We start from the raw sequence: 72,089 nt of genomic DNA, 5'->3' as shown, positions 1-72,089 counted from the left end.
TTTTACTGAAGACGGTGCATGCAGAAAATCCTATACGGGATTAATACGGGATTTTGTAAATATTACGAATTTTCAATATTTTTATTGATTATTTGTAATATAACTTAATATATGATGATGCATTATCTTTTAGGATTAGATTTATTATTTTATTAGGAATTAAGGTTGGTTAAAATGTTACCTTTTATTATTTTATTAGGAATTAGAGTTAAGACATGTTTAGTTTATTATTATTTTATTCATTAGTTATTTAGGACCTTTAGAACTCAGCCCCTATATAAAGGAGGCTTCATTCTACTTTGTAAATCAGATTTTCTTTGATCATAATACAACAAGAGTTTGTTTTTGCAAGTGCTGATTGCCTTGTGCCTTCGAAGCTTCTTCTCTTGGAGTTCTTTCAAGTTCTTGTGAGGGAGATTAATCTTCACACTCCAATTTGCCTTTTTATCGCGACTAGGAGGGTTGGTTAGAGCCATATTATCATGTTTGCCTTTTCATTGCGACTAGGAGGGCTCGATAGGACATTATCCATCGATTTTCCACATCCATCCACGCCATCAATCAATCTTTACCATTCACTTTCATAAGAGAGATCTTTGATTTCTTGGTTATTTTCTCTATTCTTAATTCCTTTATCTTTTGTTTATCTTATTTTAATCTTGTTTCTTTTCTTGAAACCCTAAAGAACCCTAGCTATTGCCGCCACCTTCCTCATTCATTCCTTATTGTTCTTCATCGAGTCTAGAGCTTTTCTAGGTTTGATTCTTCAACAAGAGCAACGTTCATTAATCCGCCACCGCTTCCCTATCATGATGTTTAGGTAGTATCTTATAAAAATAAGAAGGAACCAATGCTATAAAGGAGCAAAGACCCGTTTCTTATAAGTCTTATAAGGGATGGTATGAAAGGACTTTGATCCACTAGTTATAGAAACTAGGAACTAGAAGTATCAATGAAAGGGGTTTGACGCCACAAACTATGAAAGCTTGCTTAATCGATATAGTTCTAAAAAGAACTTGAAGAGAGAATAATCTCACAAAGAGTTTTTATATTATCAAAGGGTTGAGTTACAAATGAAATGCCAAAGCCTATTTATAGGCTTACATAGGTTTGGCCGAATAATTAGGTGTCTATTCGGCTAGATACATGTCTTAAAACGAAAATAGATGATGCTTGGATGAGGGGAGATGTCTTTGGCCGAATGGTTCGCCAACTTGAAGCAAGATGATGATTTGGCCGAATGGAGAGAACCCTCTTCATTTTGGCACCTATTTCATCCACATGCATAGCACATATGTGGGCTGGTCATGAGACACTCACATGGGTGGCATATGATGCTTATGGTGTGGGCTTCTCCTTGGCGTGAAGTTGACCAACAACTAGGTGTGACTTGGCTTCCATCTTGTATCTTGGTGACATGTATCAATGGGGCAGCAACTAATTATGAATGGGCACATTTGTGTGAAGCATCCTTTCATCATTTTGAGCTACTTCTCATGTGTTTGAGCTGAAGATGAGCTGGCCATAGATGAAATACATGAAGATGAGTCTTAGGACAGCTCCTTGTGAAAGGTCACTTCTCGGATTGGCAACTCTTCGTGAAATGTTACGAATTCACAAAATTCAACCTAGACCATATTTGTAGTGCTCTGTGTGGTGAAGATGATGGTGCAACTCTCCAGCTGAAAAGAGGTCTCTAGGTAGCTCAAAAGTCCAGCTCAAGTGAGCTATGAGCTCAGAGGTCAGCTGACAACTTTGTCTCAAAATGTCATTGAGTTGTCCTAGTCAAATTTCCTTAGCTCAATGACTCCAATGCTAGCTTTAAATCAGCTCCAATGATGTGGCTGAACATGTACCTACAAAAGAAAACATATAATAAGCTAAATAATATAAGATATAATCATGTAAATATGTGGTTCATAGTAATAACTTCATACATTCATAATATCATCATCATAACTATAAATATAATGTATGTAAGTTATTATCATAACTATGGTATAAAGAAAGATTAAGTTAAAGAAAATCTCCCTTTGATTTTTGAGAAAGTTTGGAGATGCAAGTCCATTTTTTATGCTGAATTGGATCACATCATCATTCCTTCCATCTTGATTACAAAATTTCAAGATTAATATCTAGTGGGTTGAAAACACAATCACTACCCCTCAAACAAGTTTGTAAAGACCGGGATTGTGCTCATTAGCATTATTTCATCTTTGGCGTGTTTGAGATATAACATCTGATATAATCACACCTACACCTGATCCGGAAGTCATGCCACTTGGTCCCATTACTAGATCAAGAGCCAAACAATTCAGGGAAGTTCTCTTAACTAAGTGTTTAGAAGCTTTTGATTCAATTGATATCTTAACACCCTCCTATGTTAAGTTATATAATGTTTTAATAGATAAAGAATAACTTAGTATGAATACATCTTCCACATTGTTATTTTAAAATGTTAAGCATGTTAGGATAGCTATATAATTATATTATGCATGATTATAACATATACATCAAGGCAGCATACTTATAATGCATTTCATTAGTTCATTTGCATTCATATTAGCTCTTAGACTTTATACCTTACCTTACACATATTAGGAGATTATATAATTAGCTCATGACATTTAAACTTAGCTCACATTACCATAATCAAACATGGCAGCAAGGTAATTAGCTCATATTAGCTCAATACCATGGAATTACCTTGTTTCCTTGCACAAGTAGGTACATTGGAGCATAATAAACATTGAGATAGCTTGGTGAATAATTTGGACTTCATATGCAGCTCACAATCAGCTTACAAAGTACAAGTCAGCTCATGGAACACTAAGGGAAGCTCGATTCAGCTGGAGGAGCTTAAGGCTAGCTAAACTTAGCTAGTTGGACTATTTGGAGCTGAGTTTCCAAAAGTGATGTCAAAGGTAGCTGAATATAGCTGAACATAATATTGAGGAGCTCACAAGGACTTAGCTAGGAAGTTTGTTCACAAACAGCCCATGTTTGCTAGCTAGCTTCACAACTCAAGCTAGCTTGAAGAAGACACATGCACGCCCAAGAGAGAAAGCACATGACCAGCCATCATTCCATGCACAAGGCTGCACCACAAGGTTTCCTAGAACACCCATGTTCCTTGCATATGACCAGCCCCCATGTGCCTTGCATGAGGATCATTTAGGTGCCAAGATGAAGAGTTCTCTCCCTATTCGGCCAAGCCATGTGTTTTGCATGTGAACAGCCCCATGTGTCTTGCATGTGGTTTATTTAGGCGCCAAGATGAAGAGCTATCTCCCTATTCGGCCAAGAATCATTTCCCATTCAATTTGGCGCCAACTTGAGGGGACACAAGGACTATTCGGCCAAGGATTATTTCCCTCCATAAAGGACCAAAACATTATGTCATTTAGCATTTAATTACGTCATTTTATAGAGGCACAAGGGCTGACCGAACCACCATGTATCCATTCAGCCATGCCCCTCAATTTCCTATAAATAGGAAATCACAATTCATTTGTAAGCAGACTATTTTTATTAATAAAAGTGAGATTATTCTCTTCCTTAAGTCCTGGTGACTTTTTATCGATTTATCAAGTATTTTATACTTGTGGCGTCAACCTTCTTCTTTCATCTTGATACTTCTGGTTCCTAGTTCCTATAACTAGTGGGTCAAAGTACTTATCACCACCCCTTGAAGAAACAATATAAAGATTGGGTCTTTGCTCTCTATAGAATTGGTTCTTCTTTGAGCGTTCTTCAAGATACTATCCTCACAACCATCTTTTTGTTTCATTGCCATAACCATAACCATTTCAATCATCTTCCGCTTTCATCTCTCATTTATTAAATAGCCTACCTATTAACCATACACTTACCACCCTTATCCATTCTGTTTTGAGCCATTCACTTGTGCAGGTTGTTTTGCTTCCTTCTTAGATCCACAATCAAACGAGAAGGTAGAATTACCTTACATCAAGCGGTAATCAGAGCTTTGGTGGAAGAAAGCAACGTGCAACAACAACGAAGAAAAATACAAAAAAAAAGAAGTGCAGTGAAGTGAAGTGCAAAAGTGAAAGAAAGCAAGAAAAAAAAGTTCAGCAAAGAAAACAAAAGCACTCTAAAGAAGAAATTGAAAGCACTCGAAAAGAAGAAAAGAAAGAAAGAAAAGTTGGAAGCACTCATCAACAATTCTCATCACCAAGCCATTCAAGTAAGCCTTTTAAATTGATTGTGGTGATAGAAGGTTGTAAAGTGACTTGTGTAAGTAACCCCTTTTGTTCTTTTCTTTCTATTTCTAAGCCACCCTTTCAATTATATTTTGCTTTCCATTCCTACTAACCCATTTGCAGCCGACGCCAAACAAGTAAAATTTACTCGATATAGTCTTGAGTAAAAGTTTTCTAGAACTTGAGACAAGAGAATCGAGAGGAAAAAGGCTGGAGCGTGTGTGAGATCAGAAGAGGACAAGTAAAAGCCATTAAAGTCCTAGAGTGCAAACATGAGCGGATTGAGTGACATCAAATTTTCTTGGAGTGACTCGTGAGGCTTTGTGAGAGTATACTCTGGTAAGGTCCTATACACATTTCAAATTTTTCCTTATTTGCTAACATGTCTCTTCCATCCAACATTCTTGTAGTCAAAAGGACTTTGAACATTCAAAGTCAAGATGATGAACAGAGAGAGAACATCTTCCATACCAAATGTCACGTGGGAGATAAAGTTTGTGTGGTGATCATTGATGGAGGAAGTTGTACAAACGTAGCAAGTACTCACATGGTGGAAAAGTTGGGTCTCAAGACTTCCAAGCATCCTCATCCTTACAAACTTCAGTGGCTTAATGATTTGGGGGAAGCCAAGGTAACCAAACAAGTTATTGTTCCTTTTTCATTTGGAAGATACAATGATAAAGTCCTTTGTGATGTGGTGCCCATGAGTGCAAGCCACCTTATACTAGGACATCCTTGGTTGTATGATAAGAAAGCTACCCATGACGGATTTTCTAATAAATACTCTTTCCAGCATCAAGGAAAGAAATTTATATTGGCACCCTTGAAACCAAGCGAAGTTCATGAATGCCAAGTGACCCTCAAGTCACGCATAGAAGACTGGGAGAAAGAAAAGAAGGCCAAAGAAATTCATACTCCAAAGATGAATATTTATGCCAGCAGAGGAGATATCCGGAAATATTTATCAACTAAGAAGGCTTTACTTATACTTATGTATAAGGAAAATTTTCTTCTTACTAACCCTCTTGAAGGCTTGCCTTCTTATATTTCTAATCTTTTGCAGGAATTTGAGGATATGTTTCCCGAAGAAATTCCCGATGGATTGCCACCAGTTAGAGGAATTGAACATCAAATTGATTTCATTCCTGGAGCCACCATTCCCAATAGACCAGCATATAGGAGCAATCCTGAGGAAACAAAGGAATTACAAAGACAAGTCAAAGAACTCCTCGACAAAGACTACATTTCGGGAAAGTTTAAGTCCTTGTGCTTTACCCGTTTTGTTGGTACCAAAGAAAGATGGAACTTGGAGAATGTGTGTGGATTGTAGGGCAGTGAATCAAATCACTATCAAATATAGGCACCCTATACCTCGATTGGATGATATGCTCGATGAACTTAGTGGAGCCAACATCTTCTCCAAAATTGATTTGAAAAGTGGCTATCATCAAATAAGAATGAAGGAAGGTGACGAGTGGAAAACTGCATTCAAGACCAAACAAGGTTTGTATGAATGGTTAGTCATGCCTTTTGGTTTGACTAATGCTCCTAGTACCTTTATGCGACTCATGAATCATGTTCTTCGGCCCTATATCGATAAGTTTTGTGTTGTTTACTTTGATGATATCTTGATATACAGTAAGTCACTAGCAGATCATGTTGAACATTTACGTTACATTCTTAGCACTTTGAGAGAAGAGCACTTATATGCTAATCTCAAGAAGTGTGATTTTTGTACTAATCAAGTTACTTTCTTAGGCTTCATTGTAAGTTCACAGGGGTTATCAGTGGATCCAGAAAGGATTAAGGCAATACAAGAGTGGCCAAAGCCTATCAATGTAAGCCAAGTCCGGAGTTTCCATGGATTAGCCAATTTTTATAGAAGGTTCGTACAAAATTTTAGTTCTATTGGCACCCCCTTAACAGGGATTATTAAGAAGAATTCAAACTTCTCTTGGGGCAAAGAACAAGAAGAAACATTCAACGAACTCAAGGGTTGTTTGACAAAGGCTCCACTACTAGTCTTGCCAAACATTGAGAAAACATTTGAAGTTGAATGTGATGCCTCCGGAATTGGAATTGGTGCTATTTTAAGTCAAGAGGGAAAGCCCATTGCCTACTTTAGTGAAAAACTAAATGGTGCAACTTTGAACTATCCAACATATGACAAAGAAATGTATGCACTCATTCAAGCATTGGAGACTTGGCAACACTACTTATTACCAAAAGAATTCGTGATACACACTGACCATGAAGCATTAAAGCATATCAAATGACAACACAAACTCAACAAGAGACATGCCAAATGGGTTGAATTTCTCGAGTCTTTTCCCTATGTCATCCACTATAAGAGAGGAAAGGATAATGTTGTGGCAGATGCTCTTTCACGCAGGTACGTCTTACTTAACACTTTGGATTCCAAACTTCTTGGTTTTTCATTATTAAGGAACATTATGCTACTGATTTGGACTTTGGAGAATGGTATAAGTTATGTGAAACAGGTGCTCATGATAAATATTATCAGCATGATGGATATCTTTTCAAACAAGGATGACTATGTATTCCACAAGGTTCCATAAGAGAAGTACTAACCAAAGAAGCGCATGAAGGAGGACTCATGGGACACTTTGGAGTTGAAAAGACTCTTAGCATTTTGAAGGAACACCTCTTTTGGCCAAAGATGAAAAGGTATGTTGAAAAGGTATGTGAAAGGTGTTTAGTATGTAAAAGGGCAAAATCAAGAGTCATGCCTCATGGATTATATATGCCTCTGCCAATACCGACCATGCCATGGATAGATATCTCAATGGACTTTGTTTTGGGCTTACCAAAAAAAAAGAGTGGAAAGGATTCAATATTTGTGGTGGTTGATCGATTGTCCAAGATGGCTCACTTTATTCCATGCCACAAGACCGATGATACTATTCATGTTGCTAACCTATTTTTTCGAGAAGTGGTAAGATTACATGGACTTCCTCGAACCATTGTGTCAGATAGAGACGTTAAGTTCTTAAGTCACTTTTGGAGGACTTTGTGGAGTAAAATCGGCACAAAACTACTATTCTCTACTACATGTCATCCTCAAACGGATGGTCAAACTGAAGTAGTAAATAGAGTTTTATCAACACTACTACGATCCATCATCAAGAAAAACATCAAGACGTGGGAAGAATGCCTACCACACGTGGAGTTTGCATACAATCGAACCATTCATTCGGCAACCAATTTTTCTCGATTTGAGGTAGTGTATGGTTTCAATCCTTTAACTCCTTTGGACTTACTTCATTTACCTTATGATCAATTAGTGAACAAAAATGGAAAGGACACAGCAGAATTTGTTAAAAGACTCCATCAACAAGTTAAGGAAAATATTGAGAGAAGAACGAGATAATATGAACAGCAAGCAAACAAAGGAAGGAAAAAGGTAACTATTGACGTGGGAGAGTGGGTTTGGGTACACTTTAGGAAGGAAAGATTCCCAAACCAAAGGAAGTCTAAACTACTACCCCGAGGAGATGGCCCATTTCAGATTGTAGAAAAGATCAACGACAATGCCTATAAACTTGAATTACCCAGTGAGTTTGATGGCATTAGCGCTTCATTCAACATCACCGACTTATCTCCCTTTGAGGATGGACACGATTTCGGGACAAATCGCTTTAAAGAAGGGGGGATGATATAATCACACCTACACTTGATCCGGAAGTCATGCCACATGGTCCCATTACTAGATCAAGAGCCAAACAATTCAGGGAAGTTCTCTTAACTAAGTGTTTAGAAGCTTTTGATTCAATTAATAACTTAACACCCTCCTATGTTAAGTTATATAATGTTTTAATAGATAAATAATAACTTGTATGAATATCTTGCACATTGTTATTTTAATATGTTAAGCATGTTAGGATAGCTATATAATTATTATGCATGATTATAACATATACATCAAGGCAGCATACTTATAATGCATTTCATTAGTTCATTTGCATTCATGCTAGCTCTTAGGCTTTATACCTTACCTTACACATATTAGGTGATGATATAATTAGCTCATGACATTTAAACTTAGCTCACATTACCATAATCAAACATGGCAGCAAGGTAATTAGCTCATATTAGCTCAATACCATGAATTACCTTGTTTCCTTGCACATGTAGGTACATTGGAGCATAATAAACATTGAGATAGCTTGGTGAATAATTTGGACTTCATATGCAGCACACAATCAGCTTACAAAGTAAAAGGCAACTCATGGAACACTAAGGGAAGCTCGGTTCAGTTGGAGGAGCTTAAGGCTAGCTAAACTTAGCTAGTTGGACTATTTGGAGCTGAGTTGCCAAAAGTGATGTCAAAGGTAGCTGAATGTAGCTGAACATAATATTGAGGAGCTCACAAGGACTTAGCTAGGAAGTTTGTTCACAAACAGCCCATGTTTGCTAGCTAGCTTCACAACTCAAGCTAGCTTGAAGAAGACACATGCACGCCCAAGAGAGAAAGCACCTGACCAGCCATCATTCCATGCACAAGGCTGCACCACAAGGTTTCCTAGAACACCCATGTGCCTTGCATGAGGATCATTTAGGCGCCAAGATGAAGAGTTCTCTCCCTATTCGGCCAAACCATGTGTTTTGCATGTGAACAGCACCATGTGCCTTGCCTGTGGTTTATTTAGGCGCCAAGATGAAGATCTATCTCCCTATTCGGCCAAGCATCATTTCCCATTCAATTGGCACCAACTTGAGGGGACACAAGGACTATTCGGCCAAGGATTATTTCCCTCCATAAAGGACCAAAACATTATGTCATTTAGCATTTAATTATGTCATTTTATAGAGGCACAAGGGCTGGCCGAACCACCATGTATCCATTCGGCCATGCCCCTTCATTTCTTATAAATAGGAAATCACAATTCATTTGTAAGCAGACCATTTTTATTAATCAAAGTGAGATTTTTCTCTTCCTTAAGTCCTGGTGACTTTTTATCGACTTATCAAGTATTTTATACTTGTGGCGTCAACCCTCTTCTTTCATCTTGATACTTCTGGTTCCTAGTTCCTATAACTAGTGGGTCAAAGTACTTATCACCACCCCTTGAAGAAACAATATAAAGATTGGGTCTTTGCTTTCTATAGCATTGGTTCTTCTTTGAGCGTTCTTCAAGATACTATCCTCACAACCATCCTTTTGTTTCATCGCCATAACCATAACCATTTCAATCATCTTCCGCTTCCATCTCTCATTTATTAAATAGCCTACCTATTAACCCATACACTTACCACCCTTATCCATTTTGTTTTGAGCCATTCACTTGTGCAGGTTGTTTTGCTTCCTTCCTAGATCCACAATCAAACGAGAAGGTAGAATTACCTTACATCAACATCACCACCATTGCCATTTCATCATCAACATCATCCATCTCTTCCATCAATTCCGCAGCCATCTCTATCATTTCTTTATTTTATTTCATTCTTATCTTTATTATTTCATTTATTTTCCTTTTGCTTCCTTCCTAGATCCACAATCAAACGAGAAGGTAGAATTACCTTACATCAACATCACCACCATTGCCATTTCATCATCAACATCATCCATCTCTTCCATCAATTCCGCAGCCATCTCTATCATTTCTTTATTTTATTTCATTTCTTATCTTTATTATTTCATTTATTTTCCTTTACTAATCATATACCTTTTCATATCTATGTTGCAGCCAAGCTTATAATTCAAGGGCATCAGTACTTGTCAATCCTAGATCAGGACACAATAAGGCTATCTACTCTTCTCACCAAAGTGTGTAGATCAGCCTTACATCAAGCGGTAATCAGAGCATAGTTGGATTGAGAACAAATGTGTCATTGGCGTGCAAAGCAAAAAGAAGTTCAAAACAGAAAAGACTCCTTCAACAAAATTGGAGTGCAAAAGGGAAAGAAAATCAGAAAAGAAAAGAAAAAGAAAATTTAAAAAGAGAAAGCAAGCCAAGGAAAGTGCTCTACCATTGCAAAGTACATCAAAGAGTCCATCAACACTAAGAGAAGATAACCTTATTGTTTCTTGAGAAAGGTTGCAATAAGTGTTGTTTCTTGAATTGTAAGTCACCTCTTCCTTTTCTATCCTTTCATTTTCCTTGTCTTCAACCATTTATTTCTTTTCAATACCTTTGAATCCTTTCTTCTACTTTTCTATTTCTTATGTTCTTTTTACCCTAACCTTATTTGCAGCCGGCACACACAAAGAAAAGAATTAACTTGTCTAATCTTGAGTAAGTTCCTGAAAGGACTTAGCAAGAGAAATTTGAGTGGAAAAAGGCTATTGAGAGAGTGAGATCAGAAGGGGAATTATTAAAATCCAAGTCATATTCCCGAGAGTAAACACAAGTGTTGAGTTGAGTGATCTTATCTTTTCTTTGGAGTGAAGATTGTGAGGCTTTGTGAGTGTGCTGGTAAGGTTTTAATTTTCTTTATTTTATACTAACAATGTCTTGTGATCTTCCATCTTTCCAAACATTGGAGGACGAACAGCAAAAGACAAACACCTTTCACACTCATTGCCATGTAAATGGTAAATTGTGTCTTGTAGCTATTGACGGAGGAAGTTGTAAAAACATTGCAAGCACATACATGGTGAAAAAATTGTGTCTTGTTCCATTCTCACTTGGAAGTTACAAAGAAGAGATTCTATGTGACATGGTACATATGAATACGAGTCATTTACTTTTGGGGAGGCCATGGCAATTTGACAAGCGGGCTGTCCATGATGGTTTCACAAACCGATACTTTTTCTTTCAGAATGAAAGGAAAATCATCTTGACTCCACTATCTCCTAGCTGAGTAAATGAAGATCAAAACACCTTGAACAAGAACATTATAGCAATGAAAGAACAACTTAAAGACAATGCAACTGAAGAATGTTTGGAGAAAAATTCAAATGAACAAAAGCATTTTGAAGTTGAACAAAATGATGAATGGAGAGTGGATGCAGAAACCGTTGGAGTTGAAAAGAATGAATTTGAGAAAAAGATGAGAGTGAAGAACAATTTTTATCTAACCTTACTTCTTCTCCTCCTATTCTCTCTTTTGTTTTGCAGGATAATTCAAGAGACGTATCTTTTCAAAGAGATGATTCAAAAATCATGGCTTTTGGAAAACCAAAAGATGTGACTTTTGAAGAACCAATAGTCATGACTTTTGGTGATTCACAAAATATGTCTCTTGATATTTCAAAGGTTATGCCATTTGAAGTTCCAAAAGAAGCATCACTTAAAGTGCCAAGAGTTGTGTTCGTTGACATTCCAAGTACATTGCCAATCCAGAAAAGAATTCAGCAACCAACTCCCATTAAACATCCACCCTGGTTTGATATTTCCTTTCATCTTGTCAATAGTTTTTCATTTACTTGTTTTGATTTATTTTTCAGCAATTCGATTCATATCTATGGTATTATCTTATCAGTTGGTGATGGCAAGGTCATTCGAGAATGCTTATGGATGAAACGAAAGATCAAGGACGATTATTCTAACCATGTAATTGCATATTTTTTCTTTGATTTTTCAAAATTTCCAAGCGACACAACTTGTCAAATTGGGAGGGTAGGGAACGTGACCTTCAAAGAGCCAAGAGATGCAAGGCAAAGGGAGACATTTTATCATCCAAAGGACGTGTCTTATGAGGATTCTAAGGACACTTCCATTCCAAGAGTTATAACCTTTCATGATTCAATGAATACACCTATTGGAGGACCAAGGAACATGACTTTTGGGGACATGATCGTTTAAAGCAACATATCTTGTGATTCAAAAGACATCACTTTTGGCCATCCAAAAGATGTGAATAGGTAGTATACCTTTAACTTTCTAATGATTAATATTTCCCTTACTTATAAAAGTCTTCTTTCTTTTTAGGACAATGAGGTCCAAAGTTCTTATTCAAGATTCATGACCTTTCACGAGGATCCTTTCATAGATATTTTCAAAAGGAAATGTCTTGAACAATTTGCTATTGAATGGATACATTTTGAAGTCAAATCAGCAACATTTGAATGGAAAGACACTAAGGAGAAGTCACCTTACGATTTGAGGACAAATCGCCTAAAAGAAGGGGAGGATGATGTTATCATATCTAGCACCAACTTTCTCCATGACACACTCACGTCATTGAAGATTCATCAAGCTCAATCTAAGGGAGTTCTACCTTACTTTATAATATATTTACTCATTTATGCATTATATATTACTATGAGCATACATTTGCATCTTAAACTATACTTGAATTATCATATGTTATCATTCACTTACGTACTATATGATTTTCATGCATAACATATGTTTCCACATCTTTACTTAGTTTTATTTTATGTTTACATATGTTTTAGATTCATTTATTATGTTTGCATATCATTTAGATATCATGGCAGCATGTATTCATTCATTTATTATCTCATGTCATGTTATTCTATCTCATGATATGATGTGATCCAATTCAGCATCATGATTATCAAGGCTATTCCACCCTTACAAGGGAAGAAACTTTCTAACTTTACATACATATATGTTTATTTCATAGTTATTTTCATACATATAATCTATGGTTATTATAATAACTTAATCATTAATATGAGATAAAGTTATTATATACTATAGTCCACATTATATACTACATTATATTTTATATACTTAATTTATTTCTTTATGTTATGCATGTATACACATTCGGCCAAGACTTGGGAGCTGCATTAGAGCTAAATGGAGCATGAAACAGCAAGGAAACTCACATAGGGATGCTTAAGAGATCATAAGGATTCATTGATGAAAAATTGTTTTGAGGCTGTGAGCTCATAGCTGGATTGAGCTGAATATTTGAGCTACAAGATGAACTCATTTCAGCTGGGGAGTTGCACCATAATCATCACCACTTAGGACACTTCAAATATGTCCTACGTCAAAATTTGTGAAATCGTACCTTTTCACGAATAGTTGCCACCTCAAGAGGTACCTTTTCACAAGGAGCTGCCCAAACGTTCATCATGTTACAAATCATCTAAGGCTAGCTGACCACCAGCTCATTCACACCCGAAGTAGCTCAAACATGAAGGGTTACCTTTCTCAAACATTGTGATCTTTCATGAATGATGCTGCCCATGAAGATGCCTTTTCAACAAGGAACACATCGGTGAAGAGATCACGCCTATTGGATGCTTAAATCATCAAGAAACATGAGCTAGAGGCTCCATGCCTATTCGGCCACATCACATGCCATACACATGAGAGCCTTTGGCGCCAAGCATGAAGAGACACACCACCATCGGCCAAGGGGAAAAATGGCACCAAGATGAACCAATACATATCGGCCAAGGGAGATGTCTTCCCATCCTTAGCCGAATCATTAAGGCCTTTCATGAAGGAGAGCACACACGCCCAAGGGACTTATTCATTCATTTCAAGCATTATGTATTTTCCTAGAGACATGTATCTAGCCAAACATCATAAACCATTCGGCAAAGCCCTCTCATTTCCTATAAATAGAGTGGCTTGCCATCATTTGTACTCATCTCATCTCTTATATAAAACATACTCTTGTGATGATTTTCTCTTCAAAGTTCTTTGTGAACTTTATCGATTAAGCAAGTATAATTCATATACTTGTGGCGTCATTCCTTCCATTTTGATTCCTAAATTCCTAGATTGTTATCTAGTGGGTTGAAGACACTATCACCACCCCTCAAGCAAGTTTGTGAAGACCGGGATTGTGCTCCTTAGCACTATTTCATCTTTGGCGTGTTTGAGATACAATATCACCACCATTGCCATTTCATCATCAACATCATCCATCGCTTCCATCAATTCCGCAGCCATCTCTATCTTTTTATTATTCTTATTTCTTTCTATTTCATATCTAATTCTTCTTAAGACCATTAATATCATTCTTTATTATTTTGCAGCCCAAGCTTATTAATTCAAGGACATCTACTTGTCAATCCTAGATCGGGACACATAAGGCTATCTACTCTTTTCACCAAAGCGTGTAGTTTCGCCTTACATCAAGCGTAATCAGAGCATAGTTGGATTGACAACAAAAGTGTCATTTGGCGTGCAAAGCAAAAAGAGTTCAAAAGAAAAAAAAGACTCCTTCAACAAAATTGGAGTGCAAAAAGAAGAAAAAGACAAAAAGAAGAAAAAGAAAAGAAAAGAAAAAGAATTCAAAAAGAAAGCAAAGCCAAGAAAAGTGCTCTACCATAGCAAAGTACATCAAAGAGGCCATCTACATTTAGAGAAGATAACCTTATTGTTTCTTGAGAAGGTTGCAGTAAGTGTTGTTTCTTGAATTGTAAGTCACCTCTTCCTTTCATTTTTTTCCTTGTCTTCAACCAATCTTTCTTTCAAATACCTTGAACCTTTTTATTACTTTTCCATTTCTATTCTTTTCTACCCTAACCTATATGCAGCCGACGCACACAGGAAGAATTAACTTGTTATAATCTTGAGTAAGTTTTTCGAAGGACTTAGCAAGAGAAATTTGAGTGGAAAAAGGCTATTGAGAGAGTGAGATCAGAAGGGGAATTTTTAAAAGCCAAATATATTCCCGAGAGTAAATACGAGTGTTGAGTGGAGTGATCTTATCTTTTCTTTGGAGTGAACTTGTGAGACTTTGTGAGTGTGCTGGTAGGTTTATTTTTGTTTTATTTACTAACCATGTCTCAAAGTCCTAAAGGAAATGCAGGTCAACCCAACTTGCAAATGCAAGCACTGATTGGAGAAATGATGAGGATGTTTCAAACAGAATTTGATGCTCTCCATGAGAAACTAACCAAAGACAAGATCAACCACAAACCAAAAACAATGATACTCCTCGGAGGCAACAACCTCTTCCAGAAGATGTCCCAAATCCTTATGAAGAAGAACCAGCATTGATACAAGGACCCAGGCGTGCCAATGTTGATGATAATATGAGCAACATCAAAATCAAAATTCCTCATTCCAAGGAAAGACTGATCCAGAAGCCTATCTTGAATGGGAAAGCAAGGTGGAACATTGTTTAGTTGCCATAACTATTCCGAACTCAAGAAAGTAAGATTGGCAGCTATGGAATTTTGATTATGCTTTGATATGGTGGGATCAACTTACTATTACTCGGAGGAGGAATGGAGAGAGACCAATTTCAACATGGCTCGAATGAAAGGTATCATGCGTAAACGTTTCATTCCTCATTATCAATCATAAAGCAAGGCCAAAGGAGTGTAGAGGATTACTATAAGGAAATGGAAGTAGCAATGATCCGAGTCAATATTGAGGAGGATCGCGAAGCAACCATGGCTAGATTCTTGCTGGACTCAATCCTGAGATTGCCAACACACTAGAATTGTATCATTACATCGAACTTGATGAGATGGTGCAAATGGCTATGAATAGAAAGGCAACTTCGGAGAAGACCTATCTCTCGTACTTCAGTGCCTACATCTTCAAGATGGAGTCCAAACAATAGTTTGAGGAAGTCTACCCCTATTCCTACCAAGAGAAGGCTGAATCATCAAATGCTTCCCAAATAACAAAGAGAATCGAGGAAAAAGATCCCTGAGCGAACAAGAGACATACGTTGCTTTAAGTGTCTTGGGAGGGGACATATATCCACACAATGTCCCAACCGAAACACCATGTTATTACTTGGAAATGGTGAGATTGAATCTGACCATGAAGAAGAAGAAGCTGCACCGACACCAACAGAAGTTGAGGAAGAACCGAAATTGGTGATCCGGTAGAAGGTGAAGCCCTAGTGGTCAAGAGAAGTCTAAGTGCTCAAATAGTAGAAGACGATGCACAAAGGGAAAACCTCTTTCATAGCCGCTGCCATGTGAATGAAAAGGTGTGTTTCATGATCATAGACAGTGGAAGTTGTACTAATGTTGACAGTACCATAATGGTGGAGAAATTGGGATTGCAAACGTTGAAACATCCAAATCCCTACAAATTACAATGGTTAAATGAACGGAGAAACTTAATGTCAACAAACAGGTGATGGTTCCTTTTTCCATTGGTAAGTACAAGGACGGTTATGTGCGATGTTGTTCCTATGCATGCTAGTCATTTACTCCTTGGAAGACCATGGCAATATGATAGGAGGACCATTCATGATTGTTTTACTAATCAGTATTCATTCAACCATGGAGGGAAGAAGATCATCCTAACACCTTTGACCCTAAACAAGTCCAAGTTGATCAATTCAAGATGAAACAAGTGTTGAGGCCATGAGGAAAGGAAAATCGAAGTTAAACCAGGAAGAAAACATTCCAAAACAGTGCTTATACCTCTAAGTACTTGTCACAAAGATGCCTATTAACAAGATGCAAAGTTAATGCTGATTTTTCTAACCTTAACCAACAAAAGTTTCCTTTGATTTGCAGGATGAACCAAGCAACACAATCCATCAATTTGGTAAACTAAACGATGTGATCTTTCAAGAACCAAAAGGTGCGACTATTGAAGAGCAAAGAATGGTAACTCTTCATCCAAAGGACGTGACCCATCAAGAATCAAAAGACATGCCTATTGAAAACCTAAGGGAAATGATTTTTCATCCAAAGGGCGTGACTTATGAGGACATCACCATTCCAAGAGTCACCACCTTTCATGAATTAATGCAACTATCTATGGAAAGGGACATGAATTTTGGAATACAAAAGGACATCAACATTCAAAGCCAAATGTCTTCAATAGACATGAACTTTGAACCTACATCTTTTAGGAAGTATTTCTTAACTTTAATTTTGTTTGATCACATTCATACTAATGAAAGTTTTATTTCTTTTCAGATCAAGAACTTACAAGGCATTCTTTCAAAAGATATTAATCTTTTTATAAAGGTACTTACCAAATGGAAGGACTCAAGGAAAGGAAGATCTTTCGATTTGAGGACAAATCGATTAAAAGAAGGGGAGGATGATGTGATCCAATTCAGAATCATGATTATCAAGGCTATTCCACCCTTACAAGGGAAGAAACTTTCTAACTTTACATACATATATGTTTATTTCATAGTTATTTTCATACATAATATCTATGGTTATTATAACTTAATCATTAATATATGAGATATAAGTTTTATATACTATAGTCCACATTATTATATACTACATTGTATTTATATACTTAATTTATTTCTTTATGTTATGCATGTATGCACATTCGGCCAAGACTTGGGAGCTGCATTAGAGCTAAATGGAGCATGAAACAGCAAGGAAACTCACATAGGGATGCTTAAGAGATCATAAGGATTCATTGATGAAAAATTGTTTTGAGGCCGTGAGCTCTCATAGCTGGATTGAGCTAAAGATTTGAGCTACAAGATGAACTCATTTCAGCTGGGGAGTTGCACCATCATCATCACCACTTAGGACACTTCAAATATGTCCTACGTCAAAATTTGTGAAATCGTACCTTTTCATGAATAGTTGCCACCTCAAGAGGTACCTTTTCACAAGGAGCTGCCCAAACGTTCATCATGTTACAAATCATCTAAGGCCAGCTCACCATCTCATTCACCCCCGAAGTAGCTCAAACATGAAGGGTTACCTTTCTCAAACATTGTGATCTTTCATGAATGATGCTGCCCATGAAGATGCCTTTTCAACAAGGAACACATCGGTGAAGAGATCACGCCTATTGGATGCTTAAATCATCACATGTATCTAGCCGAAACATCATATAACCATTCGGCAAAGCCCTCTCATTTCCTATAAATAGAGTGGCTTGCCATCATTTGTACTCATCTCATCTCTTATATAAAAACATACTCTTGTGAGTTATTTCTGTTCAAAGTTCTTTGTGAACTTTATCGATTAAGCAAGTATAATTCATATACTTGTGGCGTCATTCCTTCCATTTTGATTCCTAAATTCCTAGATTGTTATCTAGTGGGTTGAAGACACTATCACCACCCCTCAAGCAAGTTTGTGAAGACCGGGATTGTGCTCCTTAGCACTATTTCATCTTTGGCGTGTTTGAGATACAATATCACCACCATTGCCATTTCATCATCAACATCATCCATCGCTTCCATCAATTCCGCAGCCATCTCTATCTTTTTATTTATTTCATTTATATCTTTCATTTTTTCTATTTCATTTCCTTTATTATATTCATTTCTTAAGACCATTATTAATATCATTTCTTTCTTATATTATTTTGCAGCCCAAGCTTATTAATTCAAGGACATCAGTACTTGTCAATCCTAGATCGGGACACAATAAGGCTATCTACTATTTTCACCAAAGCGTGTAGTTTCGCCTTACATCATGATATGTTTACATTAGCTCACTAGCTTTAAATCCATGTTTCTTTAGCTCATTTGAATGTATGCATCTCTTTTCTAGCTCATACATGTTTTCTTAAGCTCATGAACGTCCTATGCCTTCTATCTAGCTTATATACATGTTATCTTAGCTTTTAGATGATCATTCATAACTCATATACATGTTATCTTAGCTTATATACATGTTATCTTAGCTTTTAGATGATCATTCATAGCTCATATACATGTTATCTTAGCTTATATACATTTTACCTTACATGAGCTCACACGTTGCTTACTTGATTTGTTTGTTGATTCCTATTGGTGAAACACAAAGCAAGGCATATTATGGTAGCTTGGTTAGCTAAAAGGACAAGCATAGCAGCTCACACTAGCTCATGAATGTTATGGTAGCTCATTTCATCATTTAAGGAGTTTCAACTTAGCTAGAGGAGCTAGCATGTAGCTGAACTTAACTGGAGGAGAGCTTTGGACCAAATTACTAAAAAGTGGACTAAAGGTAGCTGGAAGTAGCTGGGAGAGTAGCTGAGGAGCTGAGAAGACCAAAGCTTAGCTTGAGTTCAACAAACTATAACTCACCTAGTTAGCTACCAAGACACTCACTCACCTAGCTTACCTTGAAGCTAGTTCATCTCTAGGCTGCCCGTGAACTTCAAGACATCATCCTATGGTTGCAACCTCACCAAAACATTGCAAGAAGACCCATGTGCATTCATGTAGGCTGCCATGTGCATCATTCAAGCATGTGCACTCCATGTGACATCAAATAGGCGCCAAAACACCAAGGGATGCTTCCTATTCGGCCAAAGACTCCTTCCTCTCCATTTTGGATCCCAAATGACTTCTAAAAGCATTCAAATCATCCTTAGGGCCGAACCAACACATAACCATTCGGCCAAGAGCATGTATCTTCATTTAAATTATGTATTTTCATCAAAAATCATGTATTTTCAAAGGAGTTTCAACCTTGGCCGAACCATCATATACCTATTCGGCCTAAACCCTTTGAAAACTATAAATAGGCTTTGGGATTTCATTTGTAACTCATCTCATCTCATATATTAAAATTACTCTTGTGAGTTAATTTCTATTCAAAGTTCTTTGTGAACTTTATCGATTAAACAAGTATAATTCCTATACTTATGGCGTCATTCCTTCCATCTTGATTCCAAAATTCCTAGATTAATATCTAGTGGGTTGAAGACACTATCACCACCCCACAAATAGGTTTGTAAAGACCGGGATTGTGCTCATTAACATTATTTCATCTTTTGTGTGTTTGAGATACAACATCACCACTATTGCCATTTCATCATCAACATCATCCATCTCTTCCATCAATTTCGCAGCTATCTCTATCATTTCTTTATTTTATTTCATTTCTTATCTTTATTATTTCATTTATTTTCCTTTACTAATCATATTCCTTTTCATATCTATGTTGCAGCCAAGCTTATAATTCAAGGGCATCAGTACTTGTCAATCCTAGATCGGGACACAATAAGGCTATCTACTCTTCTCACCAGAGTGTGTAGATCAGCCTTACATCATGATGGAGATGAATATGAAAATAAGTATCTCAAAGAAGAATCAATTTTAAAGAACAAAGACCCAAACTTTATATTGCTTCTTTAAGGGGTGGTAAACAAGGACTTTGACCCACTATCTATAAAGAGATATGAACCAGAAGTATCAGGGTGGAATAGATAGGGGTGATGCCACAACCATAAGCTTGATAAGTTGATAAAGTTCACTTAAGAACTAAAGAGATAAACTCTCACAAATATTTGAAAAACAAAGTTCATTGCCTTTACAAAATGAAAGCTAAACTATTTATAGGCCTAAGTATTCCTAGGACACACATACAAGCTTTAATTAGTGAACATTCATGGATGAATGTTCATTCTTTAAGTAGATACAAAGCATGGCTTAGGTGAATGAATTTTGATGAATGGATGTTCATCTTTTAATGGAATACATCCTTTGGCCGAATTCATCCCACCTTGTGTGAACTTGTTGATTTGTCTTCTATCGATGAATGTTCATGAATTTATCTTGGCTGAAATTCTTCCTCCTTGTGTGAACATGACTATTTGGCTTCTTGCATGAATGGATGAATTTAAAAGCCTTTGAATCAATCCTTGAACCTCCTCACAAATGTTTTGATTCATTTTAATATTCTTTTCTCGTCCATGCAAGTCTTCATTAATTCCTCCCATGCATAAGTCCTTTGAAGGAGATGAATGGTTGCAAATCCCGTATTAATTTCCAGCCTGCACTATCTTCAGTAATCTGGGCATATCTCAAGCTCCCGATATCGGATTGATGTGATTAAAAATGAGTTGGAAAGATACAAGATAGGGGATTAAATTATAAGAGACTTCATCACCCAAATATGCTTGGAACATGTTCAAAAATGTAGATCAATTTGACTGACGTGAACTGTCCAACCAACTCTTCAATTGCCTTTAGTCTCCAAGAATTGATGGATTCAGCTTCCAAATAATGTTGATGGACGAATTGATTCAGTCTTCAAAAATGCTGTGAAAGTATTATAGAAGAATCCTTCAAGAATTGATGAATTCAGCCTCCAAATAATGTTGATGGATGAATGCCTTGATGATGATTGAATGGTGAATAGATGGTAAGGGATTGGTGGTTATATAGGAGTGAAATGGTGATGAAGATGGTTAGGATATAGGCGTGCAATAGTAATGGAAGATGGTGATGTTATAGGCGTGAAAATGGTGATGGAAGATGGTGATGTTTAGGTATTATTTTATAAAACTAAGAAGGAACCAATGCTATAAAGGAGCAAAGACCCATTTCTTATAAGTCTTATAAGGGATGGTATGAAAGGATTTTGACCCACTAGTTATAGAAAATAGGAACCAAAAGTATCAAGGAAAGGGGTTTGATGCCACAAACTATGAAAGCTTGTTTAATCGATATAGTTCTAAAAAGAACTTGTAGAGAGAAATATCTCACAAAGAGTTTTTAATTATCAAAGGGTTGAGTTACAAATGAAATGCCAAAGCCTATTTATAGATTTGTATAGGCTTGGCCGAATAGATGCATGCCTTTTCGGCAAAGTACATTATTTAAATTTAAAATGCATGATGCTTGGATGAAAGAAAATGTCCTTGGCCGAATGGTCTTCTTATGGTTCATCTTGGCGCCAACTTTCAAGCAATGCCTTGGTTTGGCCGAATAGGGAGAAGCCCCTTCACTTTGGCACCCATTTCACCCACACGTTTGGCACATGTGTAGGTTGGTCATGAGGCACTCACATGGATGGTTTAGAATGCTTATGGTGTTGACTCCTTCATGGCGTGAAGATGAGCAGTAAGTTAGGTGTGACTTGGCATCAAACATGTGTCTAAATGACATGTCATCAATTGGGCAGCAACTAATTATGAAAGGACACATTTGTGTGAAGCAACCTTTCATCATTTGAGCTGAAGATGAGCTGGCCATAGATGAAATACATGACGATGAGTCTTAGGACAGTTCCTTATGAAAGGTCACTTCTCGGATTGGCAACTCTTCGCGAAAAGGTACAAATTCACAAAATTTGACATAGACCATATTTGTAGTGCTCTGTGTGGTGAAGATGATGGTGTAACTCTCCAGCTGAAAAGAGGTTTCTAGCTAGCTCAAAAGTCCAGCTCAAGTGAGCTATGAGCTCGGAGATCAGCTGATAACTTTGTCTCAAAATGTCCTTGAGCTGTCCCGGAGTTGTCCTAGTCAAGTTTCCTTAGCTCAATGATTCCAATGCTAGCTTTAAATCAGCTCCAATGATGTGGTCGAACATGTACCTACAAAAAAAGGATATAATAAGCTAAATAATATAAGATATAATCATGTAAATATGTGGTTCATAATAATAACTTCATACATTCATAATATCATCATCATAACTATAAATATAATGTATGTAAGTTATTATCATAACTATGGTATAAAGAAAGATTAAGTTAAAGAAAATCTCCCTTTGATTTTTGAGAAAGGTTGGAGATGCAAGTCCATTTTTGATGCTGAAATGGATCACATCATCCCCCCTTCTTTAAAGAGATTTGTTCTCAAATCGAAGGGTGGTTTCTTTTCAATGTTCCTCCATTCCATAGTTTTTGTTTCTTCAGAAATTGGGATCCCTTCAATAGGTTCTTGAGTGAGATATGTCCATGTAATTTTTCTTTGAACGTTTAGGTCCCTTGATTTCCCAAAAGTGATGTCTCTTAATACTCCAATAGGCATGATCATTGAATCCTCATGGTTCACGTCCATTGGTTCTTCCAAAGACACATTTTTTGAATGAAAAATTGTGTCCTTTTGCTGCTCAATGGATATGTCTTTTGGATTTCCAAATGTCACATCTTTGAAACCTTCCTTTTGGCAAATGGCGTCTCTTGATACATCTTGCAAGTCAAAGAAAAAATCTGCATGTTCAAAGTTAGAATAATCATCTTTACCCTTGCATTCTGTCAATAGACATTTTTGAATCAAGCACTTTGAAGAATAAGCACTAGTTCTCGGATCAGTTTCCTCCATGGTTGTTGCCTTTCCATTCCTTATAGCCTCAACACTTTGCTTCATTTTGGCTTGATCATTCTGGACTTGTTTAGGCGTTAAAGGAGTAAGGATAATCTTCTTCCCTTTATGGCTGAACGAGAATTGATTTGTAAAATAATCATGAATAGTTCTTTTGTCGAATTGCCATGGCCTTCCAAGAAGTAGATGGCTAGCGTGCATAGGGACAACTTCACACATAACCTCATATTTATATTTGCCAATGGAAAAAGGAACTAACACCTGTTTACTAACAGCTGAATGTAGCTGAACATAATATTGAGGAGCTCACAAGGACTTAGCTAGGAAGCTTGTTCTCAAACAACCCATGTTTGCTAGCTAGCTCCACAACTCAAGCTAGCTTGAAGGAGACTGATGTAAGGCTAACCAGGCTTCTTCAATAATGGAGAAGATGGCAACCTTGTTATTTCCCGATCTAGGAGAGACACCAAATGCTACACCTTGAATTGAAAAGTAATCTGCACAAAGAAGAATGATTGGTTAAGTAAATGAGTAATTAAGAAAGGAAATGGAAAGAATTGAAATGGATAGAATAGTTATCAAAGAAGGGCTGCGGAAGTGTTGTAGAATGATCCTTCAAGTGATGATGGGTTTGGCCTCCAATGGTGGTGATGGACGAATGCCTTGTTGAGGATGAAGGATAATTCAAAGATGAAGAAATGGAAATTTATAAGTTGGTGATAATATAGGCGTGATATGGTGATGGAATATGGTGATGATATAGGCGTGATAATGGTGATGAACTATGGTGATGATATAGGCGTGATAATGGTGATAGACATATTGTATCTTATAAAACTAAGAAGGAACCAATGCTATAAAGGAGCAAAGATCCGTTTCTTATAAGTTTTATAAGGGATGGTATGAAAGGACTTTTACCCACTAGTTATTTAAACTAGGAACTAGAAGTATCAAGGTGAAGGAATGACGCCACAAGCTTTAGAAAGGCTTGCTTAATCGATATAGTTCTAAAAAGAACTTGAAGAGAGAATAATCTCAAAAAGAGTTTATATTATCAAAGGGTGTTGTTTACAAATGAATGCCAAAGCCTATTTATAGATTTGTAAAGGCTTGGCCGAATAAATACATGCCTTTTCGGCAAGCTTACATGTCTTAAAACAAAAATAAATGATGCTTAGATGAGGGGAGATGTCTTTGGCCGAATGGTTCCCATATCTCTTCATCTTGGCGCCAACTTGAAGCATGATGATGTTTAGACCGAATAGAGAGAAGCCTCTTCATTTTGGTGCCTATTTCATTCACATGCAAAGCACTTGGGTGGCTGGTCATGTGGCACTCACATGGATGGTGTAGAATGCTTAAGGCGTGGACTCCTCCATGGCGTGAAGATGAACAGCAACTTAGGCGTGACTTGGCATCAAACATGTGTCTAGGTGACATGGCATCAATGGGGCAGCAACTAATTATGAAAGGTCACATTTGTGTGAAACAACCTTTCATCATTTGAGCTACTTCCCATGAGTTTGAGCTGAAGTTGAGCTGGCCATAGATGAAGGACATGTGTACAAGTCATAGGACAGCTTCTTGTGAAAAGGCACTTCTCGGAATGGCAACTCTTCGTGGAAAGGTACGAATCCACAAAAATTAACCTAGACCATGTTTGTAGTGCTCTGTGTGGTGAAGATGATGGTGCAACTCTCCAGCTGAAATGAAGTCTCTAGCTAGCTCAAAAGTCCAGCTCAAGTGAGCTATGAGCTCAGGGGTTAGCTAACAACTTTTCACCATATGTTCTTCATGATCTCCCGAGTCATCCTATGTAAGATTTCCTAGCTTATTGACTCCAATTCTAGCTTTAAGTCAGCTCCCATGATGTGGCCGAACATGTACCTACAAAATAAAACATTTATAAGCTAAGTAATATAAGATATAAATATGTGGTTCATAGATTATATTATATGTCAACATAAAACATATTATATAATCTATTGTTTGGGGATGCATTTCTAAATGATTCAAAGGTTTTAATGCATTTGGTAGTAAGAGCTTCCCTGAAAAGTTTGGCTCTTGATCGAGTTATTGGTCCTTGTGGCATTACTTCCATATCCTTTGAAGGTGGTGTTGGTGTACTCACATCATCCCCCCTTCTTTTATGCGATTTATCCCCAAATTTTCATCATCCTTGATTGGAGATAGATCTGCTATATTGAAGGTGGCACTTACATTGTATTCTCCGGGAAGATCTAACTTGTATGCATTGTCATTAATCTTCTCAATGATTTGAAAGGGACCATCTCCTCTTGGTAAAAGCTTAGATTTCCTTTTAGTAGGAAACCTTTCCTTTCGCAAATGCACCCATACCCAATCTCCAACTTCCAAATGGAGTGGTTTACGTCCCTTATTGGCTTGTTATTCATACTGCTTTGTTCTTCTCTCAATATTGTGCCGAACTTGTTCATGTAACTTCTTGATGAACTCAACCTTGTTCTTGCCATCCTTGTGAACCATTTGTTCTTGAGGTAGAGGAAGAAGGTCCAAAGGAGTTAAGGGATTGAATCCATAAACTACCTCGAATGGTGAAATTTTTGTGGCCGAATGAACTGATCGGTTGTAAGCAAATTCAACATGTGGTAGGCAGTCTTCCCAAGTCTTTATGTTTTTATTGATGATGGCTCTCAACAATGTTGATAATACTCTGTTGACTACCTCCGTTTGCCCATCAGTTTGGGGGTGACAAGTTGTTGAAAACAACAATTTAGTTCCAAGTTTGTTCCATAATGTTCTCCAAAAATGGCTAAGGAACTTGACATCTCGGTCAGAAACAATGGTCCTTGGTATGCCGTGCAATCTCACAACTTCTTTGAAGAATAGATTAGCCACATGGGTTGCATCATCGGTTTTGTGACATGGTATGAAATGGGCCATTTTGGAAAACCGATCAACCACCACAAATATAGAATCTTGCCCATTTCTTGTTTTTGGAAGACCCATCAAAAAATCCATGGAAATATCAACCCATGGTGCTATAGGAATGGGAAGAGGTGTGTAAAGTCCATGAGGCATGACCTTTGACTTAGCCTTTTTGCAAACGATGCATCTATCACAAACCCGTTCAACATCCCTTTTCATCTTAGGCCAATAGAGATGTTCTTTCAAGATTTCCAATGTCTTATCGATTCCAAAATGTCCCATGAGCCCACCTTCATGTGCTTCTCGTACCAATACTTCTCGAAAGGAACCTTGTGGAATACATAGCCTTTCCTCCTTGAATAGGTACCCATCATTTCTATAGAATTTCTCCACTGCACCCTTTTCACAAGACTTGTATTTCTCTCCAAAATCATGATCATTAGCATAGTAATCTTTAAGGAAAGAAAAACCAAGTAACTTAGAGTTTAAGGTGTTAAGAAGAACATACCTTCGTGAAAGGGCATCTGCAACAACATTCTCTTTACCTTTCTTGTAGTGAATGACGTATGGGAAGGACTCAAGAAATTCTATCCACTTGGCATGTCGTTTGTTGAGTTTGTGTTACCTTTTAATATGCTTCAATGCCTCATGATCAGTATGAATGACAAATTCCTTGGGCCATAGATAGTGTTGCCACGTCTCTAATGCCCTTATAAGAGAATACATCTCTTTGTCATAAATAGGATAGTTTAGTGAAGCACCACTTAACTTTTCACTAAAGTATGCAACTGGTCGTCCCTCTTGAGTCAAAACGGCACCTATACCAATTCCAGAAGCATCACATTCTATTTCAAAAGTTTTATCGAAATTAGGAAGTACCAGAAGCGGTGCTTTAGTCAAGCATTCCTTGATGGCCGTGAATGCTTCTTCTTGTTCTTTGCCCCATTCAAAGGTAGAATTCTTTTTAATTACCCCAGTTAAGGGAGAGGTAATAGAACTAAAATTGGGCATAAATCTTCGGTAAAAACTTGCAAGTCCATGAAAACTTCTAACTTGGCTTATTGATGTAGGTCTTGGCCAGTCCTGAATTGCTTTAATCTTTTATGGATCTACTTCAAGTCCCTGTGAACTTACAATAAATCCTAAGAATGTAAGCTTGTTAGTGCAAAAAGAACATTTTTGAAGGTTAGCATAAAGTTTCTCTTTTTGGAGAGTTTCAAGTACTGACCTCAAATGTTGCACATGATCATCCAAAGTATGGCTATAAATCAAAATATCATCGAAATATACCAAACAAAACTTACCAATAAAAGCTCGAAGTACATGGTTCATTAACCTCATGAAAGTACTAGGTGCATTGGTTAGTCCAAAGGGCATAACTAACCATTCGTACAATCCTTGCTTAGTTTTGAAAGCAGTTTTCCATTCATCTCCTTCTCGCATCCTAATCTGATGATATCCACTTTTAAGATCAATTTTGGAGAAGATGGTGGCACCACTTAGTTCATCCAGCATATCGTCAAGCCTTGGAATTGGATGTCGGTATTTGATAGTGATCTGATTAATTGCTCGGCAATCTACACATATTCTCCATGAACCATCCTTCTTTGGTACAAGCAAAACAGGAACAGCACATGGACTTAGGCTTTCTCGAATGTACCCCTTTTCCATTAACTCACCAACTTGTTTTTGAAGTTCCTTTGTTTCCTCCGGATTACTTCTATAGGATGGTTTGTTTGGTATGGTGGCACCAGGAATGAAATCGATTTGATGTTCAATTCCTCGAAGAGGCGGAAGTCCTCTTGGCATATCTTCTGGAAACATGGCTTCGAATTCCTGTAAAAGAGAAACAACAGAAGAAGGCAAACCTTCTTGGAGATTAGTTAAAAGTAGACTTTCCTTGTACATTAGTACAATTAAAGCCTTATGTGACAGCAAATGTTTCCGAATCTCCTTTCTTACAGCATATATGTTCAATGCTTTAGTCGTTTCTTTTTCATTGTTTTTGATTGACTCCATGCTTTTCTTCAAATGAATTTGATCTTCATTCACTTGACTAGGAGATAGTGGCGTCAAAGTGAATTTCTTATCATTATGAATGATATTATATCTGTTGGTAAACCCATCATGGATTGCTCGTCGGTCGAATTGCCAGGGTCTTTCCAAAAGTATATGTCCAGCATCCATTGGTACAACATCACAAAGGACTTCATCTTGATATTTACCAATTGAGAATGGAATGACAACTTGATTTGTGATTCTTACTTCTCCACCATCATTTAACCATTGAAGTTTATATGGATTTGGATGCTTAGAAGTCTTCAAGCCAAGTTTTTCCACCATAAGAGTGCTTGCAACATTCGTACAACTTCCTCCATCGATGATCATAAAACAAACTTTGTTGTTTACATGACAGTGAGTATGGAAGATGTTTTCTCTTTGGTCATCATCTATGATTCGAGTGCTTAAAGCCTTTTTGATGACAAAAGCTTGTCTCGAAACTGAATGGAAATCAAACAATTCTTGTGACATGGTTAGTAAAATAAAAGAATAAATTAAAACCTTACCAGCACACTCACAAGAACCTCTCGTGATCTCTCCAAGAAAATTCAGATTGCACTCCACTCACTCTCATGTTTGCACTCGAGGATATGATCCTTGGCTTATTCTGATCCCCCTTCTGATCTCACCCTCTCGTTTTCCTTTTACCGCTCGATTCTCTCTTGTAGGTCCTTTTTAAGAACTAACTCAAGATTGAGCAAGTTTCTTTAGTTTGTGCGTCGGTTTAGAAATGGTTAGGGTATATATGATAAAGGATAGGCTAGAAAATGTTAAGAAAGATGATAAGGAAATGAAATAAGAAAAGATGAAAGAAAATGAAATGAAATAGTAAATAAGTGAAGATAACTTACAACTCAAGTTGCAACACTTACTATCTTCCTTCACAAGAAACAACAAGGATACCTCCTTCAAGTTTGATGTTGGGCAGATTGTATGGTGCTTCTCTTTGAGTGTACTTTGCAACTTGCTTCACTTTTCTTTTGCTTTTGATTTTCTTCTTTTTCTTTTCTTTCTTTTGCACACCAAATTTGATGTAGGAGTCTTTTTCTTTTCTCTTTTGTTTTCTTCTTTCTTGTTTCTTTTTTTTGTTGTAGCACTTTGTATGTCAATCCACCAAAGTTCTGATACCACTTGATGTAAGGCTAACCAGGCTTCTTCAATAATGGAGAAGATGGCAACCTTGTTATTTCCCGATCTAGGAGAGACACCAAATACTACACCTTGAATTGAAAAGTAATCTGCACAAAGAAGAATGATTGGTTAAGTAAATGAGTAATTAAGAAAGGAAATGGAAAGAATTGAAATGGATAGAATAGTTATCAAAGAAGGGCTGCGGAAGTGTTGTAGAATGATCCTTCAAGTGATGATGGATTCGGCCTCCAATGGTGGTGATGGACGAATGCCTTGTTGAGGATGAAGGATAATTCAAAGATGAAGAAATGGAAATTTATAAGTTGGTGATAATAAAGGCGTGATATGGTGATGGAATATGGTGATGATATAGGCGTGATAATGGTGATGAACTATGGTGATGATATAGGTGTGATAATGGTGATGGACAGATTGTATCTTATAAAAAATAAGAAGGAACCAATGCTATAAAAGAGCAAAGACCCGTTTCTTATAAGTTTTATAAGGGATGGTATGAAAGGACTTTGACCCACTAGTTATTTAAACTAGGAACCATAAGTATCAAGGTGAAGGAATGACGCCACAAGCTTTAGAAAGGCTTGCTTAATCGATATAGTTCTAAAAAGAACTTGAAGAGAGAATAATCTCAAAAAGAGTTTATATTATCAAAGGGTGTTGTTTACAAATGAATGCCAAAGCCTATTTATAGATTTGTAAAGGCTTGGCCGAATAAATACATGCCTTTTCGGCAAAAGTAAATGTCTTAAAACGAAAATAAATGATACTTGGATGAGGGGAGATGTCTTTGGCCGAATGGTTCCCATATCTCTTCATCTTGGCGCCAACTTGAAGCATGATGATGTTTAGGCCGAATAGAGAGAAGCCTCTTCATTTTGGCGCCTATTTCATTCACATGCAAAGCACATGGGTGGCTGGTCATGTGGCACTCACATGGATGGTGTAGAATGCTTAAGGCATGGACTCCTCCATGGCGTGAAGATGAATAGCAACTTAGGCGTGACTTGGCATCAAACATGTGTCTAGGTGACATGGCATCAATGGGGCAGCAACTAATTATGAAAGGTCACATTTGTGTGAAACAACCTTTCATCATTTGAGCTACTTCCCATGAGTTTGAGCTGAAGTTGAGCTGGCCATAGATGAAGGACATGTGTACAAGTCATAGGACAGCTCCTTGTGAAAAGGCACTTCTCGAAATGGAAACTCTTTGTGGAAAGGTATGAATCCAAAAAAATTGACCTAGACCATATTTGTAGTGCTCTGTGTGGTGAAGATGATGGTGTAACTCTCCAGCTGAAATGAAGTCTCTAGCTAGCTCAAAAGTCCAGCTCAAGTGAGCTATGAGCTCGGGGGTCAGCTAACAACTTTTCACCATTTGTTCTTCATGATCTCCCGAGTCATCCTATGTAAGATTTCCTAGCTTATTGACTCGAATTATAGCTTTAAGTCAGCTCCCATGATGTGGCCGAATATGTACCTATAAAAGAAAACATTTTTAAGCTAAGTAATATAAGATATAAATATGTGGTTCATAGATTATATTATATGTCAACATAAAACATATTATATAATCTATTGTTTGGGGATGCATTTCTAAATGATTCAATGGTTTTAATGCATTTGGTAGTAAGAGCTTCCCTGAAAAGTTTGGCTCTTGATCGAGGTATTGGTCCTTGTGGCATTATTTTCATATCCTTTGAAGGTGGCGTTGGTGTACTCACATCAGAGACACATGCATGCCCAAGAGAGAGAGCATGACCAGCCATCATTCCATGCACAAGGCTGCACCACAAGGCTTCCTAGAACACCCATGTGCCTTGCATATGACCAGCCCCCATGTGCCTTGCATGTGGATCATTTAGGCGCCAAGATGAAGAGTTCTCTCCCTATTCTGCCAAGCCATGTGTTTTGCATGTGAACAACCCCATGTGCCTTGCATGTGAACAACCCCATGTGCCAAGCATCATTTCCCATTCAATTTGGCGCCAACTTGAGGGGACACAAGGACTATTCGGCCAAGGATTATTTCCCTCCATAAAGGACAAAAACATTATGTCATTTAGCATTTAATTATGTCATTTTATAGAGGCACAAGGGCTGGCCGAACCACCATGTATCCATTCGGCCATGCCACTCCATTTCCTATAAATAGGAAATCACAATTCATTTGTAATCAGACCTTTTATTTTAATTGAAGTGAGATTATTCTCTTTCTTAAGTCATGGTGACTTTTTATCGACTTATCAAGTATTTTATACTTGTGGCATCACCCTCTTCTTTCATCTTGATACTTCTGATTCCTAGTTCATATAACTAGTGGGTCAAAGTACTTATCACCACCCCTTGAAGAAACAATATAAAGATTGGGACTTTGCTCTCTGTAGCATTGGTTCTTCTTTGAGCGTTCTTCAAGATACTATCCTCACAACCATCCTTTTGTTTCATCGCCATATCCATAACCATTTCAATCATCTTCCACTTCCATCTCTCATTTATTAAATAGCCTACCTATTAAACCATACGTTTACCACCCTTATCCTTTCTGTTTTGAGCCATTCACTTGTGCAGGTTGTTTTGCTTCCTTTCTAGATCCAAAATCAAACGAGAAGGTAGAATTACCTTACATCATCACGTGTTGAAGAAGTTTGGTCCTTGGCATGATCGCATCATCCCCCCTTCTTTAGAGCGATTTTTCCTCAAATCGAAGGTTAACTTACTATGCAAAGATACTCACCACCTTCCTAGAAGAAACAATCAAAGGTTTTGAATACTACTTTAGGATCGGTTGGAATAATGATGTTGTTTGTCACCTTTGACACTTCTTTGCATTTTTTCTTTCTCTGTTTCCTTTCTTTAGTTTTTCTTCACTTGGAATCCCTTGTTGACGTTGGGATTAACTCGCTGATTTTTTTTTACACTTCTCTTTTTATTGAATGATAGGATGTTGCTTTTGTATATTCTTGTTGCAATCCACCTTAGCTCTGATTACCATATGATACAGTTCAACCTAGCCTCACTTGGATGGATAGTGAAGTCAAGGTTGTAACTTTGATTGTTTCGATCTAGGAAAGCAACAAGGATCCTGCACAAACAAGAAAGCTAAAAAAATAGTTAAATGGAAGTAATGAAATGGAAATATAAATATGGTAGAGGAATATATATATATATAAGTTGGTGATATGTTTAAAGGAAATGATGAAGTACGGTAATGGAAGTAGAATGAAGGTGATAGATATGAATATGAAAGGTAGTATCTCAAAGAAGACTCAAAGAAGAACCAATGTTAAAGAACAAAGACCCATATTATATATTGCTTCTTTAAGGGGTGGTAAACAAGGACTTTGACCTACTATCTATAAAGAGATAGGAACCAAAAGTATCAGGGTGGAATAGATAGGGTGACGCCACAAGCATAAGCTTGATAAGTCGATAAAGTTCACTTAAGAACTAAGGAGATAAACTCTCACAAATATTTGATTAAACAAAGTGAATTGCTTTCTTTTACAAATGAAATGGAAAGCTATTTATAGGCCTAAGAGATGTCTAGGATGCACATACAAGATTTAATGATTGAACATTCATGGATGAATGCTCATCCTTAAGTAGTTACAATGTACGTCCCCTATGCAAGTTCATGGACGAATAAAATAAATGAATGTTGATAGGGAAGCGGTGGCGGGTTAATGAACGTTGCTCTTGTTGAAGAATCAAACCTAGAAAGCTCTAGACTCGATTAAGAACAAAGGGGATGAATAGGGGAAGGTGGCAGTAGTAACTAGGATTCTTTAGGGTTTCTTCAAGGCAATAAGATTAGAACAAAATAAAAAAAAGATAAAGAAATTGAAAATAAAATAAGATAGGATAATAAAGAAATCAAAAGATCTCCCTTACGAAGGTGGACGGTAAAGATGATTGATGGTGCAGATGGATTTGTGGAAAAATAGATGGATAAGTGTCCTATCGAACCCTCCTAGTCGCAATGAAAAGGTAAACTCGATAAATGGCTCTAAGCAACCCTCCTAGTCGCGATGAAAAGGCAAATTGGAGTGTGAAGATTAATCTCCCTCACAAGAACTTGAAAGAACTCCAGGAAAAGAAGCTTCGAAGGCACAAGGCAATCAGCACTTGCAAAAACGAACTCTCGTTGTATTATTAATCAAAGAAATCTGATTTACAAAGTTGAATGAAGCCTCCTTTATATAGGGGCTGAATTCTAAAGGTCCTAAATAACTAAAGAATAAAATATTAATAAACTAAACATGTTTTAACTCTAATTCCTAATAAAATAATAATAACTAAAAATATTGTTTTAACCCAACCTTAATTCCTAATAAAATAATAATTCTGATCCTAAAAGATAATTAATCATCCTATATTTAAATTATATTACAAATAATCAATATAAATATTGAAAATTCATAATATTTACAAAATAACGTATTAATCCCGTATAGGATTTCCTGCATGCACCGTCTTCAGTAAAATGGTCATATCTTGAGTTCTCGATATCAGATTGATGCGATTCAAGAACCGTTGGAAAGATAAGAGATAACCAATTGTATCTCTAGAAGACATGTTGACCGGATAACAACTGGATACCCTTCAAACAGTTGTTGCAAATCTGCTGCTATTAAACCCTTACGGATGAATGCTTGAACTGCGATTTGAAGCTTGTCTTTAAGAAGTTTTGTCTGGTCTCGTGTGATAGGGCCAAGTGGTATAGTAAATTCATCATCCTTAGCTTTAGGGCATGTGGTGCATGTATCATCTCCCCCTTCCTTAAAAGGATTCGTCCACGAATCTGAAATATCAAAAGGAGATAAGTCAGAAACATTAAAGGATGCACTCACGTTATACTCACCGGGAAGATCAATGCGGTAGGCGTTGTCATTGATTCGTTCAAGGACTTGGAATGGGCCATCGCCTCGTGGGTCTAGATTGGATTTCCTTTGTGTCGGGAACCTTTCTTTTCTCATGTGAACCCATACCCAATCTCTTGGTTCAAAGGTGACATGTCGTCGGCCCTTGTTAACTTGGTTTGCGATTGCCTCATAGGTTTTCTCCATCTTGAGTTTGGCTTTGGCGTGAATGTCTTTGACAATGGCAGCTTTCTTTTCACCATCTAAACTGACAACCTGATCTAAAGGTAAGGGAATAAGATCTAAAGTAGTTAATGGGTTAAAACCATAAACTATTTCGAATGGAGAATAACCCGTTGTGGAGTGAATGGATCGATTATAAGCAAACTCAACAAAAGGTAAACATTCTTCCCAATTACGGGTATTCTTACCTACCACAATTCTTAGCAAAGATCCTAGAATCCGATTTATTACTTCAGTTTGTCCATCGGTTTGAGGATGATAAGAAGTGGAATAAAGAAGTTTTGTGCCAATCTTACCCCACAATACCTTCCAAAAGTGGCTTATAAACTTAGTGTCATGATCGGACACAATGGTGCGAGGAATGCCATGAAGGCGGACTATTTCTCAAAAGAATAAATCAGCAATATATGTGGCATCGTCCGTTTTATGGCAAGGAATGAAGTGTGCCATCTTTGAGAATCTGTCCACAACCACAAAAATACTATCTCATCCTTTCTTAGTGCGGGGTAAGCCAAGTATAAAATCCATCGATAAATCGATCCAAGGAGAAGAAGAAATTGGTAAAGGCGTGTACAAACCATTAGGATTTACCTTTGACTTTGCTTGTTTGCACGTGATGCATGATGCACAAATCTTTTCCACTGTTTTATGCATATGCGGCCAAAAGAAGTGTTCCATGACCATATCAAGTGTTTTATGAATACCGAAGTGTCCTATAAGTCCTCCGGCATGTGACTCGTGAACCAAGAACTCTCGCAAAGAGCCTTGTGGTATACACAACCTGTTCATGCGAAAAAGAAAGCCATCTACAAGATAAAACTTGTTAAAAGCACCTTTTACACATTGTTTATAAATCTCAAAAAAATCTGGATCGTTAGGATAAAGTTCTTTGATATGTGCAAAACCCAGAATAGTAGCATACATTCGAGTGTTAAGTGTGTATCGTCGAGATAATGCATCAACTACAATGTTATCTTTCCCTTGTTTGTATTTGATGATGTAAGGAAAAGATTCAATGAACTCAACCGATCGAGCATGTCGTTTGTTTAACTTACCTTGTCCATTTAACCATTTGTGTGATTCATGGTCCGTGTGAATGACAAACTCTTTAGGGAGAAGATAATGTTGCCACACTTCGAGTGCTCAGACGAGTGCAAGAAGTTCCTTGTCGTAGGTAGAGTAGTTCAATTGTGCACCTTTTAACTTTTCACTAAAGTAAGCGATAGGTTGTCTTTCTTGCATGAGGACGGCACCAATGCCTATGCCTGAAGCATCACATTCTAACTCAAAGGTGTTAGAAAAATTGGGAAGACGAAGAATAGGGGCAGAACATAACTTATCTTTAAGAAGTTCAAAAGCTTTTTGTTGTAGTGGTCCCCATTTGAATTCAACTGACTTTTTGATGATCTCGGTTAATAGTGCAGTAATGGTTGAGAAATCTTTGACAAAGCGACGGTAGAAACTTGCTAAACCATGAAAAGATCTTACCTCGGTGATGGAAGTAGGCGTGGGCCATTCTTGAATTGCCTAGACCTTCTCTTTATCTACATGAATACCCTGTACACTAACTATAAAGCCTAAAAACATAAGCTTATCACTGCAAAACACACACTTATCCATGTTAGCATATAAATGTTCTCGTCGAAGAACTTCGAGAACCATTCGAACATGAATGACATGAGAATTAAGAGAAGATGAGTATATAAGAATGTCATCAAAGTAAACGACAACAAATTTACCTATAAACTCCTTAAGAACGTGATTCATTAATCTCATGAAGGTGCTTGGAGCGTTTGTGAGTCCAAAGGGCATAACAAGCCATTCATACAAGCCGAACTTTGTCTCGAATGTTGTTTTCCATTCTCTCATTCTTTCATTCGAATTTGATGGTAACCACTCTTCAAGTCAATTTTGGTGAAGATACTTGCACCATGTAGTTCATCCAACATATCATCTAGGCGTGGAATAGGATGCCTATACTTGATTGTTATCCGATTGATAGGTCGACAATCTACACACATTCGGAATGTGCCATCTTTTTTTGGAACTAGAATGACGGGAATTGCACAAGGACTAAGACTCTCACGGATGTGTCCTTTTTGTAATAATGAATCTATTTGTCGTTCCAATTCCTTCGTTTCCTTAGGATTGCATCGGTAAGCGGGGCGGTTTGGTATGGTTGATCCAGGGATAATGTCGATTTGATGTTCGATTCCTCTTGTAGGTGGTAAACCATCCGGTGGGTTGCTTAAGACATCTTGAAACTCCTGTAATAGAGAAGAAAACACACTAGGCAAATATGTGATGTTAGTGATAGTTGATAAAATGGAGTCCTTGAAACGGACTAGAAGGCACGGCCTATTTTGAAAAAGGGTCTCTCTCATATCTTTTGCACTCACATAAATGTTTTGAGACACTCTTTTATTTTCACATTGAGGTTCACTCACCACCCGTGGGTCATTTATTTGGCTTTTATCGGTTGTGACCTCTTTTTCCTTTTGTTTCAAATTCCCTGTTTCCTTGAGAATTCGTTGTTGATCTATGAGAATCTCTTTGGGGGGTAGGGGGTTAAGTCGGAACGGTTTACCTTTTATTGGAATTGTGTAAGTGTTCTTTCGACCATAATATGTGACGTCGTTGTCGTATTGCCAAGGCCGTCCTAGGAGAATGTGGGATGCTTGCATCGGAATTACATCACACCATACGTCGTCACAATACTTTCCCATCTTGATATTAACGAGGCATTGTTTAACCACCTTCATCTCGGCACTCTCATTAAGCCATTGTAAGCAATAAGGTTTTGGATGTCGTTGGCAAGGAAGTTTGAGTGATTCAACAACGTTGGAGCTAATGACGTTGACACAACTACCATTGTCAATGATGATGGAGAATGGTTGTTCCTTGATTAGGCAGCGTGTGTGGAAGATGTTGGAACGTTGTATGTCAGACTCGTCGGATGCTTGGATGTTCAATGTATGACGGATCACCAAGATTGTGCCATTGTACTCATCGCTTCCATAGTCATCACTATCTTCTTTGGCTTCGACATGTATTGGTATGTCGGCGATGTCGTCATCGGAGTCAGAATTGTAAGATCCATCACCTAGTATGGTTAAGGTCCTCGTGTTTGGACAATTGCGGCTGATATGGCCTCTTCCTAAGCATTTAAATCACTTGATGTCTCTTGCTCGGGTGTCGTCTTTAGGGGCTGGAAGTGTCTTATTCTTTGTTGGTCGTTGTTTCTCTTTTTCGAGTTTGTCATCTCTCGATTTTTTTTGAGAAGATGGAGTAGAAGATGAGGAAGGATTTGAAGGATTACCTTGGTAAGAGAATGAAGTACCTTGGTAATGTTCTCTGAATCAGAATCTCCTTTGTATTTGTGCTTCGATTGTCATTGCTTTCTTCAGTGTATCTTCGAGGTTTTTGTACCCATGGATGTCAAGAAGATTTGTGATGTTTGAGTTCAAGCCGACGACGAATCTTGACATGGTGTCCTCTTCTTCTTCAGTTATGTTAGCCCTATTGAGTAAGGACTGCATCTCCTTGTAGTAATCTTCAACTGAACTTCTACCTTGTCGAAGTCGGTGTAGTCGTTGTTTAACTTCTCCTGTATAATGTGTCGGTAGGAATCGGTTCCTCATGGCATGTTTGAGTTCGGTCCAAGAAGTGATTGGTTGAATTCGGTAGCTGTCGATCTTTTTCCTTGTTTGCATCCACCAAGTGTGAGCATATCCATCGAATTCCAAGGTGATGAGGGGAACTTGTTCAGCTTGGGGGCAGTCATGGTATGCGAACAAGAGATCAACTTTTCCTTCCCAATCGATGTACTTGTCTGGATCATAGTCTCCTTTAAAAGACGGGATCATGAATTTTAGTTTTGCAAAGAGTTCGGGTGTTTGAAAACGTGGTTGTGCTCGCCTGGGGGCCAAAAGTTCAACATTGTTTGGCCTTGGATTCTGGTTTGGTAGATCCAGTTGTAGTTCTTGTCGTTCTCTCAAGGCATTGTTAAGTTGATCAAATTGAGTTGTGAGTCGTTTAAGTGCGGCTAAGATGGCCGTAAGTGTCTCATTGTTATTGTCGTCTATCCTGCAATTATAACACTCAAAAGAAGATTTTAAAGTAGAATAAAAATAAAAGAAAATAAATTTAACAAAGCAAGAAACCTCACAAGTCACTCCAAGAAAGTAACACAACGAGAGGCAAGTAAGCCGATCTTGTACTCTTTAAAACTCACTTTACCAAGTAGTCTTTCACAGTTCGTATCGGAGTTTGATTACTATCAAAGGCGATAAGAAAAACCTAAAAGCTCTAAGAGGCCAAAAAAAGGTTAGACTCCAAGAGAACAAGAATGCAAAGAAGGAAGAAGTATGCAAACTCTTTAGTCCTACTAATACAAGAAAGATAATGTGTTAGATAATGCAAAAGAACAATAACAGGGAAAAACAAAAGAACCTAAAGCACTAAGAGTTAAAGAAAAAAAGGACCAAACCAGAAAACCTAGAAAACGCTGGATCAACTTGAGCAACGTTTTTGAGGGGGTTACCGGTATCCAAAAATTCTGGAAAAAACCTTGAATTCCGTTCGATGCGTTAAGAAACCACCTGTAAAATTTCAGAATCAAATACCTTCAGTAGTATCCAGTAGACTCTGTTGAACGGTGAGTCCTCAAACAATCTGTTTTTCTTGATTGCTTTGTTCGAAGTTGTTCTTGATCTCCAAAAATTCTTATTTTTTGTGTGAATTATATCCAATATATGGAGTTTCAATCTGGAAATTTTCACCACAAAATTCCTCCTGTATAATTTTCAAGAAATTCGACAATATTCTAGACCGAATCTGCCGATAAAACTTGAATGATGTATTTGAAGGATCTAATGAACTCTGATCAAAGTAAATTTTGGACTGGAGATTAAACTTAAGACGAATATGATATCTAAAGAAAATCAACCCTAAATACCTTCGTTTTCAATTTTTTTTGAAATTTTGGCTTTTTTGATTTTTTTTTTGAAAAAAAATAGCAAACTAACAAGAAGGATTTGAATCTAAATTAAAATTAAATAAAAATAACCTGAAATGATGAATCTTCTCTGAACTAGCTCCGTTGGGGTACCTTGACGGTGTTGTGTGCAAGAAGAAACAAGATTGCTTGCTTCTTTCCAAGAATCGGCCCAAATCTGATACCAATTGATAAGGAAGCGGTGGCGGGTTAATGAACGTTGCTCTTATTGAAGAATCAAACCTAGAAAGCTCTAGACTCGATTAAGAACAAAGGGGATGAATAGGGGAAGGTGGCAGCAGTAACTAGGATTCTTTAGGGTTTATTCAAGGCAATAAGATTAGAACAAAATAAACAAAAGATAAAGAAATTGAAAATAAAATAAGATAAGAAAATAAAGAAATCAAAAGATCTCCCTTACGAAGGTGGAAGTTAAAGATGATTGATGGTGCAGATGGATTTGTGGAAAAATAAATGGATAAGTGTCCTATCGAACCCTCCTAGTTGCAATGAAAAGGCAAACTCGATAAATGGCTCGAAGCAACCCTCCTAGTCGCGATGAAAAGGCAAATTGGAGTGTGAAAATTAATCTCTCTCACAAGAACTTGAAAGAACTCCAGGAGAAGAAGGTTCGAAGGCACAAGGCAATCAACACTTGCAAAAACGAACTCTCGTTGTATTATTAATCAAAGAAATCTGATTTACAAAGTTGAATGAAGCCTCCTTTATATAGGGGCTGAATTCTAAAGGTCCTAAATAACTAAAGAATAAAATATTAATAAACTAAACATGTTTTAACTCTAATTCCTAATAAAATAATAATAAATAAAAATATTGTTTTAACCCAACCTCAATTCCTAATAAAATAATAATTCTAATCCTAAAAGATAATTAATCATCCTATATTAAATTATATTACAAATAATCAATATAAATATTGAAAATTCGTAATATTTACAAAATAACGTATTAATCCTGAATAGGATTTCCTGCATGCACCATCTTTAGTAAAATGATCATATCTTTAGTTCCCGATATCGGATTGATACGATTCAAGAACCATTGGAAAGATAAGAGATAGACGGTTGTATCTCCAGAAGACATGTTGGCCGGATAACAACTAGATATCCTTCAAAAAGTTGTGGCAAATCTGCTGCTATTAGACCCTTACAGATGAATGCTTGAACTGCGATTTGAAGCTTGTCTTTAAGAAGTTTTGTCTGGCCTCGTGTGATAGGGCCAAGTGGTATAGTAAATTCATCATCCTTAGCTTTAGGGCATGTGGTGCATGTATCAAATGTTCATCCATTTAAGTGAATACATCTTCATAGCCGAATTCATCCTCTCTTGATGTAAACATGTTGGTTAATTTCCTTGAAATGAATTTGGGGGAATGTTTCATTGTATGTTCGGCCCCCTTTGTAATGCATGCACCAAGTGTGAACGTGACTCATAAGCTCCCTTCATGCACTTGGATTTGATGAATGAGTTTGAAAAATAATGCATCCATCTCCCTTGAATGTGAACAAGCCTTTAACCTCCTTGTATGATTGTACACGCCATAAATGGATTCATGAAAGTGGAAATGCATCAGGTGTGAACATGACTCTTCATTTGGTTGTAAATCCCGTACTTATTTCCAGCCTGCACTGTCTTCAGTAATCTGGGCATATCTTGAGCTTCCAATATCAGATTCATACAATTCAAAGTGCGTTGGAAAGATAAGAGATGGGGGATTAAATGTTAAGAGACTTTAGCACCCAAATATGCTTGGAACATGTTCAAAAATGACGATAAATCTGACTGACGTGAACTGTCCATCCAACTCTTCAATTGCCTTTAGTCTACTTAGCATCCAATGTACCTAGACAAAGTATGTAAACAAATAATTAGATAGGAATTGAGCTATTATAATTATGAATGCATTCTGCCACCTATGTTATGAATGCAAATGAGCTAACTATGAATGCATATACTTTGAATGAGTTATATAAAGATGAGAATTAATAAGTCATGCATTTATATCATATATTATACATATAGATGACAACATATAACATTTAAGCATAATTAAGAATAAGATAAACATATTCACATGACATGTAATTCATAAATAAGTAAATAAATAATAAAATAAGGCAAGACTCCCTTAGAATCAACAAGGTAGAATGTCCATGAAGTGATCATGTGTTGAAGAAGTTTGGTCCTTGGCATGATCGCATCATTGCACCAACAATAAAACTAAAAAAATAGTTAAATGGAAGTAATGAAATGGAAAGATAAATATGGCAGTGGAAAATATATATAAGTTGGTGATATGTTTAAAGGAAATGATGAAGTATGGTAATGGAAGTAGAATGAAGGTGATGGAGATGAATATGAAAAGTGGTATCTCAAAGAAGAACCAATGTTAAAGAACAAAGACTCAGACTTTATATTACTTCTTTCAGGGATGGTAAATAAGGACTTTGATCCACTATCTATAAAGAGATAGGAACCAGAAGTATCAGGATGAAATAGATAGCGGTGACGCCACAAGCATAAGCTTGATAAGTCGATAAAGTTCACTTAAGAACTAAAGAGAGAACTCTCACAAATATTTGATTAAACAAAATCAATTGGTTCTTACAAATGAAATGGAAAGCTATTTATAGGCCTAAGAGATGTCTAGGATGCACATACAAGATTTAATGATTGAACATTCATGGATGAATGTTCATCCCTTAGGAAATACAATGTACGGTCAATGGTGAATATAAGATGAATTAATGAATAAATCTTCATGAATGTATCTTCATGGCTGAATCCTTCCTCCCATGTGTGAACATGTTTGATTTGTCTTCTATGGATGAATGTTCATGAATGTATCTTGGCTGAAATTCTTCCCCCCTTGTGTGAACATGACTATTTGGCTTCTTGCATGAATATGCATTAATGGATGAACTTAAAAGCCTTTGAATGAAACCTTGCACCTTCTAAAAAATGTTCTGATTCATTGTAATACTCTTTTTTTTCGTCCATGCATGTCCCCATTAATGTCTCTCATGCATAAATCCATTGAAGAAGATGAATGGTTGCAAATCCCGTACTTATTTCCAGTCTGCACTGTCTTCAGTTATCTGAGCATATCTCGAGCTCCCAATATCAGATTGATACGATTCAAAGTACGTTGGAAATATAAGAGACAGGGGATTAAATTTTAAGAGAAATCATCACCCAAAGATGATTGTAACATGTTCAAAAGTGGCGATCAATATGAGTGACGTGAACTGTCCATTGGATTACCTTGAATGTACCTTCCACTAAATACAAAATGTATATAAGTTACAATGCTCAAGTTCATGAATAAATAATAAGTAACATTCAAATGTAACACATGATTCCATGGCTAATATAATAATGCAATTGATATGATAACATAAGTAAAGATTGTGTAACATATGCATGAAACAAGCTAATTAAAGATGTGACATGCATGAATGTCATATAGGATGCAAAAATAGGACAATATATGAATATTCAAGCATATTTTAGAATGTGAAAGCATGCTTATAACACATATAAAGCATAAATGAGTAAATAAGTAATAAAATAATTAACGACTCTCTTAGAATCATCATGGAAGAACTTCAAAGTTGTGAGCATGTTTTTTTTGAACATGGTGGTCGGTAGGATCACATCATCCCCCCTTCTTTAAGGTGATTTATCCCCAAATCGATGCTTGGTACATAAGGGAACAACTTGGATCTTCTTTGGATTGGGAATTCTTTTATTCTCATCTTGCACCATTTTCTTTGCTCAAATGAGGTGAATGTACTTTGAAGGTTAATGAACATGTTCTTTATAATTTCAAGTGACACATCTTTTGGAATTTCAAAAGAAATGATGCTTGAATCATCTTGAATGTCCCTTGGAATATCCTGCAAATTCAAAGAACGAATAGAAGAAAAAAATTGATCAGTATAAAGCAAAACTTCCTTCTCCTCACATTCTTTTCTCTCATGCTCATGTTTTTCAATACACTCATCTTCACTCTCAATGCTCATACTCTCATTTTCAATTACTCCAATGGCTTTCTCATGCAAAAGCACACTCTCATTTTCAACTCCAAATGTCCTAGTTTTCTGACAATGTTGTTCTTTGATTTGTGCATGTTCAACTCCACCGTATCTTTTAGCCACAACATCACTTGCAATCTTGTCATTTTCTCTTCTACACGCACTTCCCTCTTTGCTCCCAAATTCAATATTTTCAACTTTCTTCATGGCTTTAGTTTTCTTCCATTCCTCTATACGTGATTTGATGATAACTTGGCATTCATGGACTTGATTTGGGCACATTGGAACCAATGTGATATTTCTCCCTTGGTGTTTGAATTAATACTCGTTGGAGAACCCATCATACAATGCTCGTTTATCAAACTGCCAAGGACGTCCTGATGTAAGGTAATTCTACCTTCTCATTTGATTGTGGATATAGGAAGGAAGCAAAACAACCTGCACAAGTGAATGGCTCAAAATAGAATGGATAAGGGTGGTAAACGTATGGTTTAATAGGTAGGCTATTTAATAAATGAGAGATGGAAGCGGAAGATGATTGAATGGTTATGGTTATGACGATGAAACAAAAGGATGGTGGTGAGGATAGTATCTTGAAGAATGCTCAAAGAAGAACCAATGCCATAGAGAGCAAAGACCCAATCTTTATATTGTTTCTTCAAGGGGTGGTGATAAGTACTTTGACCCACTAGTTATATGAACTAGGAACCAGAAGTATCAAGATGAAAGAAAGGGGTTGACGCCACAAGTATAAAATACTTGATAAGTCGATAAAAAGTCACCAGGACTTAAGAAAGAGAATAATCTCACTTTAATTAAAATAAAAGGTCTCCTCTACAAATGAAATAGGAAAGCCTATTTATAGTTTTTGAAGGGATTTGGCCAAATAGATACATGTTGGTTCGGCCAGCCCTTGTGCCTTCCTAAAATGACATGATTTTTGTATGAAAATACATGACTTAATGAAAATACATGCTCTTGGCCGAATGGTTATGTGTTGGTTTGGCCCTAAGGATATTTTGAATGCATTTGGAAGTTATTTAGGCGCCAAAATGAAGAGGAAAGAGTCTTTGGCAGAATAGGAAGCATCCCTTGGTGTTTTGGCGCCAATTTGATGTCACATGAAGTGCACATGCTTGAATGATGCACATGGCAGCCTACATGAATGCACATGGGTCTTCTTGCTATGCTTTGATGAGGTTGCAACCATAGGATGATGTCTTGAAGTCCATGGAATGAAGATAGGTAACAACTAGGCGTGAATTAGCTTCCAACGTGTATCTAGATGACATGGCATCCATTGGGCAGCCTAGAGATGAACTAGCTTTAAGGTAAGCTAGATGAGTGTCTTGGTAGCTAACTAGTTGAGTTATAGCTTGATAAACTCAAGCTAGTTAGCTTTGGTCTTCTCAGCTCCTCAGCTACTCTCCCAGCTACTTTCAGCTACCTTTAGTCCACTTTTGGCAACTCAGCTCCAAATAGTCCAACTAGCTAAGTTTAGCTAGCCTTAAGCTCCTCCAGCTGAATCGAGCTTCCCTTAGTGTTCCATGAGCTGCCTTGTACTTTGTAAGTTGTTTGTGAGTTGCATATGACGTCCAAATCATTCACCAAGCTACCTCAACGTTCGTTATGCTCCAATGTACCTACATGTGCAAGGAAACAATGTAATTAAATGGTATTGAGCTGTTATGAGCTAAATACCTTGCTGCCATGTATGATTATGGTGATGTGAGCTATGTTTGAAAGTCATGAGCTAATTATATCATCTTAAAATATGTGTAAGATAATGCATGAAGCTTAAGAGCTAATATGAATGCATATGAACTAATAAAATGATTTATAATGATGCTGCCTTGATGTATATATGATAATCATGCTTAATATGATTATAAGACTACCTTAATATGCTTATAACATTGTGTATCAATCATAAAGATATGTGTATATGTTGTATGCATGAATATCATATAACATGGTATTCATAAATGATAAATGGAAACATGTAATAATAATATCCTAAGAAATGATATGTAATCATAGCATATATTTGAATAATATGAAAAACACGATCAAATAAGCATAGGATGGAAATAATAATATGATAATTTATACTATCATGTGAATGCATGCTTATGATAGAATAGAATGTATAAATGATATAGTATAAGATAGGGTAATGAAGAACTCCCTTAGAAACAACTTTGAAGAACATCCATGGTGTGTTCAAGTCATGGAGAAAGTTAGAGCAAGTTTGGATCGTATCATCCTCCCCTTCTTTTAGGCGATTTGTCCTCAAATCGAAGTAGTTTCTCATTAAAGACCTTCTTGATGTAGGAAGGATTGAATCCTTATGTTTTCCTCCAATAGATGATTCACACGATATGTTCAACCTCTTGGCTTCAAATCTGGTAACTTCACGTCCTTTAATGGGAGGACACATTGTTTGGAAACCAGCACATGTCCTTTGATTCAAAAATTGTGTCTTGTACTCCAAAGGTTGTATCCTTTCAAAAAATTGGATCTTTTCACTCTTACTCCTTGAATCATCATGATGGTTGGTGAAGAAATTTTACTTTTGATCTCCTTCAAGCAAGTGGATAAAGTCAACAACTTTAAGCTTTGTGCTCTTCCAGATGATGGCCTTTAAAAAGGTGGACAATGCTTGCTTCACAGCATCGTAGTGGCGGAATTTGATGTACCAATCAAACTCAAAATGACAAATGATCTTATCATCATAGATTGATTGGATAACACCACTTATACTAATCAAATTGATGCAAAATGATTCAAAGTTATAAAACGAAAAACTAATAACAAAATGAATAGATTTAGCAAACCAGGGAGGATTTTAATGGGCGTTGGTTGCTTAATGATGGAAATCTCCATTGGTTGCTGAATTCCCTTCAATATGTGCAATGTACTTGGATTATCAATGATCCCAACTTTTGACACTTCAAGTGACACATCTTTTTGAACTTCTAGAGACATATTTGTTGGAACCTCAAAGGACATGTCTTGTGGATCACCACAAGTCACGCCTATTGATTCTTCAAAACACATGTTCTTTGAGTCTTCAATTTGAACTGATATGTCTCTTGGATTGTCTTGCAAAACAAAAGTAATAATTGGAGGAAAAGAGTTGTTAGGTGAATTATGCTCTCCATTCTCCCTTTCTTTTCCAATGTTTCTCGTATCAATCTGATTTTCCACTTGTTCTACTTGATGCTCTTGCAAGACTTCTCTTTCAACACTAACAATTTCATTTACAATTATTCTTGTCTCCTCAAAACGTTCTTCTTCAAGGGTTCTTTTCATGGCTTTCTTTTTCTCCCATTCTTCTATGCGTGATTTGAGGGTAACCTGACATTCATAGACTTGATTTGGAAGCATAGGCACCAATATGATTTTCTTTCCTTGATGTTGCAAAGAGTACTTGTTAGAAAATCCATCATGGGTAGCCTTCTTGTCAAACTGCCAAGGACGTCTGATGCGATCAAGTTTGACCTCGACGATCGATTGTGGATCTAGGAAGGAAGAAAAACAACCTTCATAAGATAAACATAAGAAACGGATAATTTACGGTGGTAAAGGTGATGGTAAATGGTCGATTTAAGAGATGGTAGCGGAAGACTCGGTTGTGGTAATAATATGGATAACAAAGTATAGGATGGTGAAAACAATAGTATCTTAAAGAAGACTCAAAGAAGAACCGATGTTAAAGAACAACGACCCCGACTTTATATTGCTTCGATAAGGGATGGTAAATCGGACTTTGACCCGCTATCTATAAAGAGATAGGAACCATAAGTATCAAGGTGAAATAGGAATGACGCCACAAGTAACGAATTACTTGATAAGTCGATAAAAGTCACGAAGGACTCAATTAAGAGAAAACTCTCAAATTATCATTAAAACAAAAGTCTATCCTTACAATGTAATATGAAGACTACTTATAGAACTAGAAATGCATGTATGCTAGATGAACTAATGCATGGCCGAATAATTACAATTCAAAGACATAATTTCATGCACAATTTAGGGGTGGGTTCGGTTATAGTGGTGGACAAAGCTTAATGGCCGAATGTTCCCTTATGATTGTTTGAATGGTGCTTTGACGACGTGGCATCTTCTAGCAAACAATCCAAACGTATTTGAGCTCCATTTAGTGTATGAATTTCTGTCAGATTGGTTGGCGGAATGTGTTGGCCGAATGCTCCTTTGATAGCTGGTGGAAAACAACATTACGTGGAGACAAGGGCAAGTGGAGTTGTAGAAGCTTGTCTCCTTGATTGATTTAGCACGTGCATCCTTCATTAGAAAACTAATGGAGACAAACAACTTTGGAATCACATGGGCTGTGCAGATCACTTCTTTCTCACGCACATGGGGTGTCTAGTGCCTCCATTTCACGCACATGGGCTGTTTGCAGATCAGAAAATGGCGTGTATTACCTTCATTTTAATTTGCTTGATCCTAGTGGGAAGATTATAATAATGAAGCTGGTGGTGATCCAATTTGATGAGTTGTTCTTGTTTTCTTTAATCCTCAAAAAGCTTCCAAAACGTGTGCCCCTTTTCTAGCTTTCATACATGTTTTATGAGCTGGTAGGAATCTGGATAATGCTCCTTAAAACCGTCCATCATGGGCATTTTATTCATGTCCCCTTTAGTGCTTATCATGCTGCCATTTAATACTCCTTGCTCCATCATCTATTAATCGTGGAAATGCTTTGACAATGCTTCCAAAATGCTGTTCAACTTGTTCCATATTCTAATACCATTATTGTCGTGTCTTGTGCCATGAAGATATGTTAAAGAACTTCCTCAAAAACCGTCCAGTATGGAGCATGAGCTTTATGTTCCCTACAAGTGAAAATGAACTAATATTAACGTGATAGTGCTGTTATAAAACAAGAACAAATGCTGCTGTGTTATGAGCTGGAATTGATTGTGAAAATAAGGCTCCAACGTGCTTCCATATTATAATAGCTTGTTGCTGATTTTTGTGCCATGGAACCAAGTTGCTTTAACACTAAACTAAATAAATAACACGTGAAAGATGCATATAAGATAATCTAATGAAGTGTACTGGACTGGGTTAATTTTCGTGTGTGTATGTGTTTACTTAGGAGCTAACATGCATGATTTAATAACTAGAAAATGCCATGAACATGTAAACAAAATTCAAGAAACTAATTGAATGCACATGAGTTAAAATAAATGATAAACATGCTGTTTTATGTTGAATGCATATTATGAATATACGTGAAACATATTGGAATACAATGAACAATATAAACGAAATGCAATCATGTGAAAGTAAGAACATGAGTACATGAATAACACGTGAACATGCTAAGATGATACAAAACTAATATAGTAGCATGATATGCAAATGAGATAACTATGGATGCATGTGATGTTATTATAGAAACATGTTTACATGAATTCAAAACTAGTAATATGCATGACATGTATGAAATTATGAATGATATGCAAATCTTATCCTAAGATGCTAAAACAAACTTAAATACTAATATGCAATGTAATGCATAAATAAGTAAATAAGTAATAAAGTAAGGAATTACTCCCTTAGAGTAATCAAGGTAGAATATCCTTGAAGTGTTTATTTCACGGAGAAAGTCGGTGCTAAACGTGCTCACATCATCGTCCTAATATAATGTGGCTTGCACTCATGGGCACCACGTCACAAAGGACTTCATCATTGTATCTTCTAATTGAAAAAGGAACAATAACTTGTTTGGTTACCTTGGCCTCCCCCACATCATTGAGCCACTGAAGTTTATAAGGATGAGGATGCTTGGAAGTCGTTAGACCCAACTTTTCTACCATGTGAGTACTTGATATGTTTGTACAACTTCCTCCATCAATGATCACCACACAAACTTTATCTCCCACATGACATTTTGTATGGAAGATATTTTGTCTCTGTTCATCTTCTTGACTTTGAATGTTCAAAGTCCTTTTGACTACAAAGATGTTGGATAGAAGAGACATGTTAGAAAATAAAGAAAAAAACGAAATGTGTGTAGGACCTTACCAGAATTTACTCTCACAAGCCTCACGAGTCACTCCAAGAAAAATTGAATGTCACTCAATCCGCTCGTGTTTGCACTCTAAGAATTTAATGGCTTTTACTTGTCCTCTTCTGATCTCACACACGCTCCAGCCTTTTTCCTCTCAATTCTCTTGTCCCAAGTTCTAGAGGACTTTTCTCAAGACCGTATCAAGTAAATTTAACTTGTTTAGCATCGGCTGCAAACGGGTTAGTAGGAAGGGAAAACAAATATAATGAAAGGGTGGCTTAGAAATAGAAAGAAAAGAACAAAAGGGGTTACTTACACAAGTCACTTCACAACCTTCTATCACCACAATCAATTTAAACGGCTTACTTGAATTGCTTGGTGATGAGAATTGTTGATGAGTGCTTCAACTTCTTTCTTTTATTTTCTTTGCTTTTTCTTCTTTTGAGTGCTGGATTTTTCTTTATATTGAGTGCTTCACTTTCTTTTCTGATTTATCTTGATTTCTTTGACTTTGCACTTCACTTGCACTTCTTTTTGTATTTTTCTTTTTGTTGTTGTTGCACGTTGCTTTCTTCCACCAAAGCTCTGATTACCGCTTGATGTAAGGTAATTCTACCTTCTCGTTTGATTGTGGATATAGAAAGGAAGCAAAACAACCTGCACAAGTGAATGGCTCAAAATAGAATGGATAAGGGTGGTAAACGTATGGTTTAATAGGTAGGCTATTTAATAAATGAGAGATGGAAGCGGAAGATGATTGAATGGTTATGGTTACGGCGATGAAACAAAATGATGGTGGTGAGGATAGTATCTTGAAGAATGCTCAAAGAAGAACCAATGCTATAGATAGCAAAGACCCAATCTTTATATTGTTTCTTCAAGGGGTGGTGATAAGTACTTTGACCCACTAGTTATATGAACTAGGAACCAGAAGTATCAAGATGAAAGAAAGGGGTTGACGCCACAAGTATAAAATACTTGATAAGTCGATAAACAGTCACCAGGACTTAAGAAAGAGAATAATCTCACTTTAATTAAAATAAAAGGTCTCCTCTACAAATGAAATAGGAAAGCCTATTTATAGTTTTTGAAGGGATTTGGCCAAATAGATACATGTTGGTTCAGCCAGCCCTTGTGCCTTCCTAAAATGACATGATTTTTGTATGAAAATACATGACTTAATGAAAATACATGCTCTTGGCCGAATGGTTATGTGTTGGTTCGGCCCTAAGGATATTTTGAATGCATTTGGAAGTTATTTGGGCGCCAAAATGAAGAGGAAAGAGTCTTTGGCCGAATAGGAAGCACCCCTTGGTGTTTTGGCGCCAATTTGATGTCACATGAAGTGCACATGCTTGAATGATGCACATGGCAGCCTACATGAATGCACATGGGTCTTCTTGCTATGCTTTGATAAGGTTGCAACCGTAGGATGATGTCTTGAAGTCCATGTGATGTGATCCTCTCTAGCACCAACTTTCTGCATGACATACTCACATCATTGAAAATTCATCAAACTCAATATAAGGGAGTTCTACCTTACTTTATATTATATTTACTCATTTATGCACTATATATTATTATGAGCATACATTTTCATATTAGACTATGCTTGAATTATCATAACATGTGCATTCATTCATTATGTCCTATGGTTTGCATCATTGATTGATATTCATGCATATAATCTATAGTTATAATAATAATATTCATTCATGAGTTATTATTATAACCTATAGTTCACATCTTTATAATATGCACATTCTTATTACTTTATAATAATTCATATACTTAGCTTATATTATGCTTTCTTTTGTAGGTGCATGTTCGGCCATATGATGGGAGCTGACTTAAAGCTAGCATTGGAGTCCAAGAGCTATGGAAACTTAACTAGGACAACTCCGGGACAACCCAAGAACATTTTAGGACAAAGTTGCCAGCTGACCCCCGAGCTCATAGCTCACTTGAGATGGACTTTTGAGCTAGCTAGAGACCTCATTTCAGCTGGAGAGTTGCACCGTCATCTTCACCACACAGAACACTTTAAATATGGTCTATGTCAATTTTTGTGGATTCGTACCTTTTCGCGAATAGTTGTCATTCCAAAAGGTGCCTTTTCACAAGAAGCTGACCTATGACTCATCTTCATGTAATTCATCTATGTCCAGCTCATCTTCAGCTCAAACACTTGTAAAGTAGCTCAAATGATGAAAGGTTACCTTCCACATAATGTGACCTTTCATGACAAGTTACTGCACATTGAAGGCCATGACACCTAGATGCATGTTGGAAGCCAAGTCACGCCTAGTTGCTGCCATATTCATTCCATGGACTTCAAGACACTATCCTATGGTTGTAACATCACCAAAGCCTTACAAGAAGACCCATGTGCGTTCAAGTAGGCTGCCATGTGCATCATTCAAGCATGTGCACTCCATGTGACGTTAAATTGGTGCCAAAACACCAAGGGATGCTTCCTATTCGGCCAAAGACTCTTTCCTCTTCATTTTGGCGCCCAAATAACTTCCAAATGCATTCAAATCAATCTTAGGGCCGAACCAACACATAACCATTTGGCCAAGAGCATGTATCTTCATTTAAATCATGTATTTTCATCAAAAAAATCATGTATTTTCAAAGGGGTTTCAACCTTGGCCGAACCATCAAGTATCTATTCGACCTAAACCCTTTGAAAACTATAAATAGGCTATTGCATTTCATTTGTAACAACCCTTTTGATCAATTAAAAAATCCTTTGTGAGATTATTCTCTCTTCAAGTTCTTTTTAGAACTATATCGATTAAGCAAGCCTTTTCTAAAGCTTGTGGCGTCATTCCTTCACCTTGATACTTTTGGTTCCTAGTTTAAATAACTAGAGGGTACCATCCCTTATAAAATTTATAAGAAACGGGTCTTTGCTCCTTTATAGCATTGGTTCCTTCTTAGTTTTATAAGATACAATATGTCCATCACCATTATCACACCTATATCATCACCATAGTCCATCACCATTATCACGCCTATATCATCACCATATTCCATCACCATATCACGCCTATATTATCACCAACTTATAAATTTCCATTTCTTCATCTTTGAATTATCCTTCATCCTCAACAAGGCATTCGTCCATCACCACCATTGGAGGCTGAATCCATCATCACTTGAAGGATCATTCTACAACACTTCTGCAGCCCTTCTTTGATAACTATTCTATCCATTTCAATTTTTCCCATTTCCATTTACTTTTCATTTCTTAATTATCATATTACTTAATCAATTCTTCTTCTTTTGTGCAGATTACTTTCAATCCAAGGTGTAGCATTTGGTGTCTCACCTAGATCGGGAAACAACAAGGTTTCCAACTTCTCCATTATTGAAGAAGCCTGGTTAGCCTTACATCAAGCGGTAATTAGAGCTTTGGTGGATTGACATTCAAAGTGCTACAACAAAAAGCAACAAGAAAGAAGAAAAAAATAAAAAGAAAAGAAAAAGACTCCTACATCAAATTTGGAGTGCAAAAGAAAGAAAAGAAAAAGAAGAATAAAAAAACAAAGAAAAAGTGAATCCAAATTATAAATACACTCAAAGAGAAGCACAATACAATCTGCCCCAACATCAAACTTGAAGGAGGTATCCTTGTTGTTTCTTGTGAAGGAAGATAGTAAGTGTTGCAACTTGAGTTGTAAGTTATCTTCACTTTCTTACTATTTCATTTCCTTTTCTTTCATCTTTTCTTATTTCATTACTTTATCCTTTTCTTATCCTTTTCTATCCTACCTTTACCATAACCATTTCTATACCCTAACCATATTGTTTTAAGTCGACGCACAAACTAAGAAACTTGCTCAATCTTGAGTTAGTTCTTTAAAGGACCCACAAGAGAGAATTGAGCGGTAAAAGGCAAACGAGAGGGTGAGATCAGAAGGGGGATCAGAAAAAGCCAAGAATATATCCCCGAGTGCAAACACGAGTGCGAGTGGAGTGAAGTCTTAAATATCTTTGGAGTGACCAAGTGAGGCTTTTGTGAGTGTGCTGGTAAGGTTTTAATTTTTTTTTTATTTTTATACTAACAATGTCTTGTGATCTTCCATCTTTCCAAACATTGGAGGATGAACAACAAAGAACAAACACATTTCACACTCGTTGCCATGTAAATGGTAAAGTGTGTCTTGTAGCTATTGATGGAGGAAGTTGTACAAACATTGCAAGCACATACATGGTCAAGAAATTGGGACTTACAACATTCAAACATCCTAGCCCATATGTTTTGCAAGGATTAAATGAAGATGAAGAGTTCGAAGTCATAGAGCAAGTACTTGTGCCCTTTTCAATTGGGAGATATGAAGATGAAGTCTTTTGTGATGTTGCTTCCATAAATTCAAGCCATCTTCTTTTCGGTCGACCTTGGCAGTTTGATAAACGAGCATTGTATGATGGATTCAGAAATCGATATTCATTCTACCACAATAAAAGAAAAATCATCTTGACTCCATTATCCTCTAGCCGAGTAAATGAAGATCAAAACATCTTGAGGGAACGCATTAAAACAATGAAGGAGCAACTTGAAGAAGAACATTTGGAAGAAAGTTGCAGTGAAGGAATGCAATTTGAAATTGAACAAAACGTTGAAAATGATGAAAATCAGAGAGTGGATGAAGAACACATTGGAATTAAAAATGAGGGGAATGAGATTGGAGTAGAAAAGGAGACTTTTGAACAAATTTTATCTAACTTTACTCCTTCTCCTTTTTTTTCCTTATGTTTTGCAGGGAAATTCAAAAGACATATCTTTTCGAGGAGATGATTCAAGAATCATGGCTTTTGGAGGACTAAAAGATGTGACTTTTGAAGAACCAATATTCATGAGTTTCTGTGAATCACAAAACATGTCTTTTGATATTTCAAAGGTTATACCATTTGAAGTTCCAAAAGAAGGATTCCTTGAAGTGCCAAGAGTTTTGTTCGTTGACATTCCAAGTGCATTGTCAACAATGAAAAGAATTCAGCAACCAACTCCCATTAAACATCCACCCTGGTTTGATATGTCCATTCATCTTGTCAATAGTTTTTCATTTACTTATTTTGATTCATTTTGCAGCAATTTGATTCATGTATGTGGCATTATTTTATCAATTTATGATGGCAAGGACGATTTAAAGAACATAATTTTTCAAGGAAAGGAACCAAAGGACGTTACTCTTCAAGAATCTAAGGCTGTGACTCTTCAATCAAAGGACATGATCTTTGGAGGACCAAAGAATGTGTCTTTTAGAATGCCAAAAGTTATGAACGTTCAAAGCAACATCTCTTTCGATTCAAAAGACATCACTCTTGGTCATCCAAAAGATGTGAACAGGGAGTATACTTTTAACCTAACAATGATTCATAATTCCCTTATGAAAGTTTTCTTTCTTTTCAGGACAAGGAGTTTCAAGATACTTATTCAAGGTTCATGACTTTTCACAAGGATCCTTTCATAGATCTTTTCGAAAGGGAATGTCTTGAACAAGTTACTATTGAATGGATATATTTAGAATACAAATCAACAACGATTGAAGGGTGTACAATTTGGAGAAGTCACATTTCGATTTGAGGACAAATAGCATAAAAGAAGGGGAAGATGATGTGATCCTCTCTAGCACCAACTTTTTGCATGACATACTCACATCATTGAAAATCCATCAAACTCAATTTATGCACTATATATTATTATGAGCATACATTTTCATATTAGACTATGTTTGAATTATCATAACATGTGCATTCATTCATTATGTCCTATGGTTTGCATCATTGATTGATATTCATGCATATAATCTATAGTTATAATAATAATATTCATTCATGAGTTATTATTATAACATATAGTTCACATCTTTATAATATGCACATTCTTATTACTTTATAATAATTCATATACTTAGCTTATATTATGCTTTCTTTTGTAGGTGCATGTTCGGCCATAAGATGCGAGCTGACTTAAAGCTAGTATTGGGGTCCAAGAGCTATAGAAACTTAACTAGGACAACTCCGGGACAGCCCAAGAACATTTTGGGACAAAGTTGCCAGCTGACCCCCGAGCTCATAGCTCACTTGAGCTTGACTTTTGAGCTAGCTAGAGACCTCATTTCAGCTGGAGAGTTGCACATACATCTTCACCACACAGAACACTTCAAATATGGTCTATGTCAATTTTTGTGGATTCGTACCTTTTCGCGAATAGTTGTCATTCCAAAAGGTGCCTTTTCACAAGGAGTTGACCTATGACTCATCTTCATGTAATTCATCTATGGCCAGCTCATCTTCAGCTTAAACACTTGTAAAGTAGCTCAAATGATGAAAGGTTACCTTCCACATAATGTGACCTTTCATGACAAGTTGCTGCACATTGAAGGCCATGACACCTAGATGCATGTTGGAAGCCAAGTCACGCCTAGTTGCTGCCATATTCATTCCATGGACTTCAAGACACCATCCTATGGTTGTAACATCACCAAAGCCTTACAAGAAGACACATGTGCGTTCAAGTAGGCTGCCATGTTCATCATTCAAGCATGTGCACTCCATGTGACATCAAATTGGCGCCAAAACACCAAGGGATGCTTCCTATTCGGCCAAAGACTCTTTTCTCTTCATTTTGGCGCCCAAATAACTTGCAAATGCATTCAAATCAATCTTAGGGCCGAACCAACACATAACCATTCGGCCAAGAGCATGTATCTTCATTTAAATCATGTATTTTCATCAAAAATCATGTATTTTCAAAGGGGTTTCAACCTTGGCCGAACCATCAAGTATCTATTCGGCCTAAACCCTTTGAAAACTATAAATAGGCTATTGCCTTTCATTTGTAACAACCCTTTTGATCAATTAAAAAATCCTTTGTGAGATTATTCTCTCTTCAAGTTATTTTTAGAACTATATCGATTAAGCAAGCCTTTTCTAAAGCTTGTGGCGTCATTCCTTCACCTTGATACTTCTGGTTCCTAGTTTAAATAACTAGAGGGTCAAAGTCCTTTCATACCATCCCTTATAAAACTTATAAGAAACGGGTCTTTGCTCCTTTATAGCATTGGTTCCTTCTTAGTTTTATAAGATACAATCTGTCCATCACCATTATCACGCCTATATCATCACCATAGTCCATCACCATTATCACGCCTATATCATCACCATATTCCATCACCATATCACGCCTATATTATCACCAACTTATAAATTTCTATTTCTTCATCTTTGAATTGTCCTTCATCCTCAATAAGGCATTCGTCCATCACCACCATTGGAGGCCGAATCCATCATCACTTGAAGGATCATTCTACAACACTTCCGCAGCCCTTCTTTGATAACTATTCTATCCATTTCAATTTTTTCCATTTCCATTTACTTTTCATTTCTTAATTATCATATTACTTAATCAATTCTTCTTCTTTTGTGCAGATTACTTTCAATCCAAGGTGTAGCATTTAGTGTCTCTCCTAGATCGGGAAACAACAAGGTTTCCAACTTGTCCATTATTGAAGAAGCATGGTTAGCCTTACATCACCGTGGAATGAAGATAGGTAACAACTAGGCGTGAATTAGCTTCCAATGTGTATCTAGATGACATGGCATCCATTGGGCAGCCTAGAGATGAACTAGCTTCAAGGTAAGCTAGATGAGTGTCTTGGTAGCTAACTAGGTGAGTTATAGCTTGATAAACTCAAGCTAGTTAGCTTTGGGCTTCTCAGCTCCTCAGCTACTCTCCCAGCTACTTTCAGCTACCTTTAGTCCACTTTTGGCAACTCAGCTCTAAATAGTCCAACTAGCTAAGTTTAGCTAGCCTGAAGCTCCTCCAGCTGAATCGAGCTTCCCTTAGTGTTCCATGAGCTGCCTTGTACTTTGTAAGCTGTATATGAGCTGCATATGACGTCCAAATCATTCACCAAGCTACCTCAACGTTCATTATACTCCAATGTACCTACATGTGTAAGGAAACAAGGTAATTCCATGGTATTGAGTTGTTATGAGCTAAATACCTTGTTGCCATGTATGATTATGGTGATGTGAGCTATGTTTGAAGGTCATGAGCTAATTATATCATCTCAAATTATGTGTAAGATAATGCATGAAGCTTAAGAGCTAATATGAATGCATATGAACTAATAAAATGATTTATAATGTTGCTGCCTTGATGTATATATGATAATCATGCTTAATATGATTATAAGACTACCTTAATATGCTTATAACATTGTGTATCAATCATAAAGATATGTGTATATGTTGTATGCATGAATATCATATAACATGGTATTCATAAATGATAAATGGAAACATGTAATAATAATATCCTAAGAAATGATATGTAATCATAGCATATATTTGAATAATATGAAAAACATGATCAAATAAGCATAGGATGGAAATAATAATATGATAATTTATACTATCATGTGAATGCATGCTTATGATAGAATAGAATGTATAAATGATATAGTATAAGATAGGGTAATGAAGAACTCCCTTAGAAACAGCTTTGAAGAACATCCATGGTGTGTTTAAGTCATGGAGAAAGTTGGAGCTAGTTTGGATCGTATCACGTCCGAGGAGTATATGGCTTGAATTCATGGAAACAACATCACACAAGACTTCATCTTCATATATCCCAATTGAAAATGACACAAGTACTTACTCTATGAGTTTTAACTCTTCATATTCATTTAGTCCTTGCAAAACATACGGACTGGGATGTTTGAACGTTATAAGCCCCAACTTCTCGACCATGTATGTGCTTGCAAGATTTGCACAACTTCCACCATCAATGGCTACAAGGAATACATTATCATTCACATGAAAAGGAGTATGAAATGGATTCCTCCTTTGCTGTCCGTATTCCATTCGAAAGATGGGAGATTTGTTAGTGAAAAATTAATAGTTGAATAATATGAGAGGACCTTACCAATAATCACTCACAAATCCTCACGATCACTCCAAAAAAAATGATGATGCTCCACTCAACGCTCGTGTTTGCACTCGTGAATATAAATTGGCTTTTTCAATTCCCCTTCTGATCTCACACACTCGATTATCCTTTTTCCACTCGTTCCTCTCTTGTAAATTTCTTAAAAGAACTAACTCGAGACCTTTCAAGAGCTATGGACGTCGGCTGAAAAGTTCTTTAGTGTAGAGGGAAAAATAGAAAGGTAGAAAGATTAAATAATGAAGGGTGGTCTTATAAAAGGAAGAAAACAAAAAGGTTCACTTGCTATGCAAAGATACTCACCACCTACCTAGAAGAAACAATTAAAGGTCTTGAAGACTTCTTTAGGATCGGTTGGAATAATGACGTTGATTGTCACCTTTGGCACTTCTTTGCATTTTGCTTTCTTTGTTTCCTTTCTTTAGTTTTTTTTCCACTTAGAATCCTTTGTTGATGTTGGGATTAACTTGATGATATTTTTTGGCACTTTTCTTTTTGATTTTCTTTTTATTGAATGGTAGGATGTTGCTTTTGCTTGTTCTTGTTGCAATCCACCTTAGCTCTGATTACCATATGATGTAGTTTAACCTAACCTCACTTGGATGGACGGTGAAGTCAAGGTTGTAACTTTGATTGTTTCGATCTAGGAAAGCAACAAGGATCTTGCACAAATAAGAAAGCTAAAAAATAGTTAAATGGAAGTAATGAAATGGAAAGATAAATATGGCAGCAGAAATATATATAAGTTGGTGATATATTTAAAGGAAATGATGAAGTATGGTAATGGAAGTAGAATGAAGGTGATGTAGATGAATATGAAAAGTAGTATCTCAAAGAAGACTCAAAGAAGAACCAATGTTAAAGAACAAAGACTCAGACTTTATATTGCGTCTATAAGGGATGGTAAACAAGGACTTTGATCCACTATCTATAAAGAGATAGGAACCAAAAGTATCAGGATGAAATAAATAGGGGTGACGCCACAAGCATAAGCTTGATAAGTCGATAAAGTTCACTTAAGAACTAAAGAGAGAAACTCTCACAAATATTTGATTAAACAAAATCAATTGGTTCTTACAAATGAAATGGAAAGCTATTTATAGGCCTAAGAGATGTCTAGGATGCACATACAAGATTTAATGATTGAACATTCATGGATGAATGTTCATCACTTAGGAAATACAATGTACGGTCAATGGTGAATGTATGATGAATTAATGAATAAATCTTCATGAATGTATCTTCATGGCTGAATCCTTCCTCCCATGTGTGAACATGTTTGATTTGTCTTCTATGGATGAATGTTCATGAATGTATCTTGGCTGAAATTCTTCCCCCCTTGATGTGAGGCTAACCAGGCTTCTTCAATGATGGAGAAGTTGGCAACCTTGTTGTTTCCCGATCTAGGAGAGACACCAAATGCTACACCTTGGATTGAAAGTAATATGCACAAAAAGAAGAAGAATTGATTAAGTAATATGATAATTAAGAAATGAAAAGTAAATAGAAATGGAAAGATTTGAAATGGATAGAATAGTTATCAAAGATGGGCTGCGGAAGTGTTGAATAAATCTCCTTCAAGTGATGTTGACTTCGGCCTCCAATGGTGGTGATGAAGTATGCCTTGTTGATGAATGAAGGATGATTTAATGGTGATGAAATGGTAATGGAAGGATGATGTTATTGGCGTGATATGGTGATGGAATATGGTGATGATATAGGCATGATAATGGTGATGGACAGATTGTATCTTATAAAACTAAGAAGGAACCAATGCTATAAAGGAGCAAAGACCCATTTCTTATAAGTTCTATAAGGGATGGTATGAAAGTACTTTGACCCACTAGTTATTTAAACTAGGAACCAGAAGTATCAATGAGGAAATGACGCCACAAGCTTTAGAAAAGGCTTGCTTAATCGATATAGTTCTGAAAAGAACTTGAAGAGAGAATAATCTCACAAAAGGATTTTAATTATCAAAGGGTTGAGTTTACAAATGAATGCCAAAGCCTATTTATAGTTTTGTAAAGGCTTGGCCGAATAAATAGATGCCTTTTCGGAAAAGTACATGTCTTAAAACGAAAATAAATGATGCTTGGATGAGGGGAGATGTCTTTGGCCGAATGGTTCCCATAACTCTTCATCTTGGCGCCAATTTGAAGCATGATGATGTTTAGGCCGAATAGAGAGAAGCCTTTTCATCTTGGCGCCTAATTCATTCACATGCAAAGCACATGGGTGGCTGGTCATGTGGCACTCACATGGTTGGTGTTGAATGCTTAAGGCGTGGACTCTTCCATGGTGTGTAGATGAACAGCAACTTAGGCGTGACTTGGCATCAAACATGTGTCTAGGTGACTTGGCATCAATGGGGCAGCAACTAATTATGAAAGGTCACATTTGTGTGAAACAACCTTTCATCATTTGAGCTACTTCCCATGAGTTTGAGCTGAAGATGAGATGGCCATAGATGAATTGCATGAAGATGAGTCATAGGACAGCTCCTTGTGAAAGGTCACTTCTCGGATTGGCAACTCTTCGCGAAAAGGTATGAATTCACAAAATTTGACCTAGACCATATTTGTAGTGCTCTGTGTGGTGAAGATGATGGTGCAACTCTCCAGCTGAAATGAAGTCTCTAGCTAGCTCAAAAGTCCAGCTCAAGTGAGCTATGAGCTCGAAGGTCAGCTGACAACTTTTCACCATTTGTTCTTCATGATCTCCCAAGTCATCCTATGTAAGGTTTCCTAGCTCATTGACTTCAATTCTAGCTTTAAATCAGCTCCCATGATGTGGCCGAACATGTACCTACAAAAGAAAGCATTTATAAGCTAAGTAATATAAGATATAAATATGTGGTTCATAATAATAACTTCACACATTCATAATATCATCATCATAACTATAAATATAATGTATGTAAGCCATTATCATAACTATGTTATAAAGAAAGATTAAGTTAAAGAAAATCCCCCTTTGAACATTGAGAAAGGTTGGAGATGCAAGTCCATTTTTTATGCTGAATCGGATCACATCATCCCCCCTTCTTTAAAGCGATTTGTCATCAAATCGAAGGGTGGTTTCTTTTCAACATTCCTCCATTCCATAGTTGCTGTTTCGTCAGAAATTGGGATCCCTTCTTTAGGCTCTTGAGTGAGATATGCCCATGTAATTTTGCTTTGAATATTGTGGTCCCTTGATATCCCAAAAGTGGTGTCTTTTAATACTCCAATAGGCATGATCATTGGATTCTCATAGGTCACGTCCATTGGTTCTTCTAAAGACACATTCTTTGAATGAAAATTGATGTCCTTTTGCTTTTCAATGGACACATCTTTTGGGTTCCCAAAGGTCACGTCTCCTAAATCTTCCTTTTAGCAATTGGTGCCTCTTGGTAAATCCTGCAAGTCAAAGGAAAAATCTGCATGTTCAAAGTTAGAATAATCATCTTTAACCTTGCATTTTGTCAATAGGCATTCTCGAATCAAGCACTTTGAAGAATAAGCACTTGTTTTTGGATCAGTTTCTTCCACAGTTGTTGCTTTTCCTTTCCTCATAGCCTCAACACTCTGTTTCATTCTGACTTGATCATTCTGAACTTGTTTAGGCGTTAAAGGAGTTAGGATAAACTTCTTTCCTTTATGGCTGAACGAGTATTGATTGGTAAAACAATCATGAATAGTCCTTTTGTCATATTGCCATGGCCTTCCAAGAAGTAGATGGCTAGCGTGCATAGGGACAACATCACACATAACCTCATCTTTGTATTTGCCAATGGAAAAAGGAACTATCATCTGTTTGCTAACGTTGAGTTCTCCTCGTTCATTGAGCCACTGCAACTTATATGGATTTGGGTGCTTCATTGTTTTCAAACCAAGTTTTTCCACCATTATTGTACTAGCCACATTAGTACAACTTCCACCGTCTATGATAACAAAACATACCTTTTCATTTATATGACATCGGGTATGGAATATGTTCTCTCGTTGTGCATTGTCTTCCGCAACTTGAAGATTCAAACTCCTTCTAATTACCAAGGCTTCTCCTTGATCAACGGGATCAGCAAGAGTTATTTCTTCATTGACTTCAATGGGTGCCTCTTCTTCCTCTTCTGGTTCTGATTCTATTTCACCATTTCCAAGTAAGAGCATGGTATTCCGGTTAGGACATTGTGTAGCTATATGGCCCCTTCCAAGACATTTAAAACATCTAATGTCTCTTGATCGTTCAGTGGTTTGCTTTCCTCGGTTGGGGTCTTTACTTACTTGTTGAGTCTTTGAAGATTCAGCTTGTTCTTTAACAGGAGGAGTAGGTTTCTTTATGTTTGGACTCCATTTTGATGGTGTTGGCGCAACATTACGAGATGTATGTCTCTTCTTCAATTGCCTTTCAATCTTCATTGCCATTTGTACCATCTCATCTAATTCGATGTAATGATACAACTCTAAGGTATTGGCAATTTCGGGATTAAGTCCAGCAAGGAATCTTGCCATAGTTGCTTCACGATCCTCCTCAATGTTGACTCGGATCATAGCCACTTCCATCTCTTTGTAGTAGTCCTCCACACTCCTATGGCCTTGTTTAAGATTCTGTAACTTTTGAAACAAGTCACGGTGATAGTGAACAGGAATGAATCGTTTTCTCATAATACCTTTCATTTCATGCCAAGTTGAGACCGGTCGTTCTCCATTCCTCCTTCGGTTAAGGGTAAGTTGATCCCACCATATTAAGGCATAGTCTATAAACTCCATGGCTTCCAATCTTACTTTCTTCATCTCGGAATAGTTATGGCAACTAAAAACATGTTCCACTTTGCTTTCCCATTCAAGATAGGCTTCAGGATCAGTCTTTCCTTGGAATTGAGGAATTTTGATCTTAATGTTGCTCAAATTGTCATCAATAATGGCACGTCTAGGGCCTTGGAATGCTGTTTGTTCACCCTCATCAAAATTTTCTTGAACATCTTCTTCTGGAGGGGGTGGTTGTTGTTGCCTTCTATTGGCTCCATTATGTCGGGTTGGTGGTAAATCATGGCGTTGATCTATCTTTTCATGAAGAGCATCGAACTCTTCACGAAACATTCTCATCATTTCACCAATGAGTGCCTGCATTTGTAAGTTTGGTGTTCCTGCATTTCCTCGGGGACTTTGAGACATGGTTAGTGAAATAAAGTAATTTAAAAACCTTACCAGCACACTCACAAAAACCTCTCTTGATCACTCCAAAGAAAATTTCAGATTGCACTCCACTCACTCTCGTGTTTGCACTCGGGGATATGATCCTTGGCTTTTTCTGATCCCCCTTCTGATCTCACCCTCTCGTTTGCCTTTTACCGCTCAATTCTCTCTTGTGGGTCCTTTTAAAGAACTAACTCAAGATTGAGCAAGTTTCTTTAGTTTGTGCGTCGGTTTAGAAATGGTTAAGGTATAGGATAAAGGATAGGCTAGAAAAAGTTAAGAAAGATGATAAGGTAATGGAATAAGAAAAGATGAAAGAAAAGGAAATGAAATAGTAAATAAGTGAAGATGACTTACAACTCAAGTTGCAACACTTACTATCTTCCTTCACAAGAAACAACAAGGATACCTCCTTCAAGTTTGATGTTGGGCAGATTGTATGGTGCTTCTCTTTGAGTGTACTTTGCAACTTGCTTCACTTTTCTTTTGCTTTTGAATTTCTTCTTTTCTTTTCTTTCTTTTGCACTCCAAATTTGTTATAGGAGTCTTTTCTTTTCTCTTTTGTTTTCTTCTTTCTTGTTGCTTTTTGTTGTAGCACTTTTACTGTCAATCCACCAAAGCTCTGATTACCGCTTGATGTGAGGCTAACCAGGCTTCTTCAATGATGGAGAAGTTGGCAACCTTGTTGTTTCCCGATCTAGGAGAGACACCAAATGCTACACCTTGGATTGAAAGTAATATGCACAAAAAGAAGAAGAATTGATTAAGTAATATGATAATTAAGAAATGAAAAGTAAATAGAAATGGAAAGATTTGAAATGGATAGAATAGTTATCAAATATGGGCTGCGGAAGTGTTGAATAAATCTCCTTCAAGTGATGTTGACTTCGGCCTCCAATGGTGGTGATGAAGTATGCCTTGTTGATGAATGAAGGATGATTTAATGGTGATGAAATGGTAATGGAAGGATGATGTTATTGGCGTGATATGGTGATGGAATATGGTGATGATATAGGCGTGATAATGGTGATGGACAGATTGTATCTTATAAAACTAAGAAGGAACCAATGCTATAAAGGAGAAAAGACCCGTTTCTTATAAGTTCTATAAGGGATGGTATGAAAGTACTTTGACCCACTAGTTATTTAAACTAGGAACCAGAAGTATCAATGAGGAAATGACGCCACGAGCTTTAGAAAAGGCTTGCTTAATCGATATAGTTCTGAAAAGAACTTGAAGAGAGAATAATCTCACAAAAGGATTTTAATTATCAAAGGGTTGAGTTTACAAATGAATGCCAAAGCCTATTTATAGTTTTGTAAAGGCTTGGCCGAATAAATAGATGCCTTTTCGGCAAAGTACATGTCTTAAAACGAAAATAAATGATGTTTGGATGAGGGGAGATGTCTTTGGCCGAATGGTTCCCATAACTCTTCATCTTGGCGCCAATTTGAAGCATGATGATGTTTAAGCCGAATAGAGAGAAGCCTTTTCATCTTGGCGCCTAATTCATTCACATGCAAAGCACATGGGTGGCTGGTCATGTGGCACTCACATGGTTGGTGTTGAATGCTTAAGTCGTGGACTCTTCCATGGTGTGTAGATGAACAGCAACTTAGGCGTGACTTGGCATCAAACATGTGTCTAGGTGACTTGGCATCAATGGGGCAGCAACTAATTATGAAAGGTCACATTTGTGTGAAACAACCTTTCATCATTTGAGCTACTTCCCATGAGTTTGAGCTGAAGATGAGCTGGCCATAGATGAATTGCATGAAGATGAGTCATAGGACAGCTCCTTGTGAAAGGTCACTTCTCGGATTGGCAACTCTTCGCGAAAAGGTATGAATTCACAAAATTTAACCTAGACCATATTTGTAGTGCTCTGTGTGGTGAAGATGATGGTGCAACTCTCCAGCTGAAATGAAGTCTCTAGCTAGCTCAAAAGTCCAGCTCAAGTGAGCTATGAGCTCGAGGGTCAGCTGACAACTTTTCACCATTTGTTCTTCATGATCTCCCAAGTCATCCTATGTAAGGTTTCCTAGCTCATTGACTTCAATTCTAGCTTTAAATCAGCTCCCATGATATGGCCGAACATGTACCTACAAAAGAAAGCATTTATAAGCTAAGTAATATAAGATATAAATATGTGGTTCATAATAATAACTTCATACATTCATAATATCATCATCATAACTATAAATATAATGTATGTAAGCCATTATCATAACTATGGTATAAAGAACGATTAAGTTAAAGAAAATCCCCCTTTGAACATTGAGAAAGGTTGGAGATGCAAGTCCATTTTTGATGCTGAATCGGATCACATCACCCCTTGTGTGAACCTATTTGGCTTCTTGCATGAATATGCATGAATGGATGAACTTAAAAGCCTTTGAATGAAACCTTGCACCTTCTAAAAAATGTTCTGATTCATTTTAATACTCTTTTTTTCGTCCATGCATGTCTCCATTAATGCCTCTCATGCATAAATCCTTTGAAGGAGATGAATGGTTGCAAATCCCGTACTTATTTCCAGCCTGCACTGTCTTCAGTAATTTGGGCATATCTCAAGCTCCCAATATCGGATTGATACGATTCAAAGTGTGTTGGAAATATAAGAGATAGGGGATGAAATGTTAAGAGACTTCATCACCCAAAGATGCTTGTAACATGTTCAAAAGTGGCGATCAATATGAGTGACGTGAACTGTCCATTGTATTGCCTTAAATGTACCTTCCACTAAATACAAAATGTATATATGTTACAATGCTCAAGTTCATGAATAAATAATAAGTAACATTCAAATGTAACACATGATTCCATGTAATGTATGGCATTTGTACCTTAACAAATTGATTGTGGATCTAAGAAGGAAGCAAAACAACCTGCACAAGTGAATGACTCAAAAGAGAGGGTGAAGAGTGGTAAACGTGAAGTGATCATGTGTTGAAAAAGTTTGGTCCTTGGCATGATCACATCAAACGTTGCAAGCACTTACACAGTGGAAAAATTGGGCTTAAAAACGTCTAAACATCCTCATCCCTACAAATTTTAGTGGCTCAATGATGTGGGAGAAGCCAAGGTAACCAAACAAGTTGTTATTTCTTTTTCGATTGGAATATACAATGATGAAGTTCTTTGTGATGTGGTACCCATGAGTGCAAGCCACATTATATTAGGAGTCATTGGCAATTTGACAAGGCTACTTATGATAGATTTTCCAACAAGTATTCTTTCTAACAAGTATTCTTTCCAACATCAAGGAAAAAAGATCATATTGGCGCCTATGCTTCTAAATCAAGTCCAAGAATGCCAAGTGATCCTTAAGTCACGAGTAGAAGAATGAGAGAAAGAAAAGAAGGCCATGAAAAGAACCCTTGAAGAAAAACGTTTTGAGGAGATAAGAACCACTGTAAATGAAACTGTTAGAGAAGTCTTGCAAGAACAACAAGTAGAACAAGAGGAAAATTAGATTGATACGAAAAACATGGGAAAGGAAAGGGATAATGGACAGCATGATTTACCTAACAACTCTTTTCTTCCAATTAATTCTTTTGTTTTATAGGACAGTCCAAGATACATATCACTTCAAGATAAAGATTCAAAGAAAACACAATTCGATGTTCCAAAAGAAACGTCACTTGAAGTGCCAAAAGTTTTGTTCACTGACCTTCCAAGTGTATTGCCAATCATGAAAACAATGCAACAACCAACTCCCATTAAACATCCAGCATGGTTTGCTAGTTCTATTCATTGTGTTAATAGTTTTTCATTCACTAACTTTGATTTATTTTACAGCAATTTAATTCACTTAAGTGGTGTTATCCAACCAATTTATGATGATAAGAATATTTGTCATTTTGAGTTTGATTGGTACAACAAATCCATCCACCACGACGGTGTGAAACTAACATTGTGTCTCCTCATTGAAGTACGCAAAGATATCACATTTGAAGGCAAGAGGTTGGACAATTTGAGTGGATCATCCATTGGGGAGAAGCATGAAGATCCAATCTCTCCTATATCAAGAAGGTCTTCAATAAGAAACTACTTCGATTTGAGGACAAATCGCTCTAAAGAAAGGGAGGATGATGTGATCATGCCAAGGACCAAACTTTTTCAACACATGATCACTTCAAGAACATTCTACCTTGTTAACTCTAAGGGAGTTCTTCCTTATTTTATTATCTATTTACTTATTTATGCATTAGATGTCATGTTAGAATAGTTATGCATATCAGGTTTTTAATTAGTTCAATAAATCATTTCAAGTATGTTATTATCTCATATTAGTTTTGCATTTCATCTTAGCATTTAAGATGTTCACGTGCTACGCATTCAAGCATATTTCAATAAACATCATACATATCATTCATGTAGCTAATTTGCATTCATCTTAGTTCCTAGGTTTTAAAATAAGTTCACATGTTGTTTAAACATTCACCCGACATGCATATCATTGTTATATTTGCATTTGCATCCATCTAAGCATATTTAAATAATAAGCAAACATACATTCGTGTGATTCCATGCATTCATTTTAATACTTGTAACTTTCACGTGTTGATTCACATGACAAACATATCATTGTGTAGTTTATTGCATTAGTAATTACTTTTAGCATTTTTTCACGTGTAGGTGATGTTGTTTCAAGATAATAAACATGAAGTCAAAGCTCACCATTTTAAGCACATGCAAGTATATTGTTTTATAAATAGCACCATATCTTTAATATACTTGTTTATTTGCACTTGTAGGAACATCAAGAGATATGCCCATAATGGACGATTTTAGTGGAGCTTTTTCAGCTCACAAAACACGGCAACAATGGGTATTAAAGTATGGCACATTTTGGTAGCTTGTTGAGCATTAAGGAGCAAGTACAACTCACCAAAACCATTCAGCAATTTAAGGCAGATCGTGGAACAACTTTGGAGAATTAATTTGCTGGAATTACACCACACCAACTAAGATCACCACCAACTTGTCTTTGTTAAATATAATCCCACTTAGTTAAGCTTATAATGGAGACATTACACGCCAATTGATGCTACAAATTCTACACATAACTGCACTAAAGAAACAACCCATGTGCATAATGCTTATCTCCACTAGACAGCCCATGTGCATGACAAAGCAAGGTGTTTGTTCCACCAACTTGAAGAATCCGGCCAAGACTCACTACTCCCACCTTTGGCCGAATTTATGCATGATATTGAGCTCAAAATATTTTTGGATTATATGCTAAAGGTTGCCACATCAACAAAGCACCATTCAACCAATCATAATGGAACATTCGGCTAGAGCACACTTCCTCAACATTTGATCGATTTCATGCATGAAATTATGTTCAAATTAAGATTAGTTATGTGCCACATCATCAAGCACGACTAGGCCATGCATATTATAATTTTTCAGCTTTGTATTTCAAGTCCTATAAAATGGACCTTCATATTGCATTGTAAGACAACATTGAATTTGAATTAAAACTTGAGAGTTTTTCTCTTATTGAGTCCTTTGTGACTTTTATCGACTTATCAAGTAACTTGTTACTTGTGGCGTCAAACCCGACTTATCAAGCTTATGCTTGTGGCGTCATTCCTTTTCACCTTGATACTTGTGGTTCCTATCTCCTTATAGATAGTGGGTCAAAGTCCTAAATTACCACCCCTTAGAACGGTTTGTAAGACTGGGTCTTTGCTCATTATAGCACTGGTTCTTTCTTGGTTATTCTAAGATACTATCATTTTCACCATTCCATTATCTCGTTATCCATTTCACATCAACAACCAAATATCTTCCGCTACCATCTCTCATATCTAATACGACCATTTACCATCCTGATTACCACCTTAAACTATATATTTCTTACCGTTATCTTATGTAGGTTTATGTAGGTTATTTTGCTTCCTTCCTAGATCTACAATCAATCGATAAGGCAGAAATGCCTTCTATCAAAACGTATGGGTGAAATAGGTAGGCTATTTAAATAATAAATGATGGAAGCGGAAGATGGTAGATATGGATATGATTATGGCGATGAAACAAAAGGGATGGTAGTGAGGATAGTATCTTGAAGAAGTCTCAAAGAAGAACCAATGCTATAGAGAGCAAAGAACCATACTTTATATTTCTTCTTCAAGGGGTGCTGTTAAGGACTTTGACTCACTAGTTATAAGAACTAGGAACCAGAAGTATCAAAGTGAAAACGGGTTGACGCCACAAGTATAAAATACTTGATAAGTCATTAAAAGTCACAAGGACTTAAGGTCTGATTACAAATGATGTATGCTTTCCTATTTATAGGAAATGGAGAGGCATGGCCGAATGGTTACAAGGGGATTCAGCCAGCCTTGTGCCTTCCTATAGAGACATGATTAATTACAAAATAGAGATGATGGTTCAGTTTAAATGGAGGGTGATAACCCTTGGCCGAATAGCTCTTGTGTCCCTTCATGTTGGCGCCAAATTGGATAGGAGATGATGTGATGTGATCCTGACTAGCACCAGTTTTATCCATTATTTTATCACATCATGGACGTTCTACCTTGTTGATTATAAGGAAGTTATTCCTTATTTTATAATATATTTACTCATTTATGCATACATTTGCATGTTAAATGTAAAGGATATGGCAGTGCACCTATTTTATCCAGTGGACAGATCACGTCACCCATATTGATCGCCATTTCTGCACATGTTCCAAGCATATTTGGGTGATAAAGTCTTCTTAACATTTTTTTCACTATCTCTTAGCTTTCCAACACACTTTGAATCAAATCAATCTGATATGTGGAGCTCGAGATATGGCCAAATTACTGAAGACAGTGCAGGCTGGAAATAAGTACGGGATTTGTAGCTATTCATCTCCTTCAAGGGACTTATGCTTGAGAGGCCTTAATGGAGAACATGCCACATGTTAGGACAGTCTAGTGGAGCCCTTAGAAGACACATCCAGCTCACAAACATGGCAGCAAGGTTTATTGGAGCATTACACACAATTGGCAGCTTGTTGGAGCATTAAGGAAACATGACAACTCACCAACAACTCATGACAGATTGTGGGGCAGCTTGTGTAGGGAATTTCGGCTGGAAGTGCACAAATGACAACTCAACACCACCAGCCCTTGTTTTGTTAATTATCTACTCAAATTAAGCTTTAAATGAAGACAATACACTCCCAAATTGCTGCTGCACGTCCTACACGAAATTGCACTACAAAACAGCCCATGTCCATGCCAACAAAGCAAGATGCTTGTCTCCACTTAGCAACAACTTGAAGAATTCGGCCAAACACTTCTAAGTCCTATAAATAGGCTTTCATATTGCATTAGAAGAGAGCTCATTATGATGAATTAAGTGAGATTATTCTCTTGTTTAAGTCCTTGTGACTTTTTATCGACCAAACAAGTAACTTGTTACTTGTGGCGTCAATTCCTTTCATTATGATAATTCTGGTTCCTATCTCTATATAGATAGTGGGTCAAATTCCTTGTTACCACCCCTTAGAATGATTTGTAAGGCTGGGTCTTTGCTCTTTATAGCACTGGTTCTTCCTTGGTTATTCTAAGATACTATCCATTCCTTATTTACCATCCCTTATTGGAGCAATATAAAGTCTGGGTCTTTGTTCTTTAACATTGGTTCTTCTTTGAGTCTTCCTTAAGATACTATCATATTTACCATTCCGTTAATTCGTAAACCATTTCATAACCACAACCAAACATCTTCCGCTACCATCCCTTAAAACGACCATTTACCATAACATTTACCACCTTAAACTATCCATTTGTTACCATTTATTTTATGCAGGTTGTTTTGCTTCTTTCCTATATCCACAATAATTCGATAAGGAAGATCTGATCGTATCATTTGGTATCAGAGCTAGTTGGAAGAAGCACCGTACATCAAGCGAGATTATCGTATCTTGCGGTAATCATATCTTTTGGTGGAAGAAGCAACGTCAACGAAAATACAAAAAAAAATACAAAAAGAAGTTCAAGAAAGTTGCAAGTGAAAAAAAATCGAAAATCAGCAAAAGAAAGAGAAGTCGAAGCATTCATCAACAAGTTTATCACCGAGCCATTCAAAGAAAGCCTTTGATTGATTGTGGTGATAGAAAGGTTGTGAAGTAACGTGTGTAAGTAACATTTTTTTTCTTTCTATTTCTAAGACACCTTTGTATATTTTTGTTTTCCATTCCTACTAACCTTTTTTGTAGCCGACGCACATCGAGTAAAATCTACTTGATACGGTTTTGAGTAAAGTCATTTTAGGACTTGAAATAAAGAGAATTGAGCGGTAAAAGGCAAGAGTGAACACCAAGGGTAAAAAGCCATCCCGAGTTAAACAAGAGTGTTGAGCGACATTCAAAGTTTTCTTTGGAGTGTATTGGTGAGATTCTTTTTATGTTAGTGACATTTATTTTGATTTTTATTAACCTATTTCTTTTCATTATGTCTCGAAAGTACACAAGACCAAATGATTATACAGGAGATAACGAACGAGATTTTTTATCAAATTCTCAATTTCAAGATTTCAGTCGAGAATTGA

The 72,089-nt window shown here is 36.8% G+C and overlaps 1 long non-coding RNA gene across 1 annotated transcript in view; it reads left to right on the top strand.

The window, feature by feature from the left end:
• Positions 1–71,421: 71,421 nt before the first annotated feature.
• Positions 71,422–72,089, top strand: part of LOC120155739 — a 1,169-nt gene continuing 501 nt past the window's right edge. The window contains exons 1-2 of the long non-coding RNA XR_005518995.1: positions 71,422–71,676; positions 72,005–72,089. The exon at positions 72,005–72,089 is cut by the window's right edge and continues 501 nt beyond it. This is a non-coding gene — a long non-coding RNA (uncharacterized LOC120155739). The remainder of the gene's footprint in view (positions 71,677–72,004) is intronic.

This window comes from Hibiscus syriacus, unplaced genomic scaffold, assembly GCF_006381635.1.
Source record: "Hibiscus syriacus cultivar Baekdansim isolate YM2019G1 unplaced genomic scaffold, ASM638163v2 tig00111207_pilon, whole genome shotgun sequence".
Lineage (NCBI taxonomy): Eukaryota > Viridiplantae > Streptophyta > Magnoliopsida > Malvales > Malvaceae > Hibiscus > Hibiscus syriacus.
The sequence above is the reverse complement of the archived record's forward strand: the minus strand, read 5'-3'. Positions and strand labels throughout refer to the sequence as shown.